The sequence below is a fragment of the Beta vulgaris genome, chromosome 5, assembly GCF_026745355.1.
Source record: "Beta vulgaris subsp. vulgaris cultivar EL10 chromosome 5, EL10.2, whole genome shotgun sequence".
Taxonomy (NCBI): Eukaryota; Viridiplantae; Streptophyta; class Magnoliopsida; order Caryophyllales; family Amaranthaceae; genus Beta; species Beta vulgaris.
This window is the reverse complement of record NC_079206.1, coordinates 45,680,553-45,741,500: the sequence shown is the minus strand read 5'-3', so window position 1 is coordinate 45,741,500 and position 60,948 is coordinate 45,680,553. Positions and strand designations below refer to the sequence as shown.

The window sequence follows — 60,948 nt, the reverse complement described above, 5'->3', positions numbered from 1 at the left end:
ATCTTGAGGCGCTTGTTTCTTTTTCAATCAACCATTGTTTCCGTTAAGCTAATCAAGCTGCGGACTTCATGGCCACCAAGGGGTATTCGGTTCTTTCTCATCACCGATGGTTTGAGCTTAGTGATTCTTGGTTTTCTTCTATCATCCGTAAAGATGCTTTAGGCTGGTCCTTTCCTAGGGGCTAGCTTAGTTTTATCTCCTAATCAAAAAAAAAAAAAAAAAAATCCTTTAAAAAAATGGGAGCACTGTATTATGCACCGGAGGTGTACTAGAACTTTGCGAAAAGAAAGGTATAAAGAAAGGTATAAAGCCCCTAAAAAAAAAAAAAAAAGAAAGGTATAAAGAGCGCTAAGTCTCCCAAACAACGTTCAGATATACAACAACAATGGCGTCGGCAGATCTAGCACAACCATCACCACCACCACGATCACACACCGACGTATTCGGCGACCCATTCGAGGATTCAAGTCCACTCTGGTTCAAAAAAGACCTCTTTCTCTCTCCTAAATTCGACTCCGAAACTTACATCTCCGATCTCCGCACATTCGTACCATTCGACACTCTTCGATCGCAGCTCCACTCGCATCTATCTTCTCTGAAACACCAGCTCGTTGATCTCATCAACAGAGATTACAATGACTTCGTTAATCTCAGCACTAATCTCGTCGATGTCGATTCTTCTGTTGCGCGAATGCGCGCGCCGTTGTCTGATCTTCGGGAGAAGATCTCCGCGTTTAGGGATTGTGTTCAAGACTCGCTTGTTTCTCTTCAGAATGGCTTGAATCAGAGAGCTCAGGCTGCTAATGCTAGAGAAGTCTTGGAATTGTTGCTCGACACTTTTCATGTCGTTTCTAAGGTCACTTCTACTTGCTTTTTTTAGCCTACATTTTTATTTTTGTTTTTGTTTTTGTTTTTGTTGTGCAACTACTTATGTTTGGTTCACTGGTGAACTTATGATGTTTGATATGGTTGGGGGTACTACAATATGAATTTTACGATGATAGAGAATCAACTATTATATGCTATTATCCTAAATCACTTGGATAATTTAGGTCAAGTTCCAAAGATAACTGGGAATAATAGAACCTTAGAAAAGTCTCATATTAGTATGATTGGTATGTAGAAGAGAGGTGGAATTTAGTGCTGATGATCATTGTGTGCCTAGATGTCTTTTTCTTTTATATCATCTATAAGTCATCCATGGATGGCCAGTGATTAGAGGACAAAAGAAGGAAGGAAGAGGAACCTGTTGTCGCATTTTTGTTTATTTTTATTTGGGTGTCTATTCGATATGGATGACGGTTATGGTATAGTGTGTGGGCGTTAGCGATTCCTCCAAGGATTGAGGAGCATTTATGTAATCTGCTGGTTTAGTAGAGGTCAGGGGTTGAGGTTTCTATCTTTTTGTAGCTTTTTTTTTTTGGTGTGGTAAAGGTACTAAAGATACTTTTGGCTGAAGAACACTCGAGCAAAGACATCAAGTAAGATGATTGCCTATTGCAGCTGATGAAATTATCACTTGCCATCCTTTCTGGACTGCTGCGACATTTTGTGTGTTCTCTCTTCAAACATTGCTCATGCTGAGGAGCTCTTCTCTTCTTTAATCTATTATCTTCTGTTTTTATGGCCGTCTCTTTCATTCATGCTTCAATATCAGCTGATCAAGGGTGAGGTGATAATAGGAGTAACAATGATATACAATCTTCTGTCATAAATAACATGTTGACAGGGTAACCAGCATTAGCAAGTCTGACTCATAGTGATCATTTATCAAATAATGACTCTGGTTATCAAATGATTGATCAACCGGGAGCAATTTACTTACGATACTTAGTTGACATTCATAAAAAGTATCTAATGAATTATGAGTTCAATACATCTTTTCACGCGAACTTTCTTTCGATTTGCAAGTTCAAATGAATTTGAACCTGTGTGTCTCTCATCTATAATCTCATGTTTAGACAAGAGGTCACGGAAAGAAACTGGAAAGGCGCATATTTATAATTTTGGTTTGTCATTGTGGCCCTGTTTGTTTCATTATACATTGGTCCAACCAATAATGTGATCTATTAACTGTTATTAGGTTGAGAAGTTAATAAAGGAGCTACCTAGTGTTCCTGCTGATTGGTCAAATGGCGACGTGAATTCATCAGAGAAGAGTCATTTAAGCAACGGACTATCTCTGCAACAATCTGAGAATGAATCAAATGTAAGAGAGACTCAGAGCATGCTTCTGGAGAGAATTTCCAGTGAAATGAACAGGTTGAAGTTCTATATGGCTCACGCAAAGGTCTCTATATTCTCCTCCCTTTTCTTTACCCTTGCTTTTCATGAAGGACATATGTAACATTTGTTTTCGTTCTCTGGATGAGCTTTGTGTTTTCTTTGTCACTGCTTTTCTGGTTTGATGCTTCCTCTTTCGACCCCTATATAGTTCGAGGATTAAAGTAGATAAGAATAGGGAAATGGTTCCTTTTTGTCATGAATTAGCTCGCTGCAATGTCTTCCTCAAATGCATTATGCATATTGAACCAATCTTGATCTTTGTGCATTGCTTGTTTTCTTGAATGTTTGTGGTGGCATATTCTTTGATAGTATGAATGTGCTTCACTTAATAATGGAAGCAGGTTATTGTATCCTCTTTTTGTTAACGAAGGGGTTATGAATTCAATCCCTCCCTACTGGGGCCACCAGGTTCCAGTGTACAAATATCTTGAACGTAGTACAGTTAAGAATATTAATTGTGCCTTGCTCTTTTTTTTTTAAAAAGTTGGTTTGTTCCTTTTTAAAAGGCAAGAATTGATCATCAATCTAGCACAAATGACTGAATGGCCGTTGTCAAGCAAAAACCCCTCTTTTGAGGGAAAAACATTCTGATTCAAGGTGAATATCCCAATAACAAAGTTTTAGGGGAGACGTTTTCTTAGGACCAGCCCCAATCCTCACCATAGACGAGTTTTTGACATCTTATAATAAAAGTATACAATGATCAAGCCAAAGGGTCAAACCAAAAATAAAAAGGAAGCGTAGCCTAATTACATAGGCTAAGAAATTTATGCAATGCACCGTTGTGAACCCTTATTTTGAGTTCGTCTATGATTCTTCTGCTAAATCACGCTCAAGAGATCGATAATTCATGGGTGGAGGCTGAAGGTATCAATCATAGGGATTAGAGAATCACTGACCCTAAGACCCTTTAGCCTTTTTCTTGGAAGTAATTATATTCTAGATAGCCAATCAGCTTATAAAGGAGTGTTTATAAGAATATTCATCCTGTTCCAAGCCAATGGACATAACGAGAATTCAAACTTAATTTTATAGTAGAGCACCCAATCCTTGTAGCTCCCCGAGTACATTATGATATCTAGGAGCTAGTCTCTGCTTAATAGCACATATCCTCTGACCTGCTAGGAGATGATTGGGGGTGAGTAACTCCAACTAACACTTAGGATAAACTCGGAAAAAAGATATACTTGTTTTACCCAAAAGGTCAAACGGTCTTTGAATATTCAGACATACTTTCCAAATTACGGCAACATTTTATATTTGAACCCTAACCCCCAATGTTTCTCTTTTTGGCTGCAAATTAAGTCCTATATCAACAATTTTCTTAAGATGTTATCGCAAGACTACAAGTCTGACTATTAATGCTGAAAATTTTGCTAATTAAATTGTTTGTAAGCATTAATGCAATAACCTAGCAGGTATGAAAATGCATCGAAAAAAAGTCAATCAAACACAGCCAACAGGAACCCTACCTCTTAAAATTAAATATGATTCTCTCAACCAAACCATCGCATTCAATGACCTTAAGCTTCTTTCCAGAAATAGGTACTGCAGCTAGCTGACTGGTAATTTTCCCTTGTTAAAATCAGTTATCTCTGCCTTTCTACTTAATAAACTTTTTCCTGTTTTTGACATTAGTCGCTAACTTCGAAGTCTAAGACAAGGTCTGATGTCTGAACTTTGACCTCCTATTATTAATAAGATAAACTAAAGATCTCTATTACTAAGCGTGACCAAGTTGTAAGCAAATAATAAATGTTTCGAATAGTGGCTTGCTAATCTAGATTGAAATGGAAGTAGAGAGCTGTCCCTCATATCACAAATCCTTTCCAGGCACTTCATACTATTGATTTATAAAGGAGCAAGGGGGATTCATCTTCCCTATTAAGAAGATAGAGAACATAGAGGTAAACATACAAGCCCATCTAAGCTAGGACAAAAATCCTGGGCAAGCATTTTATTAATAGATAATCAGTCTAGTAATTAGCTTTTCTCATACATACTTAAATTCAACAACCAGCATGAGAGTTTCTCCTACTAGAGATTTTCAGAAATCTCAATTTTGTGCGTACTCTTTCTATTTTCAACTTGGGCATTTTATGTTTGGAATACTTTTGGGGAAAGATGAATTTTAAATAGGCTCGTAACAAATTTTAGATAAGTATATAAACTTTTGAACCGCGAGAAACAAGTTATGTGATACGTGAAGTTGTTGGATGCTAGGTCTGTAAAGTATGAGAGCAATAGAGGTTAAATTTATGTCCCTAAGGAGCTTGTTACTCTCAAAGTAAGAAAGAACAGCCCTGGATATATCTGTTGGTACAATGTCCAAGGAGGTTTATAAAAATTGACTCCTAAAGCTATCAGGATAAAGGGATTTCACTCTAGATGTGGATAATGTGGTCTTTTCCATATCCTGAGTTGAGAAACTATTTATTTTGATTCGCCTAACTTTTTGGAGAAATGTTGTAATTATTCTCATCATCTCATGTATGAGTCCTTTGTATATTATTTTCTCACTGTGTTCATCCATTATGGCAGTACAGGACCTACCTTTTATTCAGAACATTGAGAAGAGATTCCAAAGTGCTAGCCTTTTGTTAGATTCGAGCTTGGGGCACTGTTTTGTAGATGGTCTAGAGCACCGAGATGAAAATGCCATATACAATTGCTTGCGTGCTTATGCTGCGATTGACAATACTAGAAACGCTGAAGAAATTTTTTGTACAACCGTTGTTGCCCCCCTAATAGAGAAGATTATTCCTCATGCTTCGTCAGGGTTGATCAGTGTGGCTTCTGAGGATGAACTTGAGGCTGATTTTCGAGAAATGAAACAGTGTATTGAGAAAGACTGTACATTCTTGCTGAGAATTTCCTCGAGAGGTATATGGCTTATGGAATTGCTTGTTCCTTTTAACGTACTAATAGAAATTTGGGTTGGTGTGGCCCAAAAATTTCCTTGCACACACGTGTTACATCTTGTACTGTTTCTTGATTGAAACTGATTCATCTTCCTTACAAAATTGTGAATTTCTTTCTGTCCTTGAGTTCAACTTTTATTGAACTGCTGCCCTCTCCCCATCTTCTGTGGGTATATTTTATTGATTTGCTGTGGAGAATTGATGTATTTATTTTGTTTTACATCTTATTTACAGAAGATCTGTCGGTTACTAACTTACTATCTGGACATTATCTGAAGATCTCCTTTAATAAGTTCTGAATGCTGATAATCTCGTTCTTATGGTCTCTGTCATGCAGAGAATTCAGGATTTCATGTATTCAACTTTTTGGCGAATTCAATCCTCAAAGAGGTTCTTTCAGCAATTCAGAAAGGAAAGCCTGGGGCTTTCTCACCTGGAAGGCCTAAGGAATTCTTGAAAAATTATAGATCAAGTTTGGACTTTCTGTCTCATCTGGAAGGTAGGATTCAATAACTGTAATAGCAATTGTTATGTACGAGTTCACTTTGGAAACACTGCAAAAATTTTAACTTTTTTCTGAAATTGTATATGTTGTTAATTTTAATGGTGAAGTTATGTTGTTAAGGCTACTGCACGTCCAGATCTGCCGTTTCTAAATTGAGAGCAGAACCCGTCTATGTTGATTTCATGAAGCAATGGAATCTTGGGGTTTATTTCTCATTGAGGTACCATATGAAACCTTGATATGAATGTATGTGACATAACGAACTATTCCATGGTTTATGGAACTAAATGATTAAATTATTTTAGGTTTCAAGAAATAGCAGGGGCATTGGATTCTGCACTTCTGGCTCCCGGCCTGGTGGGCCAAAATTCACGTCATGTGGATGGAAATTTACCAGCTTTGACTTTGAAACAAAGCATTGTTCTCTTGGAGAGTTTAAGGTCCTGTTGGAGTGAAGATGTGCTTGTCCTGTCTGGCTCTGATAAGTTTCTGCGTCTGTCTCTGCAGCTTCTTTCAAGGTTGCGCTAGAGGGAATTATGTCAACTATAAATTTCTTGTGACCATTAGCCTGCATTACGTGATTAACTGGGTTGTCAAATGTCTTGAACAGGTATTCCAGTTGGTTGTCATACGGACTTAATGCTCGGAAATCGGGTCATACAGATGCGAAACCTGGATCTGAGTGGGCCATCTCTGCTGCACCTGAAGATTTAATTTATGTACAAACAATCTTTCCATCTTTTTCTTGCTCATTTGTTCTAGAGATGGCCACTGGTGCGGGCTGGTCCGTGGGCCCTAGTGGGCCGGACTGAGATTTCACGGGCCATGGGCCAGGACCGGACCGTGAAATTCACGGTTTGGGTGGCTGTTCCACGGGCTGAAAAATCTTGGCCCACACCGATCTGGTACTAGTTTTCATGGTTCGGGAAGCGCATCTGGTGGTTCGTGGGCCTAGCGGGCCGGCATGAGAATTTCTTTAAGCTATATAATCATTGTAATCATTTATTATTGCTACATAAAACCTTTAAAATTAATTAAAAACATATACAATTATTGATATTAATGAATAATTTGATTATAATATATGCAATTTGATTAAAATAAACACAATTTGGTTGAATAATTACTTGGGCTGGGTTGGACCGGTTTCGTGGACCGTGCTGGACTGGTTTCGTGGACTGTGCTGGACCGGTTTCGTGGACCGCGCTGGGCGGTTTTAGACTTTTAGTAGCGGGCTTTCGTGGGCTGGGCTCAAAAAATTTGGCCCACCCACCAATTTCACGGTTCGAGTTGTGTTGGACCGGGTGTTTTTCGTGGGCTCAGCCCACACGGCCCAAGAGGCGGGCTGGGCTGGATTGGCCCGCACCGTTGGCCATCTCTATAATTGTTCTGACAGGTTTGGTTTGTTATATTGATATTGGAAATGTTGCTATTATGAAGTGTGAGTGAAGGCTCAACTTCTGGTAGCATGCCAACAAGCTGCAGCTCAGTGGCACATGTGCTAGGTGCTTAGACATGCTTCTCAACCAATAGTTGAGGGGCCAATTCTGCACGCAGGACTGTAGCATCCACATCCTTGGCATAATTAATTACCATTGTGGACTGAATTTGGGTCGGTTCGAAAGCCAAGGGTCCAAGTTTGGCCTGATTTCTACCCATCAGTGAGGGGACAAACAAAGAGAAGAAAGACAACATGATAAACTTATGGCAGCATAGCTACAGGCTATATCTGCTTCTTTATCTGATTCCACCTAAAGTATTTCTTGATCCTGTGTGCATGTTGACCTCGACTTAGAATGTAGCTTTCAATGTGCATGATATGTCTCAAAGTCGCTCTTTTGTCTTACATGTAGATGATTTATAAGCATAATCTGATTCTGTTAATTCTGATGTTAGTTGAGTTTTTAAAGTGTGCTGAATTGGTTTTCAGGTTATTCATGATGTAAAGCTCCTTGTGAATGAGGTTTGTGGTGACTACGTTGGACATGTTATGGAGGTTCTTTCTTCCTTTCCCAAAGAAGTGCTGGATAATGTCAAACAAAGCGTATTGCAAAGTGGGGAGTCTTTGGAGAGGACGACCCTTCCAGTGATTAAAACATCAATAATAGATGCGCTGGTTCAGAAGTCTGTGGAGGTGAGCTAGATTGTTGGCTATTATTGACTATAATCATTAGTTCATATTTCCAAAAATTTCTAAACCAGAGTTGTCTGGCACTCTCGCTGCAAATAGTTTCGACAGATTAGTGATCAGACATTTAGCGTCACGGCTATTACTTTTGGATAGCAAATTGCTTACTAGATTGGTCATTTCAGTTTCTGGTCACTACTCACTAGTGATTCAGAGCTTTCTGGATACATATAGGAGAAAGATAGCGGCAAAAGAAAGTCTACAAGAAAACATCGTATGTGAATGTTTCTAGAGTAGTAAGTTCTAAGCCCTTCAGACAATATCGATGAATCTAAATGGCATTACTTCCAATTTGTTCTCTCGTTGACCAAAGGCTTGTTCTTCTCAACTTATTATATATGTTTTAACAATACAAGTCAAGTTCAGCGGAACTGCGGAAGTAATTCATGTTTAGCAAAATGAATTTTGTTTAGAAAAAATTAAGTTAAGCAAAAGTAAGTTAAGTTCAGCAGAAATAAGTTCAGTTGAACAAAAATAATTAAGTTCAGCAAAAATAAGTTGAGTGAAAATAAGCTCAAAAACTTAGTTGAGTTAGGCAAAAATTGGTGCAGTCTAGCAAAAATGAGTTCAGTTTAGCAACATTAAGTTGCAAAATAAGTTTAGTTGAGCAAAAATAAGCCGACTTAAGCAAAACTATATGAATTCCAGCAAAACTAAGTTTAAGTTATCCATAAACTGCTACCAAAATCATGCAAGTTATGTATATATATACTTAGACCTCTCAATTTGTGTTACGGGTCGAAAATTGCTTAATCCTAATTCAGAGTTTCTGGTGGTAATCAACTTAGCTGGTCTAAGTGCAATGCTTGTTTCTTCCGCTCGTTTGGCCCAACACATTGGATCAAGCCATGGTTCGAGCAAAGTGCACTAAATAAAACCAAAGATAAAGGTGGTATGAAAAGACGTAATTGGGCAAGGCACATTCCCATAAATGATCAAGTCATGGTTGCTCAAAATTGCATATATCAAATTGAGTCGAACCATACTTGATTAGTTTTACATGTCAGCAAATGCAATAATTGATCAAAAGTCTGATAGACGAGGGTAGAGATAATACAACCATATCCTTGATTGAGCGAGTCAAATAAACACGAAGATTAGTGAAAGGAGTTCCGGTTTTGATTTATGAAGATAATTTTTTTTTCCTTTTCTTTTTCCAATTATCGTGTCCCAACTTATGTAAGTTTTTGGAAAAAAAAAATTCTCCTTTGATTCAACATGTCGACCCTCCATTTTGACCTGCTATATTATAGGCTTTTCAAGTTAGGGCTGTGCAGGTTCCAGGTTGAAATTTTTAGTTCAAAACCCAAAATATTGGGTCAAGTCATGATGGGTCTATTTTTAATTTTGTATCCCTTGCAATCAGCTTTCTGTGCTACTCCATCCATACCATGAGTAGTTAAAGCAAATGAATGACTTGAAATTTGAGCTTTTTTATGGATTCACACATGGATTGAAAGTCTCCATGGCTGAAGAATGTGTGTTAGATTGAGATTCTTAGTCCTGTTCTATGCGTAGTATTTTGATTTAAACAGCTAGGAGTTTGAGGATTAAGTATTGATTTCTTTCAACAGCTATAAGTGTCACTTACAGCTATATTCTTCATACAAATCAGGACCTCAAACAGCTGAAGGGCATTTCAGCGACATACAGGATGACCAACAAACCTCTACCAGTGCGGCATTGTCCTTATGTTTCAGCAATTCTTCATCCTCTCAAGGTAAGCATTCTTGAATCACCATCCAGTAGGAATGTAGGATTCGATCATCCTCCACCTTTCTTTGATTCATGTGTACTTCAAGAATACCTGCCTTTTATCATAGCTACTCTGGAGGCGAATCTATTTTTCATACCAATTTCATGAGGTGGCTTCACATCTTCCAAAGTATAAACAAACATTTATATTGGTTTGTAAATAAGATCGACACTAGTCTTTCCTGCTCTAATTTCTAAATTAAGTAGGAAACTTTGTTATTTTCACAAGTGTTTTTTGATCATTCAATGAAGATGGTGTCCTGCCTCTCCATGTTAGAGTGTAAATATGGGAAAGACCACCTGTTCTCTGTTGAATCTAAATACATTTTGCTCCACCACCCCTACAGAAAAAAAAATGGGGCTTTTTATCTAGTCATTGAAAGTTGAAACAACCCATTTCTCACAGGCTTTCTTGGAGGGGGAGACAGCAATATATTTGGATGATGCAACAAAAAAAGAACTCCTGCGAGGTACTGCATTAGAGATCACCAAGAGTTATAATGCAATGGCATCTGAACTAGTTAATGTGGTAAGTGTATAAATTAGCATGTATTACAGAAGATCGTTTTCAGATCATTCATAGTTGAAAGCTTATGAGTTGAATCTTGGTTATCTCTGTAGGCAAGAAAAACAGAAAGTTCATTGCAGCGAATACGTCAAGGTGCACAGAGGCGAGCTGGAGCAAGCTCTGATGTGTCAGATCATAATGTATCTAATACAGATAAAATTTGCATGCAATTGTTCCTTGATATACAGGTGCATACTTCTCTAGATCCTTTCTTCAATTCAAATACATCTGAATATCTATCTAATGCAATTTCTTCCACAATGCTCGTGTTCATATTACACCAATAAAAACTAAAGCTACTGATTTAGGCCTTGTGGGGGAAATCACATACTTCCTCCGTTTCAATTTAGCTGTGACACTTTTAAAATCACGGACTCCTAGGCATTTTCTAGAGAGGAGAGAGATAGAAAAAGAAAATAAAAAGGTCACATGTGAAGGAGAGAGATAGAGAGAAATTATTACCCAAAATGAAAGTGTCACAGCTAAGTTGAAACTTCCTAAAATAGGAAGTGTCACAACTAAATTGGAACGGAGGAAGTAATAGATTTCAAACTTGAGTCAGAGGGTTTCATTGACGTTGAAGTAGTAAATTCAAACCTTAACATGACCCCGAGCCTATGTCCCAAGTTCCAGTTTGGTACTTCTAAACAAACGTAGATATCCATATAATATACAAGTATATAACTAGGGTTCTCTTCTTTCCCCCTTATCAGGAGTATGGACGTAACCTGGCTGCCCTTGGAGTTGATGCTGCTGAGTTTGAAGATTATCGATCATTGTGGCAGTGTGTGGCGCCTGCAGATAAGCAAAGCACAATAGTCTTTTAGTCTCATGTTTAGACATTACAGAGAAAAAATATGTTCCTCTCAACCTCAGGTCTCTTGGTTGTAGCAATCTCCTGTAGTTAATTTTTTCCTCATGTGATTTTTTATTTTATAAATGGAATTCACCTTGTAATTCTATATGGTGTTTATATAAAGCTGTGGTGGGATTATTTTTTGTTTATCACGACGAGATTCTAAATTTTCATTAGCTATTGATCATGGTCACGTGAATTTTTGACAAGCCAGCGTGAACATATTTCTAGAGAAGAGTTTGTACATAAAGGAATGTGGTTACTTCAAATACTTGTAAACAATGTTCCAACAAGATACCGACTTTTGCACCTCACTCGACTCAGGAGGGGGTTAGAGATTGTGAATGTATACTTAGAAAATAAAAGATTTTTTTTCTTCGTCTTCGAGCTATATATCCTCGTTTAACTCTAGTTATTGAATAAATGAAGCTTTGATGAATAACTAATTGATTTTATTTCTTTGAGTTATTCTTTTTTCCCCTGGTCTATTAATAACAAAACTGATTTTTATGTATAAAATAAAAATTCCAATGGCTTTTGCTACTATAACCTTCCCAACACTTTTTTTTTTTGTCTTTTTTTCAACATTTCGCTTTGAAACAAGACAAATTAAATATAAATGATTAAAGAAATAGTGGGTTCCTTCGTTTCTATGGTTACTTTTAAACGGTGAGGTCCTCTCTATACACCGGAGTCCGAAGCCTCTTATTTCATTTTCAGAATTTTATTGATAACTTGTATAGTTCAAACTTGTTGGCTCTATCTATGAAGTATCTGGTAATAGGTGGATATTAGTGATGTGGTATAGGGAATTAGAGGACATTCTTGAATAGAAACAGGGTGGTCCTATTCCATACCTCACCACAGAGGGGATATTGACAAAAGGATAAGAACCTATCGCATTGAAAATTTTCTCAAATAATTCCTAGTTTTTTATTGATTAAATTTATACCAATGTATAATCTTACAAGTAAATCAATACTTCAGCTTTAGAGATAGAAACTGTAAAAGCTGCACTTCATAGTATTGTTGTACTGTTAATATCGTACGTCTTGTATTATCATGTTTAATAATATGCTATACTTCTAAAAGAACTCAACAATATTTTGATTAAAATAAAGTAAAAGACAATCTAAATACTAGCTTGGCCAATACTTTTTACAAAGTAGATGCGACTGAAAATTGAACAGACAAGGCCAGGAAGACGGAAAATGGCACTTTTATAGGAAACTAACTAATACAATGTAGCTGTCAAAATTTGATCAAATTTCATCTAGTGATTGTTTTTTGTACAAAATTTAAGCCATTAATAACGGATATAAAGAGATACAGCTGCTCCATTCCTCAGCATCAGCCATCATGTCCGCAGCACAAGTGTTTCTCTAAATCCATTATGACAATGGTCAAATCTACACAGCCAATAATAGGGTTCATCAAATACCAAATCTTGTTATGGGAATGCTTGATTCACGAGTTCACCACATCTCCCAAATTAGATAATATTGTGTCCATTTCTTGATAGTGAGGCCAACTTTTCTTGCTCTTTTCATCACTCTTGCTTTCCTGCAACAGAAAATTCAGTGACCACAATCATTGAGTGATAACATTGTAGCAATAGAAGCTGAGCTTAAACCATGGACAATGAAATTAAGCATCTGGTCGGGAAATGATTGGTCCTCAATTCCTCAAATGTTTAATTTGATTGACATGTAAGGAATTAGTGCATACGGACTATGATTTTTGTTTACAAATTAGTACTGATTTTTTGAATTATCGATAAAGTGTCAAGTGATCAATAGTTTTAAGAAACTGCAATAAAGTTACTACACAATTCAATAGGCAAGATCGTCCCATGGGCCATGCCTGCAGGATACCCCACTGGCCATTCCGCCCTCAAGAATTAAGAGTCAGGAATTATCCTGGCATTAAACTTAAGCACAGCAGCAAAGGATGAGGCTTATGCTGGCCTGCTGCCATGCTCTGTTCATAAGTCAGGCATTTAATAGAAAACTCATATCAGCTCTGATTTGAACAATATCCAATGTTTATAGAATTTGACCTTCCAAAAGTAATACCTTCCAGATAAAAGCAATGACGTTGCTCTAGGAGACAAAAAAAGCTACTCCAGTCTATATACTACTATTATTCATTTATAGCAGAAGTTTCATTTGTACACATACCCTCTTATGACCTCTTTCTTCTGCTTATTTTTTTTTATCTTTTTTTTTGTACATATTTTTTTTTTCCTTTTGTCCCTCTTCTTCCCTGGCAATTTCCCCTCTCCTTCCCGGCAAAATTTCAGTGTTCATTTTTCTGTGTTTCCCCTTCCCAGCAAACTTCATTCTCGATTTTAAATCCCCCCCCTCCACTCGTTCTCTTCCATTTTCACTACATGGCCATTTTCCTCAAACTCATTCTATTTAGGAAAAATCAATACCAATAATTACAACTTTGCTTACCTTCTCAAAATAATCCCAACAATTGATTAACTCGATAATCAAAACTAGTGGATACCTGTAATAGACTAGTCTAGGGAGGGGCCCTTTTGGTATTATATAATTAGTTAGTTTTATTTGTAGCTTGAAGAATAAGTTAGGGAGGAAATATCTCTATAAATAGAATAGAATATGGAGAGAGAAATCATGTTGAATATTGAGTAGTATTTTGGGTGAACTTTTAAGAGTTCTTTTGGGAGAGAGCAAGCCTCTCGAAAGCTTGTAAACACTATTTCTATTTTATTGTTTTTCAAAAAATCATCAATCAAGTCCATTTTACTTCTTAATCTTCTTCTCTAATATGTCCTAGTGATGTTAGTTCATCACAATACCCTTGTCGAAACAGTCTCAAAGTTTGATGAACCTGAGGAAAATAGCAAAAGGTGTCTCTTAAAAAAAAACTCTCTTGTACACCATTTCCCAGTATATGCATTCATTTGCATTTGGACAACGTTTTTCAAGAATAGTTAGATATTGAACAAGAATATTTTTTCCTCTCATTCTCCAGATCAAACCACAAGTGAACCTTATTTCATCAAATTGTTTCTACTCTGCAATTTAGCAAGTAAAATTTACCATTCTCTTCTCTCTTTCTAGGATTCTTAAGCTGTGCAGTTCTTTGAACCACAATATAAATTTTGTGCAGGTACTTGAGGAATGTATTATGTTGCATTTGATTATCTTTTGATCTTTTTCAGCGCTTGCAAAATAGTTCTTATATTTAACACAAGCATTATGGTCAAATCACCAATTTTAATAGTGAAGTTCAACAAAAACCAGGTTTTGAGGGAGTATACAATTAATTGTAAGTGACTGATGCAAAGAGGGAAGGGTTATTTAGGTACGTTAAGGGTAGCTTGAGGAATAAGTTAAAGGGTTAGAAGGGAAGAAGCTCTATAAATAGAATAGATTAGGGAGAGAGAAATTATTTGAATATTGATGGGAATTTTGGTGACCTTTTAAGAGTTTATCTATACAAATATATTAAAAGGCGTATGTGACAATGTATACGCGCCACTGCTACTCCACTAGAATTGTCCAATCTATACACAAGTCATGTCAATTAACAAAAGTAAAATAACCTTGCAACAAGATTTGAACCCGTGACCTCTTGCTATTATACATGACACAATTACCATCTCAACCAACTTTTAATCATATTTTAAGTGTCCACATTATTATATTTGTACCTTTTGGATGTTGAGTTTGCCTTAATATATTTTAATGGGAATGAGAAAAAATGCATATCAAGTTCGGAAAGCAATATCAACCCGGGGTAATGCCCGGGCCCAAATACTAGTTTGGGAGGAAATCAAGCCTCTCGAAAGCTTGAATATCTTTACATTTTGTTGTATATTCAGTTTATCAATCAATCTTCTTCTTCCTTATTTTCTCATTTTCTGCCATTAATGATGCTTAAGCTATGTTAATTCGAGACACATGTCATCATCTCCAACCCACCACCATTTAAATCCTCCACCCGCAAGATTACCATCAATCCCATCCTTCACCTAGACCACCTCCGCCACCGGTGGATGTTCAGTGATGCCCTCTACCACCTCTCATCTTTGATGGGAACAACATGGGAAAATCAGGGATGTTTGGCTCTTTCTCTTCCCACATCTAATGATTTGGTCCACCACCAACCATCTGCAATAGTTAGCACTTATATTTTCCTCTTTCTAGAACTTTCTTTTCTCTCTTGAATCACAATCCCTTATTTCTCTATCGATCTAATTTCTTTTTCTCGAGCTCCTATCTCTCTCGATGTCCTTTCTCAATCTCTGGGTATCTCTCTCTCTCTTACGATATCAATTATCAATCATCTATATGTGTGGAATTTAGGGTTCATGATGCTTGATTGCATAGCTGTCGAGGTTGTGGCCGGATGGTGGTCAACTGTAGTGGTTTCAAGGGAACCTTTTATTATTATTTATGGCAGGTCAATGGTTATGGTGGCTATCATAGTGAGGTGGATTTTTTTTTTCTTTTTATGTGGTGGTGGTGGTCAATGGTCATGGTGAAAAGACGGTGGTGGGTGATGGTTGGTGGTTGGTGGTTGGTGGTTGGTGGTTGGTGGTTGGTGGTTGGTGGTTGGTGGTTGGTGGTTGGTGGTTGGTGGTTGGTGGTTGGTGGTTGGTGGTTGGTGGTTGGGTCATTGGAGTGGTGGTTTTTTTTTCCTGGTGGGCCAAGTACAAGTTGGGAGAGTTTTGGTGGTTGTGATAGTGGATAGTCTAGGATGGGGAGCAGTGGGAGTGCTGATACCATGCTCAATATTCTTTCCTAATCACATGGAAAAAATTTCTACTACCTTTCATTTATCTTTATTTCTTTTTCTTGATCATATAGGTATTCTTCCTAAACAAAAGTTGTCCGATGAAGAGGCAATCAAGAAAGCTACATATGTGAATATATAACCTACGAAGAAGTGGGCTAGTCCAACTAATTTTGTTTGTACAATGGAAACCCCACTAATACTGCATGACATATGGAGGCAAGGAACCTTTAGGTTCTAAATAACAAAAATGTTCCCTGGTGCATCTATTCAGTTTTACATATATACTATATGTACATTAACTTTGTGCATCTAAATGACCTAATATACTTCTTCCAGTAAAATAAAAGATCAGTTCCTGTTATATGCAGGCCATATTTATCTAGAGTTTGGTGAAAGCTTTACATATGAAGATCCATAATTATGATAAGGCTGTATATCAACCTTCATATGTACTTTGGCTTGTTATGTACTTAAAGACATTACTTTATCCAATATCTTTGTTTCTTGCCAAAAAATGTGAGTTACGCTTTTATGACTTTTAGTGGGCTTAAGGATGTTGGTTCCTCTTTCGTATTTCTATTTCCTGTTAAAATGTTACCCCGTCAAGCATTCCAGATTTAATTTATCATATCTTGTGCGACTTTAGAATATGATTCATTTCCACGTGAGCCTAAAATTGTAACTCGCTCATGTGCTGAAAACTAGTTCTCTTGATAAGAGGCCTTTTTCTCACATGGAGAAGTTATTTAATGTGTATAATTCAATCATAATTCAAATCCAAACAATTGGGGCGTTCATAATATTACCCATTATTTACATCTAGGAGAAACCACTGAAAGAGAAGAGGGAAAGTCAACCAGCACAAGTCACTCGGTATGAGTATGTCTATTCATTTCCTGAATGGTAAAGTCTTGAAAGACAATATCAGAATAGCTTATTGTGAGACTAAGGTGACTATCTATTCTAAGGGTGGCTTTAAACTCACTTTTGATATCTCACAATAAATTAGCGTGAGACGCTCTCACTCAAGCCTCACTCTTACCCGTTATGTGAGCCACAGGTGGATTAGTACGTTGCTAGAGAAAGCTAAACAAAAAGGATGTCAGAGAATTGACCTCGTATTTTTGGACAAGAGAAGCCCACAAGGATTTGCATTGTCCAGGTGTCCGATTGAAGCCATCATTCAAAAGGCTTGATGATATTTCTTCCCAGAGTGCCATACGTCCTTTTACAACCTGGAATCTGTCATGCAACTCTCCACGCAGCATTATCAACTTTTTAACCTCTTCAGGCTTCCATTTATTTCGTGTTGTTGACTTTGAACGCTTTGTGGAATGTTTTGACTCCTCATCAGATTCATCTTTATTAACTTCCCCACCTCTGCTTCTGTCTGCATATTCCTCAAGTAAAGTAGATATTTCACCCCTTTCTTCTTGCTTACCAGTTGGTAGTGTTGACAACCCGGTAAATGACTTCCAAATACCATCTGAATTCTCAGATTCTGCAGAAGAGCTCTCTTCTATATCCGAAGCAGAGCCAGCTTTGTCAACCTTTTCAAGGAGCCTATCAAATTCACTATTATCTGTATCCAATAAGATTGAAATGAGGTAAGAATATATACAGAGCTTTTAATAGTCCTAGAAGACCTCTACCAAATCATTTCAGCTCTGAATTTTTGTAGCTTAGCTTCCACCAACTGCTTATTATTTTTATAATATCCTCCTGTTTCATAAGAGACCAAATTGAACCTTTATGATCAAAACAATTCAATTTTGACCATAAAATTTCTAGTTAAACCTATATAATAACAAGATACTTTTTAAAAGTACATTTTTAAACACACATAAACTCCGTCAGTTGTATATTGACACCACAGTCAAAATTAGTAAAATTTGACCACCAAAGTCAAATGTGGTCAAATTTCTAAAAATGGGAGCATTTTTTATTCTATCCTTTTCATGCAAATATTGTATACAGGAGCAGGCAAGCTCACCATGTAGGCATAAAATTTCCTTCTTGGGTAAAATTGAAATATCCTTTATGCAGAGGACATATCATATACTATTATAATCTTAGGAAAGCCAAGAAATAAAATTTTGTTTTAAATATAAAATCAGCCCAACAAGGTGTAGGATTTTTCATCATCAAACTAGACGTTCAGATGTGCAGGCATAGATAGAGATGCAAAAGGGAAGAGGACAACCTTCAGACTCCAGCTGCATGCTACTGCTATCTTGAGACAGATGACCATCATCTTCCTCATCTTGTACTTTTCCGGACTTTTTTCTTTGATGATGTCCATCAAATGCCTTTTTCAATGCTGATAGACCAAAGCCACTATGTGATTTTCCAGATAGCCGTCCATTGACTTCTTCAGATATAACTGCTGCTGCATTTTCGGTAGCAACCGCAATGACTTCAGGTCTTTTTCCACTGTACTTCCTCACCACTTTTCTTAATAACTCAGAAACTGTCCGCTCCATATGTGAAAGTGGACAATTTACAGGACAGCTAGACAACCCAGCATGGGCAGCTTTGTACAGCGCATCTAAAAGCTTTCCTTTATCTAGCCATAAGCATCGGGTGGTTATTCTTATTTTCCCCTTCAAGGTATTCTCTGTATAACCCTCTACGGCATGAGGGCGTAAAACTTCCATGCTTCACCACATACATAATGAATATAGTTAGGCAGTGTTAGATGTATGAAATAAGCTTATGAAAGCACAATACCGACTTATTTTTCTTGTTCCTACCCTACCTGATTACAATAATACCATCTGTAGCAATCTTCATTCTTTCATCAATACAAAGTTCAGCAGATGTACCAAATGCTTTATCACCATCATTATACATCAACTGTGAATAAAAAACACCCTGTAAGTGACGAGAACGAAAGCGTTGCAGAAGCAACCACAGAAAAAGCGCGTATTAGGTCTCCAGGAGAACCTAGTCAACATACTCCCTCACCAACACATGATAGCTTGCACAAGGTATCCAAAATTCCAAACTTGCATACCTCAAATTGAAAATTTTATCAAATATGAAGTTGATGGTTGGTGATGGAATACAATGAGTTGATCCTCCACAAGAATCTAAGGGGTCGTTTGGTTCACTATTTTTGGGGCTCCAAGAAACGGAATCAATTACCGATTCCCTTTCTTGTTGTTTGGTTCAACCCCTCATCAATCCATTACCATTACTTGGTGGTAATGGATTCCCCAATTTGTTACCTTCCCCTTTCCCTCCCCCTCAAGTAACAAAATCCCCAATTTGTTACCTTCCCCTCCCCCAGAAGTAACAAAATCCATTTCTTGGTGGTAATGGTTACCATTCATTTCCACTCCTTGGCTTGAACCAAACACTCAATAAAGGTAACCATTTGTGTTACCATTCCCCTCCTCTATTTGTGTTCATTCCTTTTCCATTCCATATCTTGAACCAAATGACCTATAAGAATATTCCGTAAACAGTTACCTGTAAATTTTCTTTGCCCAGGGAAACAAACCCATTTGATAAAACTCTTCTATTCATAAGATGAGAAACTCCAAGCATTTCTCCATTCTTTATCACCTGCCAAAATTGCACCAGATAAGAGTTAGAGAAGCTTATGAGTTATGCCAAGGCGATATTTTCCCGCTTTCACCTACAGAATACAGTCATGAACCCGAACAACAAAATCTGTGATCTAGACAGATTATGATAAAACTCCTTGACATAATAGCATAGACAGCACAAAAGTAACTCTGTCTAACACAAGTCATTAAGCTAATGCTCTGTGCCAAAGAGAGACCCAAATCTTACAGTAGTGTGTTGAATACCAGTTGATTTTCCAAGCAGTTCATGCTCTTTCAGGAACAACAGCTCACCATGAATGGGCAAGAAATGCTGTGGCTTGACAATCTTCAGTACTTCCGCCTTGAAAAAGCAATATGTAACTTTATTAAATATGATGAGCACCAAATTGGAATATGACAAAAGACAGGAAATGAGTTTGTTACTTCAAAGTTGTTCAATTCTAAGATCACAATTTGGATTGCTGTGATATCATTCACAATATGACAAACCAAATAATACACCACCTAAACTACAAGATTTAAATTCTCAAATTTAATTAACACGGTAGTCTAGAAGCTGTAAGTTCCGCTAATTCATGCATAGATTGCTTCCTATGTAGAAGAGAGTAACCACGACAATTTAACGAAAAGATGAAAATAATACTGCTCATGTTTGGCAATTATAAGGCGTCTAAATCTCAAGTTCTTTGTAGCAATATTAAGATTCTAATGACAGTTAAAGATAAATAATAAAGATCCATGAAAAAGAGTAGCAGTAGATCCTATATAATCTTTACCAATTCCTCACGGTAGGCATGACCAGAAGTGTGCAGCATCTCATTTCTACCCATAACTAATGTTGAACCAAGTTCCGAAATACGATTGAACATTTTCATACACCGAGATTCATTTCCAGGTATGACCTGTGTGTCATAAGATAGAATTAACAGACAGAAACATACAATAATTCCAAGAATTATTGAACAATAATAACCTCAAATTTGACAATAATGAAGACAGTACATGATTATATTGATAGGCTGTACAATATCATTTAAAATTTATTATCATCGTCAATGTTTTCTCGACAATTACCTTCGCAGAGTATAATATAACATCTTCTTTGCTTAATTTGAGGGAATGACTGCTCCCATAAGAGGCAAGATTAAGGGCAGCACGTGGCTCTGCCTGACACAACAGTATACTAAGACTTTAGCCAAAAAGAAGTTAGGAGAGTGACTAAATATTACAATTGGCTTGCCAAGAGTGACAAGATGCAATGACGCAAAAACTTGATATCATCTTATTACTTACTTGAGAGCCTGTTGTTACAATCAATAAATCTTTTGGGGCATAAGCATCAATATCTTCCACCTTAACCTGATAAAAATTAGAGTACATCGCATAATCAATTTGCAGACTTTATCTCTTAGAAAATATGGGTTGTAAGATGAATCTGGCCAGAAGATAATAGGATCTCAATCAAGAGAAAATGTATATTGATGCATATATAGACATCACATGACCTATAAACAATAACATAAGCCAGTACCCACAACTGTGGAATGCTCAATTTATCTAAGAATCCTAAGTCAGTTATGGTCAGATCAGGCAACAAAAGTAATATCCATCTCATATGTGTCTGAGGACCGGATTGATTCCAGGGGGTGTGGAAATTTAAGTTGTTGCATTAGACATATATAGTAAAAGCCCATAGATAAAATTTACATAATTAAAGAATTCTTATACATCATACCAGAGTAGACGGATCAATAGGTGCCTTCCCATCCTTCCAAGCAGCGTCCAAATATGTTCTTAAGGACATTCCAACAAAAACCTATTAAGATATTACACAATATTATTGCCATTACATGTATGCCTTAAAACTTTTGTTTTCTTGTTATACGACAGGGACCATTAAGTATACCATATAAACTATAAAAGATGCATACCAACTTTCGACCAGTGGCATCTGCGGCTGCTTTTACGCTTCCAAGGCGATGTATATTTGATGCAAACTGGGTGGTAATCACTCTTCCCTTGGCAGCTGAGATATGCCTTAGCAATGCATCTGCCACAACACTTTCACTAATAGTCCTCCCAGGTGACATTATGTTTGTCGAATCACTCATCATCTACAACAAAATGTGGTTGGTCGATACTTTCAATTAAAGAAAACTACTAAATGCTGATGAGCACAAGTTGTACAGAGAAGCAGCCATTACTGGTCATACATTAACACATATAAGAAAAGGTCACAAACTCACAAGGTTCCCCCTCCAAAACCATTTAGAGCAACTGCTATTACATTTACACATATTATACAGCAGACTGCTGCTGTTGATTAGCATAGTGCGTACCACAATATTAGTATCACAGATGAAACCGGTAATAATCAAAATACTTCCTTTGTTTCTTTTTACTTGCAACCAAAGTACAAGGCACCCAGTTTAGAAGGACGAGAGAGAAAGCGGGAAGGACATATAATAAAACCTAATTAAAGAAATTAATGACCATCCTCATGGCTCACCCCCTTCCCCCCCCCCCCCCCCATAACAGACCACACAAAAACCGCCATTCCCACGTTCCTCCCCATCCCACCACCAGTCACAGCCACTACCCCACCCCGTTCCATTCTCCTTACCAGACCAGCCTTTTACCAGGCTACCACCACTTCCTCTCCTCATCCCCACACCTTCACAACCACCGTTGCTATCGGCATTTGTCCTCCTCAAGAGGATCCAAGATCTTCATCACTGTGTATCTAAATTCCAAGACAAATCAACTTTTCAATTACTCTTCCTATAAAATTAGAGAACTCACACTTACTTCTATGGCAAACTCTACCCTATCGCTGAACTTGTTTTCCGTACAGATACTGTCAATGGCAACCTCCTCGAGAGAGGAATATAATCTCTGACAACAACAAAAAGGGGATATAGGGATACGGTGCAACTGGTGTTGGTGATCGTTGGGGTTTCGAGGGTGATTTAGGTGTGAGGGTGATCGAGGGGGCTCTCTCTCTCTCTCTCTCTCTCTCTCTCTCTCTCTCTCTCTCTCTCTCTCTCTTGCCCTCTCCCCTCCCTCCCTCCCCTCCCTCTATCCCTCTCCCTCCACCTCTCCCCCCCCCTCTCTTTCTCTTTTTAAAAAGGAAATTGCTACTTGGAAAAAAATGGAGATAAATCAGCCACGTAACACAGGGTCTATTTGCTATATACTTAATAGAATTAAATAGAAGAACTTTGTTGATCCCTTTATCTTTATTAAACTATAGAACTAATAAATTTATTATACAATATGTTTTAACCAACTAATTAAAGAAGATCTTAATATGGGTAGGATTTTGGTGTGTCAGAATGCAACTAGGAAAAGGATCTTCTTTTTAGGTGATACTTGAATTTTATTTCTATTTTAAGATACATTTACAATTAGGAGTATCTAATATAAGTATACAAATAATCTTATATAATGTCCTTTCATTCTTTGTGGTTTAGCTTCTGCATTGAGGTGATCTGAAGGCTATACAAACAATAACGAAAAAAAGATTCATTTCCAATCTTTGTTACTTTGTCTAAACTACTGCATGCACTTTCTCCCCATATCAGTACAGGAAAAATCACATCATTATATCAAAAAATGTAATTACATCTCGTAATGGCAATGCTCAGCCATGTTCCACAAAGTTCATGAAAGCTAAGTCAGCCCCATCACTCCTCATTGGCCTGAGACTTGACCACTTGACACTTGCAACCTACAAGTAACAATGTACATTCTCTGTAGCCAAGCTAGACTGAAGACCTTAGTATCGAAAATCAACGACAAACATGTGAAATGAATGCACATATACTCTCACACCATACTAGAAGCCACATGCAAAATGGTAGCTAACTCTCCGAATTAAATCTTAATCAACCAACTCGAGCAGATTAACCATCAAGCAAAAAAAAAAGAAAAAGATCACCTATAAAAACTTACTAATGTAACTCCTTCCTTGGAAAGCTCCTCCAACGCAACACGGTCAAAAGCTTTTCCATCAACAGGTGTCTCATCAATCTGCACATCGAACAGTTATTATGTAGCAAAAGGTACATATCAGTGCCCTTTGAAGCAATTAATAGACAGATGCACAAGAACACCGTACCTTCCAATCACCGGTGTGGAAAATGGTACCATCACTGCAGCGCATAACCAATCCACAGCAATCGGGTATTGAATGGGTAACTCTAACAGGTTCTATTTCAAATGGCCCAGCTGTGAATCTCCTTTTAGTTCTAAACACCTTCAGTCTAGAAGGGACAAAAATTCCAAATTCTTTCAAACGCTTCTTTATGAGCTGTTCAAGTACAGAAGGTTGTCACTTTCAAGACTTAATTTGAATTATATCACAGAGAATACACATTATCTAACTGTAAAGCTCTTTTGGAAAGAAGCATGTTCATCAAAGATAATTAAAACCTAAACAAACATCTAAGCTAGAGAGGAGAAGGTGCAGGAAAGTAGAGAAAATAATAGGGGGAAAGGGGAGGAGGGTCAAGGGAGCTTCCAGAAAGTTGCTTATTAGACAATGAACAAATTTATAACATCATATACCTCCATGGTGAAAGAGGACGAAAATATTGGTGTATTTGGATCCAGGGCACGGATAACCTGAGAACAAGAAAATATCTGGTCAGTATGTTACAAGATACACACACTGCCGCATTGACATTGCCACGTTTGACCTTTCTGAATATTAGTTGTCAGAGAATTGACTCCTAATGTTTTAAAAAAAAATTACTCCTTTTTTACTTAGGTATGTTCACTTTAGTAATCCTAATCATCAATTTTCGCTGTGTATTCTATTCATCACTCCACTGAAAGGTATCATCATTTCTCCCCACCATCCTTAATCATTGAACAAAAAACGTCCATTTACAATGAGCTAAAGGTTCATTATCATTTAATTAATTGTTATATACTTATATTGGTTTAAATCAAAGCAGCCTATCGAACTATTAACTCTTATTCATTATCAAGTAACAAATGGTTGGTAAGTTCAGATTAGGAGTATACGGAAACAGGCTGCCTACACCTGAACCCTTCCCCCACCCTGGAAGGCTCTAAAGTAAGTTGGCAATATTAATCTTGTGAAGAGTCAAATAGGTCAAACGTTCTTATAAGAAAAAAAATATAATTAAATTACAATGCAGGGTAAAAGACATTAACTTAATTTTAAAGTAGTTTCTAAGTATCTCTTTTTATGATATTTTATCAATATAGATAAAATTTAAAGTCAAGTCAAACTTGAAAATTCCAGTGGAACTAGGCAAATAGCATTTCACAAGTGCAAGAACCCAGATAACCACACAAATGAAACTGTATAGCACTAACACGAGAAAAGTTAGTGCAGTAAGAACTCTAGCCTACAGTACTAGATGGTCCTAGCTTCCAAGTGACTTACTTATTTTGACAACATGGTATTATAATCAACTTTCAAGAAAAGCAAGAAACTTTACCCAAGGCAACGCACCAATGTGATCTTCATGTCCATGTGTAATAATAACAGCTTCAATTTTGTGGCTCCATCTTTTTATAAAAGTGGTATCTGGTATAATCTTTTGAACACCAAACTCATCGTAGCTGCATTAAAAGATTACGTAAAGGAGACTAAATCAGTACTTCCATAATCTACAAGCAAAAACAGGTGGTGACCTGAAATTCTGGTGTATAGAGACTTACTCTGGAAACATTATGCCTGCATCAATCAGAATATAACGATCATAATTACCGACAAGCATGCAGTTCATCCCAATTTCACCCAAGCCACCAATGGGCAGAACACGTAGAGGTGGACCAGTGGAACCTTCATAGAACTGCTCCATTTTTCGCTTTACGGAATCTTCCATACTTTTGCTAGCACCCTCGAGTCTTCCAGGTCTTTTACGTGGTACTTTTGTCGCATTTGTACCTGGGAATAAATTAATAAGTACACAAAATATCACGATGGAAAAGATATTGGCGCAAGGCCGAAGATGTTAGTGTAGAACTAACTTCCAATAACCTGACAGGTGCAACAGGAAACTCGGTAGGTGAAATTATCAAACAAAGATGTATTTGAATAAGGCAAAATACATATGCCATGTTACTTCTAACAATTAGAACTACATGAGTATTTGCTAAACCAAGTTCAAAGAATTACAATATACAGACTCCTTGTAACAACTGTATTGCATGAGTTTAACCATTGGCCCTTGACAGATTGAAGCTACAAAGTTAAAATGCAGTACAATGTGAGGAAGCCCGAAAAAATAATTATAGCGCTTTTGAAAAGGAAACTAAATCATGGAAAATTGTCAGCTTCATACGTCAATAGAAATTCCTGATGCTGCTCAACAAATATGAACATCTTGACAAAACGTCTTAGACCAACATAGTCCAGTATCAGTGATATGCTTAACATTTCATTATGTGTGCAGCTTAAAGGTCTGACTCTGATTCTCCATTGTTCAGCACAGCAGTATGTCACTAATGTTGACAATTTAAATTTGAACTTTACTCCCAATTTACAACTTATAGGTACAAAATAATAGGTGAAAAGAAAATTTAAGATAACCTAACATGGGTTAAAGTGAACACAAGAAGGTTAACATCTTTTATTGCATATGATAGAACCTCTACCGATAACTCTGTAACATCCTTGAGGCCAAATTTTGCGCAACTCAAAGGCAAGGCTGCATCTTTGTCCGACATATGCATATAAACCAACTCAAGGATGCGAAAAAGCAAATAAATAGATAAACATTTATCTGCCAAAAAGTGTGTTTAAATATAATGGATATGATGTATGGATGAAGGTTAATTAGATATCAAGACAGTTGCAAGATACAAGAAGGAGAACAAAAAAAACATCTCCGGAAGGTCCAGAGGTGAAGTCTATAAAGATTGGTTGAACTGATTCAATTTAATATGCATTATTATCAAATAATTTGTCCATTCTGTCTAGCATACCGCCAAACAGTAAGGTAAATGAAGGCTTGCGTTAGCTAATTATGGTCAAGGAGCGAATGGATATATAAGATATGGTATATTTTACTGGAAACATTATCAAAGAGACTTTTTGTCTTCATATACCTCACCTATCAAAGCGCAAACCAATGTTCTTTTCCTTCCTTATAGTATCAATAAAAACTACTCCGACCGAATTCGAATTTTATAATATATACTTACCCGATTCCAATTTGAAACCAAAATTCTTGAACATTCTTTTACGCGTGAATTATCTACTGTATAAGAGAAAAAGGCATCTCTTATTGAATTATTTGACGGTTCCCCTTAGCATACCACTCAGACTGTAAGCTCAATGGAGGATACATAATGCTAAGAGTGATTAAAGAATGAACTGAATAATTGGATACCTTACATTCGCAACATACAGGAGAAGAACATAAATTCTCTCTCTGAGGGTCCTGAAGTGATCTATCAGTGTCAACTGATCATTTTTAGTATAACATAATTATTTGTTGGTTTACATTAGCATATCACTCGAACAGCCCAAGAGCAATTAAACTAGTTTGGTTTCATCCCTATCTTCGTTTGCACAACAAACTAACTTATATTCAAGGATCCAGCTAGCACCAACTGATATGAGACCAAAATTCAAGATCATTTGCAGTTCTGTGGAAATATAATACCATTGTCACAAACAGCGAAACCGCACAAGTACCTCCATTTGTTAGCTTATAAAAGTGGATTCACTTTGACGGGAGCAAGGGAATGAACGAAGGTCATATTTGATAAAGCTTAGAGTATGCTGAGAATGGAACCAGGGTTGTGCTTGATTGGGAAGAAATAGTCTTCCATGAAAAATAGTTTTTCTATTGTCTTTTTAAAAAAAAAAAAAAAAAAAATTGTAACACAGAAAAAGAAGCTTTCACAAGGCTCTTAGAAGACAAAATCTGCTATCAAGCTAACTTGATATCATTATGCTAACTGCTTGGAACCAACCAAGTCTTATATTTACTAGGCTACTAGGAGGAATTGGTTAGATGGGCTCTTTGTCAGCAGTGAGAAAATTTCTGCTCTTTTGTACATACTTATAAAATCAGACACTTAAAATCTAAGCTACATCTTGGTAGTAATCGTATGCAAAACAATTTCCCACAAATTTCCCGTCACTTGTCAATTGTTTGACTTCCTATAGAACAAAGCAATTGATTTCAACAAAGACAAGCAAATAAAAAGATTATCATAGAATATTCCTGAAGTAAGTTCATAGACCATTCCACAAATCTCGAGAAAAGAGAAGTTGTGGCCCTCTTTCATTAATAGCCTTCAGATTCCAACCCAAAATTCCATAGCAATTGAAACTTGGTAGTATGCATAACACATTCAAAATTTTGCCTCCATGACAAGATTTTAGCCTATGTTACCCAAACTCGAGCACTGATGTCAGACACAAGAACATGTCCAACTTTCAAACCCCGCTATTTCATGGAACATTTTCTTCTTTTATGGTCCAAAATGAAGTGTCAAGTGTCCATACCCCTGTCTTGATGTCAAGACTTGACACCGGTGCTTGAGGTTATATAAGGAGTATCAGAAACATTGGCTGTAGCAATAATTTTCCAAGGAAATTATGACCATCAACTTGAACAATCCCATCTTATCATACATCACTTTACTAACCTCCTTTAAGAACAAATGCAGAACAACCAGGTCATCAACAACCCAAATACATTCTAGTGAAAATTTCATACCCAAATTTAGAACTAAATTTCAGCTTAGACCAGCTTCTAAGTTACTTAACAAGCAAACGTAAGAAAAAGCGCCCCCATATATACAACAGCAAACAAAAGAAACAAAATTCAACCAACTTACAACAATTCCAAAACAAAAGTTCCCAAATCTCATATAGCTACAAAATTCCAAACAGATTAAGCATAACAACAACAATTTGGGTTTTGAGTAGCTTGAAAAACAAAGCAGAAAACTACATACCTAAACTACGAGAGGGACCAACAGAGCAGGAAATGTAGCGTTTGACATGATTAGGACGATAAAAGAGAGAACAGGGACAAATAGATAAAGCGGTAAAAGCTGCCATTGTTAACTTCTCTGTGAAGTTTAAAGATGGGAAAATGGAGTATATAGAAGAAAATTCAAAGAAGATTAAAGAGATAGGTTTAATCTCACTGAAAGAACATGATTAAAGCCATTATTTTGATGCAGTCAGATTGAGGGCTCACTGAAAGAGAAGCTAAACAAGGAGAACGGAGCGTTTGGGAGAGGATATTACAAAGGAGAAAGGGGTGGAATTTGAAATATCTCTCTTATCGTCTCGGCTAGCAAAACTTCTACAATAAGGGTCGGTTCTTATGGACCGAGTTCTCTCGAATTTATTTTCAATTAAGTTCAGTTCACTTCGATTGCAATCAGTTTAGTACTTCAATTTAGTTCAATTCAATTCAGTTCTATGTATTATTTGTTTTAGTTATGTTGTATTTACTATTTTGATGATGACAAACAATGTAGTTTTTATTCTAGTTAAATATTATCTAAGTTAGTTTTATTTTCTCTTAGATTTAATTTCATGACTTCGTATTATTATAGTTTAGATTAGATTTATTTCATTTTGAAACAATTAGCTTATTGATGACTTATGAAGAATTAGTTATGAGTTTAACCAAAATTAAGTTATTTCAACTAATTGTTTGTCTATTCAAATCATTACATGATTATAATATTTTGATTAATTCTAATGTTGTCGAATATTAATTCTAACAAACTTAAATTCCATAATGTTAGTGGAGTTAGTTTGTGGTGTATGCATAGGAATAGTGGATGAGCAACTAAATGTGCAACAACAAATTAACCGTCTAAGGAAACAAGGTGCTGGTCAGTTAGTTCCTAAATTCCAGGAAGCATAACCAATTGCCATATTCTTAACACTCGCGAAATTGGTGGAGCGAAACTATGGGTTAGATAAACGTGGACTTAATATGCTGAATCGGTAGAGTAACGGCTACAGAAGTGGTGGTGGAGGGCTACATTATAGCGCCCATAGTGGAGAAAAATGTGGATCATCAGATTTTCTTATTTATAGCTTTAGAAAATCGAATTCAAACTAAAGACTTCTCAGATTTTCATGTATTACATCTAAGAAAGTTTATTCGATTTTTTATTTTCAATTTATTACAATCATTGTATTTGAGTTTGGGTTGAGAGAACGAAAAATCTTGTATTCAACAGAGAGAAAAGAGAAAGAGAAGACTTCTAGTGAAGTCAAGTGAGGAAAGTCACGTGTTCAGGGGGAACAAGGTGACGGGGAACTGGTTCCTAGAGGAACTAAGTGAAGATTGATTTATAATAAGTTGTAAGAACTATTGTAAATAAAATAGCAAGGTTTCTTCCTAAAGAATTGAGGAAGAGAACATTGTTAAAAGGATCTTCGTGTGTTTATTAGCTTTCAAATTTAGTTTATCCGCGAAATAGTTTGAAATTCTCCTCAACTACAATTCACCCCCCTTCTAGTTGATTTATTGTTTATACTAGACTAACAATTGGTATCAGTGCCCGTTTCCTCCAAAACCAGTTAACACTGAGGAGGTAGTACCTGGTAATCATGAACACTACGGGAGAAAGATTAGACGAAGGTTATGTTGAGTCATGTAGTATTTTGATGATTATAAACAAATGATGATTATCTAACTAACATGTGTGTTTGAGATGTGCATATTACATTAATATGAAACAAGTCATCAAAGGTTGAATATATCACATCATGAAGGTCTTCCCACAAGTGAAGTTCCTAAAAGAGTTCCTATAAGGAACACAACTAGAGCGGTTCCTAGGTACATCCTATGAGGAACATTAAATATGAAGTTATGGAGCAGTTCCTATGTGGGAGCAGCAATATAACGTTTTAGAGTTGAAACAAGAAGTTCCTGAGCAGAAACTATGAGTGCGAAGTTTCTTAAAGGAACTAGCACACTGAAGTTCCAAAGGTTGAGCTATCAACATGCAGTTCTTGAGTTTGAGCAGCATGGAGCATGAAGGCAGAAAATATGAGTTTATTTTCTAGGATTCATGTAAGTATATGGAAACATGAAAGGTAATGGAACAAGGTCTAAAGGAACTCGTGAGGTCAAAGGAACTCGTGGAACTTAGAGTCAAAAGTATTTAAGAGTCAATAAATCTGATGCATATTATTATCATAATCTATAAGAATTAATTTAGAGTTTATTTCTTAATAAATCTCTACGTGGTTAAATATTTATAAATAATGTGCATTAGTTGTTTTAGGATAAGTTTTAGTTTTAAAATAAAAGATAAGTTTTAATAAAATCGGTTTCTTTGGGAATCTTATTTTAATTAATTTAATTTTATCTTTTTAGTTTTTGGAAAATAAAAAGGCTAGATTTATAATATGTATAATGAGTATTGTTAAAGAAATTGTCTGTCTGTTCCTCTCTAAAGGAACAGACGTGGTAGTCTACTAATCTAAGTTAAAGGAACTAACTATTGAAAGGAACTAGACTGAGGATGGAGCATTACAACGGTACAGTTATGTCAGTTAAGTAAATTATGCCTAGATTATAGGTAACCGTTTTATTTAAGGAAAAATCTGATTTTAAGGAAAATCTTTTTAAGAAAAAGATTTTATTTTTCTAAAGATAATAAAAATATTATTCGATTTTTACGAAAATAATTTAAAGATATATTTTTATTAAAATGATTTAATTTCAGATTTAATAATTAAAATGTTTTTAACTAAATCAGATTTTCAAATTAGTGCTTAAAGTGGTTGCTAAAATTAAGGAGCAGTAACTTAATTCTCTCCCACATTTAACAGTGATCATGGAGATCATGGGATGTTTGAGGAACGTGTTCCTCCGTGTAAGGAACATCATGGGATAATGGTTTAACCACTAACACATGATTAATCCCACGTTCATTCTAAAAGACTGCTATAAATATACAAGTTTAATTAAGTTTCAAATTGTCTGACTAGTGTCTTTCCATAGTGTTAGACTTATGTCATTCCATAAGTTTGGCTTAAGGAATAGCGTTACAAAAGAATTATATTTTCTATTCCTTGTTTGAGTCAGTTGCTTTGAGTTTCAAGTTCCTACGAGTGCCATGTTCCTTTACAATTATTCAGTTTCTATATACCAGAGTTAAACCAAATTATGAAGCGTCTGTATTTGAGTTTGGGGTTAAAGGGTTTGAGTGAACTCTTGTAATGGGAACTTGGTAAAGGGTTTGAGTGAGTTCTTGTATCAAGTTCGAGTTAGGAACTTGAGTAAGTTCTTGTTGTGTATGCGTAGACTTAGGGTGAAGTCTATCTAGGGGTGAAGGGTTTGAGTAAACCTTTTGTAAAAGAGTTGTGGGAACTCTTGAAAGACTTAGAGTTAAGTCTAGAGTATAGAGTGGAGATTGTGAGAGAGTTGGAGTTCCGAGTGGAACTTGAGTATGTAATAGGTTGAATCATAGGAGATTTCCTATTATAGTGAAGAGTTTAAATCCTGAGTAGGTCGTGGTTTTTCTTCTTGTATTGAGACAAGAAGTTTCCACGTAAAAATCTCTCTTGCACTTTCAGTTCCTTATTGCTTATGTTGTAAATTCCGCATTATGTGGGCAATAAGTTCCACACTACAATTCACCCCCCCTCTTGTAGTGTTCCTAGTGAAATAACAGGTTACTCAACCTAACATCCGCCTATGTTCAATAGCAAGCACTACTATACTGGTAACTGGAAGAATCATATGGGAATCTTCATTAAGGCTGAAAACTATCAAGTATGGAGAGTCATTGAAATCGGTGACTTTGAAGTCACAAAAAAAAAATTTGAAAAAGGCAAGTCAGTTCCCAAACCTCTCTCAAAATATGATAAAGAGGACTTTGATAAGATGGAGATGAACAATTCAGCCAAGAAGATTCTCCACTGTAGTCTTGGTCCCCATGAACACAATAGAATCATGGGATGCAAATCGGCCAAGCAAATGTGGGAATTCTACAAGTTACTCATGAAGGAACAAGCGAAGTCAAGAAATCAAAGATAAATATGCTCATGTACAGATATGAGTTATTCCATATGAAACCTAAGGAGTCGGTTCATGATATGCTCACTAGATTCTCGAACATTATTGTAACACCCCGTATTTTTTTATATCCGTTTAGTAATTAGTTGCGTTAATTTATTTTAGGAAAATAATTTTAGATTCCTTTTATTAAAAATATATTTCTTTTACTAGCTTTCACTTTATCTTTGAAGTAGTCAAAAAAAAAAAAAAAACTAAATCCTAGATTTCCTAGGTTAATCAAGCCAAAAAGGAAAAGAAGAGAGAAAGTAAAACTTATAAGTTAGAAAGCCACGATTCTTTTGTTTTCCTTCTGTACTACTTTCCTCTTCTTTCTCCTTCAACCTCTTGTTACACCCAAAAGACAAAAAAAACACAAACTCAATACCCCATCAAAGCTACTACTTTCACTATCAATCATCATCACACTTCAACTCTTGCTCGTCTCTTTAATAGTTTTCGATTCTTTTGTGGGTTTTTTCGAAGAGGTTAATATTGTGCTTCGGCTTGCGATTTTCGGGTCGAGATTGGATCAAAAGAATAGTTTTCCGGATTTTTTTCTGAGTAATATTACTCTCATTACTTCCCTTAATCAAGTAAGTTATAATCTTAAGTTTTATTTTCGTATTTGGTGATTTATTTTCAGAATAAAATCGAATTGGGGAAAATATGTAATGTGCGAATTTTATATGAGTGGTTCTTATTTGATGCTTAATTTGATGTATCTAGCATATTTTCGAATTTAATTCATAGAATTATTAGTTTTGAGATTTTTGTTATGTTGGATTGTTGAGCAGAAAATTTGGAAGGTTATTAGCGTAATCATGTTAATTAGTGTTGTTGTTTATTGTTATTGGTGTTTAAATTTATTTAGATGTCATTTTTTTTTGGAGTTGGAGTGTGTTAATGAATGACAAATTTCCACCACTACATGTAACGGGTTCTGATCATACTGCGAGTGAAATCTTTGATTGCCAAAATTTCATAGAAACATGTATTGATGTTGGATGAGTAATGCTCTGATACCAACTGCAACAACTCTGAATTTCCAATACTTCTAAAATCAATTTAATAAATATAAACTCGGAAATCCAAAGGTTCTACGCCGCGATAATTATTAATAATAACCGCAAGGCTAATGGTTCTAACTAAAACAATAACCAATAAGTTTTAACTAATTATTACAGACCAACTAAATAGAATGTAAATTAACTATTACAAACCAGAACATAAATCTTATAGTCAAATAAATAACAGAGGAAGTCTTTTTAAAGTCCTATTATATCAAAAGGGATCCAACGCACTCTTTAACCCAATTGGAGCTAACTATCTTCAAGTCCCTGCACATTGAATAGTTTTGTTTTATTACAGTATTAAATCTTGCTCAGCCTTTGGCTGATATTACAGTGTTTAATGTGCAGGGACTTGAAGATAGTTAGCTCCAATTGGGTTAAAGAGTCTGTTGGATCCCTTTTGATTTAAAAGGACTTTAAAAAGACTTCCGTTGTTATTTATTTGACTATAAGATTTATGTTCTGGATTGTAATAATTAATTTACATTCAATTTAGTTGGTCTGTAATAATTAGTTAAAACTTATTGGTTATTGTTTTAGTTAGATTCATTAGCCTTGCGGTTATTATTAATAATTATCAGTTCCCATATTTCTGTTGCGGGCCCGATCGGGCATTTTATGCCCTGTCGTAATTCGGTCTTCGGCCCGATCGGGCGACCTGGCCCGACGTCGGGCGCCCTTCCAGCAACTTTTGCCTGCCATGTTAGCAGACCGCCCGATGGCATCGGGCGGGTCAGCCCGATCACATCGGGCGACTGATGGTTTTTGCCTTTTTCTTCGCTTTGGAGCCCGATCTCATTGGGCGACTTTGGCCCGATCGGGCGGCTGACGAGACGCGGGTTTTTAATGATTACGGGCCCTTCTTTCGAGATTTTCTTCTATTGTTTTAGGGCTTGTATAAATATAAAAATGAGAATTATCAACTCCTATCTAGTTTTTATTATTAGTTTTCTCCATAGAGTGTTTCAAGAACCTTGATTTATTGCTTTGTGATTTCAATTCAAGATCAAACCTTTTGCTTCATAGTTCAATATAATTCGTTAATCTTTCTTCTTTACTTCTTTGTTATTTCTTCCATTGTTAATTATATTGTTTTCTTAGTTATTTGCCATGTTTCAAAGTATGAGTTTTTATATGATTCTTGTTATTGATTTCATGATTATGAGTGAGTAGTTCTATATCTAGAATTGTGGAGATCTATGTATGCAATGAGGAATTGATAGATTAGTTTGATTATCTGGTATTTCAATTGTTTCCTTTGATTGATTCTTCATGCTAGGATTATAAGTTAGGCCTGATTTATATTTCTACTTTGCAATACTGAATCTACTTCGAGAGGAGAGATACCGTATAGGCTTTCAATTATTAGGCAAAGTGACCCTTGACTATGCGAGAGCGGTGGGTGATCTTTGAGGGAGGTAATGTTCGAGAGAAATTACAGTGCCCTAGACAGTTGACTTACTAGGTGGTTATCATTTATCCTTGATTTCCCGAATTGTATGCATAGTGATCCATGATTCTAGTCTTTATTGATATATTTACACCTTCATATTTAATTCTGCTACCTGTTTAGCTTAGTAACACAACCATTCATCTGATTTCGTTAGTATAATATTAGAGTTCAGATACGATAGTATAACTTCTCCCTGTGGATTCGATCCTGACTTCCCTGACTACTAGTTAGTGGACCTTAGGTTATTTTTGATTAGGTGATACGACTTTAGCCTGTCAAATTTTGGCGCCGTTGCCGGGGAGACGGTTTATTTTATTTTGTCTGAATTATAGTATTAAACTAACCTCTACTCTGAAGAACACCTGTTCTTTGGAGCATCTCACGTTTGTTTTAGTGTTTTTGGTGTATGAGCAGGAAATTGAAATCTCCAAATCTCATCCCGTTCGATCCAGAGATTGAAAAGACCGCTCGTAGACTCAGAAAGAAAACTAAACAAGCTAAGCTGTCTGCAGGGACACCCTCCCAAAAGACACCATCTCCACCATCTTCCCCACACCAAGAAACCCCCACCTCACCTATTACTGTCAACATGGGTGAGAATGTTACTCGAACCTTCAGAGACTATGCGCAACCATCTCCTGATAACGTGCCTACTGGGGTACGGATGCCCACTATTGCTGCTACAAATTTTGAGATCAAGTCTCATGTTCTGAATATGGTTCAGAACAATCAGTTCGCTGGGTTACCATCTGAAGACCCAAATCAGCATCTGCAGAGATTTTTACAGTGTTGTGCTACTCAGAAGCAAGCTGGTGTTACTCCTGATGAGATGAAACTCCTCCTATTTGGTTTTCTCTGCGGATAAAGCTTTGTTCTGGTATAAAAGCTGCCTTCCACCATCACCACCTGGCCAGAACTTTCCAAGATTTTCCTCATCAAGTGGTACCCTTACCAGAAAACTGCAGATATGAGACATGCCATAGTTACTTTCACCCAAGATCCTGGTGAATCTCTATATGAAGCTTGGGAGCGGTTCAAGGATCTGCAGCGTCTATGTCCTCATCATGGGTTGGACCAGTGGTACTTGTGTCAGATTTTCTACACTAGAGTTGATGCAGACACACGACGGGTAATTGATGGAGCATCTGGTGGGTTCTTCATGGATAAAGCAATTGAGGAAGGGTATGAACTTTTGGAGAAGCTAGCATCTAATCAAGCCTCTACCATTCGTTCCTCTTTGAAAAAGGGTGGTAAACATGATGTTGAAGCCATTTCTCTACTGTCTGGGCAACTAGCTACTCTAACTCAGAAAATTGACTCCCTGAAGTTAGGTAATGATTCCTCCCATATGAGTGTTAATGCGATGGCTAGTGCTTCTAACTATAATGTGCATATATGTGATGCTTGTGGAATATCTGGGCACAACTCTCAAGAGTGTCCTGCTTGGGAAATAACTGTGAGGCCGTCAATGCTTTCCAGTCACAACCTAGGAACCAAGTTCAACCCCTATTCCAACACCTACAATCCTGGGTTAAGACACATCCCAACCTCTCATATAGGAGTACTAATGTGTTGAACCCTCAACCTCAACAACCATATCCACCTCAACAACAGGGTCAACAATACCAACCTTCACAACAAGCTCCACCTGGTTTTCAGAGAAATCAAGCACCTCCACAGCCTGCTCCTCCTGCTGACCCAGCCATGACAGAGTTGAAGAATATGATGTTCCAGATGCAGAAGGGGTTCAATGCTTTTCAAGCTGACACAAAAGCTCAACTGGAAAATTTGGGCACGCATAACAAGATGTTGGAGACTCAACTAGCTCAGTTGGCTAGTTCTTCTGCTAGTAGGCCACCTGGGGCCTTACCTTCACAATCAATGCAACCAAGGGACACTGCCAATGCCATCACTCTTAGGAGTGGAACACATTATGATGGTCCCCCAATGCCTAAGGATGGTCCGGTTGAGCCAGAAAAAAATGCAGACATAACTGAAACTTCGTCAGCTCCTGAGGCTACCACCAACACAAATGCAGAGAAGCAGACAGTACCTGAAAACAGTTCCTCCACCACTCCTGTGATCAAGGTTCCATTTCCCACTCGTCTATCAAAGAATAAGCTGGATCACCAACTTGGTAAGTTTATGGAGGTAGTGAAAAATCTTCAGGTAACTGTTCCATTTACTGAACTCATTACTCAAGTACCTGCATATGCTAAATTTTTGAAGGAAATTTTGACTAGGAAAAGAGCCTTTAATGCAGTAGAAACTGTTGCCTTTACTGAAGAATGTAGTGCTCTTTGCAAAATCAATCCCTCCTAAATTGAAAGATCCGGGGAGTTTCTCCATCCCTTGTAATATTGGCACCATATTTATTGACAAAGCCTTATGTGATCTAGGTGCTAGTGTTAGTGTTATGCCCCTTACTGTTTGTAAAAAGCTTGACATGGGAGATTTAAAATGTACCAACATTACTCTTCAAATGGCTGACCGTTCTGTTAAATACCCCCTAGGTATCTTAGAGGACGTTCCTGTGAGGGTAGGTAAATTTTACATTCCTGTGGATTTTGTTGTGCTTGACATGGAAGAGGATACTCAAATCCCAATCATTTTAGGGAGACCATTCCTTCATACTGCTGGAGCTGTCATAGATGTAAAAAATGGGAAATTAACTTTGACTGTGGGGGATGATAAGGTAACTTTTAGTTTGACCAATGCTTTGAAAAGTCCCATGCTAGAGGAAGCCTGTTACAGAATAGATGTCATTGATGTGCTGGTTAATGATGACATGCCTCAATCCCTTATGCGGGATCCACTGGAGGCTTTGCTTTGTTTTACCTCTTCCACAGGTGATGATATTATCCGGACTACTGAAGTGGATGCTTGGGAAGCGCTTTTACCTGTGTCGAGCTTGATGGTACTACCACTCATGAGGATGAACGGTTAGTATGTGCTACTCCACCGGTAGAGGTAAAGAAACCTGAACTGAAACCCCTTCCCCCTTCTCTGCGGTATGCTTTTCTGGATGATTCTGAAAATTGCCCTGTGATTGTTAGTGCTGCATTAAATGATGGTCAAATGTCTCAACTTTTGTCTGTTTTGCGACAACATAAAAAGGCCATTGGATATAACATTGATGATTTGAAAGGCATAAGCCCTGACTTTTGCATGCATAAAATTCATCTTGAGGATGATCATCGTCCTAGTATACAAGGTCAGCGTCGTTTGAACCCGAATATGCAGGAAGTTGTCAAAAAAGAGGTTATGAAATTGCTTGATGCTGGGATTATCTATCCTATTTCTGATTCTAAGTGGGTGAGTCCAGTTCAAGTGGTTCCTAAAAAGGGCGGTACTACTGTAGTTAAAAATGAGAAAAATGAATTAATTGCTACAAGAGTAGTTACTGGGTGGCGTATGTGCATTGATTATAGGAAATTAAATGTTGCCACTAAGAAAGACCATTTTCCCCTTCCCTTCATTGATCAGATGTTGGAACGTCTAGCTTGTCATTCTCATTTCTGTTATCTAGATGGCTATTCTGGTTTCTTCCAAATCCCTATCCACCCAGATGACCAGGAGAAGACCACCTTTACATGTCCTATGGTACCTTTGCATATAGAAGGATGCCCTTTGGCCTATGTAATGCCCCTGCTACTTTCCAACGTTGTATGATGGCCATATTTTCTGAATTTATTGAGTCCATCATGGAAGTATTTATGGATGACTTTAGTGTGTATGGCATTGATTTTGATGCATGTTTGCTGAATTTGACTAAAGTACTGAAAAGATGTGAGGATGTCCACCTTGTCTTGAACTGGGAGAAGTGCCACTTCATGGTTACTGAAGGAGTGGTACTTGGTCATATTATTTCTGAACGAGGCATCCAGGTGGACAAAGCAAAAATTCAAGTGATTGAGCAATTACCCCCTCCTGTGAATGTTAAGGGTGTTAGAGGTTTTCTTGGTCATCGGGATTTTATCGCCGCTTTATCAAGGACTTCTCTAAAATTGCTAAACCACTTACTCAGTTGCTCCTCAAGGATGCCCCGTTCCTGTTTACTGATGAGTGTCTAGTGTCTTTTAACAGGATCAAGCAAGCTTTGATTACTGCTCCTATCACGTCTCCAGATTGGACCCTCCCATTTGAGATTATGTGTGATGCTAGTGATTATGCTGTGGGAGCTGTCCTTGGTCACAACATCCTCCATGCCATCTACTATGCTAGCAAGACACTCGATGAAGCTCAAGTCAATTATGCCACTACAGAGAAAGAGCTGCTAGCTGTGGTCTATGCCTTGGACAAGTTCAGGACCTATCTGCTTGGGTCTAAAGTCATTGTCTACACTGATCATGCTGCATTGAAGTACTCTCGCCAAAAAGGAGGCCAAGCCTCGACTCATTCGGTGGATTTTGCTGCTCCAAGAATTCGACTTGGAGATCAGAGATAAAAAGGGTGCAGAAAATGTAGTGGTGACCATTTGTCCCGCTTGCAGTATGAAGATATGGAAGAAGGTCTTCCCATTGACGACTCCTTTCCTGATGATAAGCTCCTGGCAGTCACTTCTGTTACCCCGTGGTATGCGGACTTCGCCAACTTTTGTGTGAGTGGACAAACCCCTCCAGAGCTGAGCTACCAGCAGAGAAAGAAATTTCTCCATGATGCCAAACAATTCTTTTGGGATGACCCTTGCTTTACAAGCTCTGTGCTGACACATTACAGGCGATGTATCCCAGAGTGGGAGGTGCATGACATTCTGAAGCACTCTCACTCCCTTCCATGTGGAGGCCATGCTGGGCCTCCAAAACAGTAGCAAAGGTACTTCAATCTGGTTTTTATTGGCCAACACTTTTTCATGATGCTAGTATTTTTGTTAAGTCTTGTGATGCATGCCAACGAACAGGAAATATTTCCCGTAGACATGAGATGCCCCAAACCCCATCCTAGAAGTTGAACTATTTGATGTGTGGGGTATTGATTTTATGGGTCCTTTTCCTCTTCCTCAGGCAACAATTTCATACTTGTTGCTGTTGACTATGTCTCTAAGTGGGTAGAAGCTATTGCATCACCGACCAATGACTCTAAGGTTGTCATGAAAATGTTCAAAAAGATTATCTTTCCACGGTTTGGGGTACCAAGAGTTGTCATTAGTGATGGGGGATCCCACTTTCACAAAAGAACCTTTGAAGCCCTACTCAAAAAGTATGGTGTCTACCATAGGACTGGCCTAGCATACCACCTCAGACAAGTGGGCAAGTAGAAGTGTCTAACCGGAAATAAAGTCTATTTTGGAGAAAGTGGTAGCTAAATCGAGAAAATTGGAGTGATAAGTTAGATGACACCTTATGGGCTTATAGAACTGCTTTTAAGACCCCTATTGGTACCACCCCTTATCGACTAGTCTATGGAAAAGCATGCCACCTACCTGTCGAACTAGAGTATAAGGCTTTTTGGGCGGTTAAAGAGTTGAACCTTGATGCCAAATTAGCAGGAGAAAACGTTTATTGCAATAATATGAGCTTGATGAACTTAGATTAAATTGCTTATGATAGTTCGCGTCTCTACAAAGAGCGCACTAAGAGATGGCATGATAAGAAAATTCTGAGTAGGGAGTTCAATATTGGTGACAAGGTTTTATTATACAACTCTAGACTAAAGCTTTTTCCTGGTAAGCTGAAGTCTAGGTGGTATGGTCTTTTTTCTGTCACTAACACTAACAAGTTTGGTTCTATTGAGGTTATGAATGCAACAGGTGAGAAGTTTAAAGTTAATGGACAACGTCTGAAGTTGTACTATACCGGAATCCCTGTTGGATCTGTGGAGGAGTTATACCTTCAACCCCCATCCCCTTCTGTTGAGGGATGAAGCATTATGGTCGTGCGGGACCTTTATAAACCAGCGCTAATCGGGAGGCAACCCGATTTCTTTCCTTTTCTTTCGTAGTTCTTTCTAGTTTTTTTTTTATATATTTTTTACTTTGTTCATTTTTGTAGTTTGGTGAGAGAGTAAGAGGGTACTGATATCCCTCTTCAGGTTACATGTGTGCAGGAATGCTTATCAAAGGGGAAAAATACGAGCCATTGCTACTGGGCATAGCCCGAAGCCATCGGGCGAGGTTTCCCGATCGGGCGCGCAACGAAAATACGAGAAACAAGGAAAAGTGCGTCGCCCGATGTGATCGGGCTTGGGTGCCCGATCGGGCGGAGTTCCGTCAACAGAAGTTACGACAAAAATTCGAGGATGTGTAACACGCCCGATCGGGTCGGGCGACTATGCCCAATCGGGCCCGCAACCAAAATCTGGAAGGCGAAAAAAACGCCCGATCGGGCGTGGACACCCGATCGGGAGCGCAACCGAAATTGGGAAGAAGGAAAAAATCGCCTAATCGGGCGTGGACACCCGATCGGGCCCGCAACCAGCACTCTTTTGGCGAAAAAAATGAGCAAAGCCCGATGGGATCGGGCGAGCTGCCCGATCGGGCGCGCAACCAAACTCAGACAAATTTCAGAAAAAAAAAGCTCGCCCGATGGGACCGGGCAAGGACGCCCGATCGGGCTCGGGGTCCGGCTGGTAAAAATAAAGGGGTTTTTTCCCCTCTTTTCACTCACTTCCTCTCACATTTTCCTCTCCTCCAAACCCTAACCCCCAAATTCTCCCATCTTCTTCTCCAAACCCCCTTTCCACCATTGAAGACCCTCCTTCAAATCTTCAAATTCTTACCAATTTCTCTCTCCTATCACTTTCTATTCATCTCTCACTCTATTTTCTTCACTTTTCTCCCACTCTATCTCTCCCCTCATCTTCTTCTTCATTTTTCCACCATTAAAGTGAGGATTTGAGTGCTTCAAGTTTTTCCCCATCTTTTTCCCATTAGAGAGTGAGTTGAAGGTTTGATACTTTTGCACATCCTAGCATCATGTTCACAAGGCGACGAAAATCTACAACGGGTCACAACCACCACCACCACCGGAAATTCCCGAGATGAGACTTTCCCGGAAGTCATCTTCTCCACGGAAGAACAAAGGGAACGATTTCAGCGCCTCAAGGGGCGCGAGGTAAGTCCTACCACGTTCCTTGATATTGAATTCTTGGATAAATTGGGCATTCATAATGAATTTAAGGAATTTATGAAAATCATTGGTATGGAACCCCTTTATCATGTTCATGTCAATACCTATCCCGTGCTTGTGTATGAATTCTATAGTAGCTTGAATGTGACTCACCCTCGTTCAGGACCAATCTCCATGTTTCCTATAGGCTTTAAATAGGGACTTCACCCTCACCCTGCCGGAGTTTGCTCGCATACTCCGTGTCCTCCCGGGGGAGATTGGGCACCCACTGACTATCATCACAGGGAGTTTACTATCCATAACGGGGAGAAACTGATTTTACCTTGCAACACTGTCATGCTAGGTATTACACTAACCCATCTTCAAAATTTGGGTTCGTTTCATGTCAAAGACCTTGTTTGGGAGGGTTGAAGGGCAGCTCATTCGAGGGGATGAGCTTTATCTCATAGGCAGCTACATGTATCGGGGCACTCTCCCGCGTTCCATCTACACAACATCCCTCACCATGTTGCGCTCCAAATGGAGCGTATTGCCACCACATACCCTAAGAGGCGCGCCGATGGACGTTCTCCTCTCGGCCCATCGTGAACGGGGGCTAGTCACTCTTTTTGCTAGGGCCATTCCAGACTTTGACGAGACCGTATCAGCCAGCCTTAGGCCCTACCCTTGGACTATGCCTATCTCACTCGCCTGCATTGGTTAGAACGGGGTGGGGACACATACAAGTGGCAAATTAACGGAATGCGTTCCATTGACCTGCCCAACCCTTTGGCCAAAATCAAACCTGGCCAACCTCACTATCACCTTCCCATTGCAGGTTCTGACTTTCCCACCCCTCCCCCAGATCCCTGAGCGTACTATTATCGTCGTCCCCATGTTGAGGATATTCCCTCATCTTCTGATGCTCCCCTCCCCCATATTCTACTGCTCCTCCTTCCTTTGATTTTCAGGAAATGATGACCCTGCTTCATCGCATGGATACTGGCATTACAGCCAATACAGCGGCTATCCAGGGCTCAGCCAGCAGGTTGATGCCAATGGTGTTCTTCTACAGAATCTTAGTCAGCGGGTCGATACACTAGCCAACGATCAACACCTGGCTTTGTACTCGATGTATGACGAGAACTGCCGCTTGCATCGCATTGCTGAGCATGATGCACACCTTCGTGGTATACTTGGAACCCGAGCTACAGTCAGCCCGGCAATGAGGTGGATGGAGATGAGGCTAGTGAGGACGTGCACATGGATGACTGATATCCATGTCTCTCCTTCCTCTTGTTGCAATGAGGTCATTGCCTCGTTCAGCTTGGGGGAGGATTTCTGTAAGTACACTCTCACTATTATTGCTTTTTAGGTAGGTTAGTGTTGTGTTCTTAGGTAGTTAAGCTAGTTAATTAATTAACTTTTTCTTTTCATAAACAACAAAAAAAAAATTGAAATATTGCTGAAAAAAGACCAAAAATAAAATTTGAACATGAATAGTCTAATTGCTTCCCTGCGCCCCAAACTTTGCCTTGAAAAATGATTTAACTCATTATACTGGATAATCGGGCATTCGTGATTGGGATGTTGTGATGTGATCTTTGATTGCCTTGGTCTTGAGCAGATTTTGATGATAAAACACCTACTTTAACTGCATGCTTGGACTGGTTATATTGTAAGGATTCATTCGAGCCTTCGGATGCATATCCACATCCGAATTATCCTTGTGTGTTAGTTCCTCATATCATTCTTATCTTGACTTTGGCATTGTACTCGTTGATTTCTGATAACTTTGAACATTATGCTGTGATAGAGGCGTTCAATTGTTTGATTTTTGGCCTCAGAATTTTCTACAAAAGGATCATTTCCCTCCTAGCCCCGCTGAGCCTAATGAGTTTTTGGATCTATATCAAGCCACATTACATACCTTGAGCCTTTTCAATGTTTATTGTCCCAAGCCTAGCTTGGGGGAGCATTTGTTAGATGATAGAATATGTTGTGTGGTTGATTTTCGGGTTGATTGAAAATAACATGTTTATGTTGACATGAGGTGAAGTAATAAGAGAAAAGAAAACAAAGAAAAAAAATAGAAATAACATGAAAAGAATAAAGAAGTCACGGGTCATAAAGAGAGAAAAGTGTAAAAAAATCAGAACAATACAATTTTTGCTGAGAAAATATCGAGACAATTTGGTTGGTTCGAAAATCTAAAGTTGGTCATTATTTTGGGTATGTGATTGAGACCATGGAAGTTGTTTTACACACCTAGTTCTACTAGTGATGATTGCTCCCCTTTTCTGGGCTTTTCCACGACATTCCCCAAATAATTCCCTACCTTTACCCGAGCCCCATTACAACCCTCAGAAAGACCTTTTGAGCACTTGTTTGAATGTTTATTGGAATGATACAGAGTCAATGTGCCAAAGTTGAAGTTTAAGTTTGTTATTCGAGTCGACTTGAGTAGGATGACATTTTACCTTTTCTAAACACATGAGAGTGTGAGAGGGAAGGGATATTATGGTTGGTGAGCGTTGGGCACACTTTATGCTCGCCACAAAATTGAGAGGAGTGACCTCTGGTGAGTCCCTTTTCAAGATATGCAAGTTATGTATGGCTCTATTTCGATAATTTGCTTAAGTGATTGGTAGTCAAAAGTGATCTGATTCAACTGAACTTGAACTTTGCTTGTTTGAAGGTTATTGAGGTCAAAATGTTTGAGTTTCATACTTTGAGGGGTGAAGCAAATTCTATTCATATTCATGTTGCGCTTTGCTTAGGGACAAGCAAAGGTTTAGCTTGGGGGAGTTTGATATTATGGTTTTATATAGAGTTTTCTCCCCTAATTATGTGTTAAAAGTTGTGATTATGGTGCTCTTAGGAGCCATTTGGTGCTAACTCTCTCCATCTAGTTGTGGTTTGCTATTTTGTATTGAATTGTAGGTTTTGGAAGCTATTACCTACTTTACATGATTGCATAGTGGATTAGAGGGGTTAGATGCTGAGTTTCTAGATCCCGAGGATGATTTCCGGGACATTGAGCAAAGAAAGAACAAGAAACGAAGATTAGATTGACCGGCCCGACAAGATCGGGCAGCCCAGCCTGATCGGGCATTTTATGCCCTGTCGTAATTCGGTCTTTGGCCCGATCGGGCGACCTGGCCCGACGTCGGGCGCCCTTCCAGCAACTTTTGCCTGCCATATTAGCAGACCGCCCGATGGCATCGGGCGGGTCAGCCCGATCACATCGGGCGACTGATGGTTTTTGCCTTTTTCTTCGCTTTGGAGCCCGATCTCATCGAGCGACTTTGGCCCGATCGGGCGGCTGACGAGACGCGGGTTTTTAATGATTACGGGCCCTTCTTTCGAGATTGTCTTCTATTGTTTTAGGGCTTGTATAAATAGAAAAATGAGAATTATTAACTCCCATCTAGTTTTTATTATTAGTTTTCTCCATAGAGTGTTTCAAGAACCTTAATTTATTGCTTTGTGATTTCAATTCAAGATCAAACCTTTTGCTTATTCATAGTTCAATATAATTCGGTAATCTTTCTTCTTTACTTCTTTGTTATTTCTTCCATTGTTAATTATATTGTTTTCTTAGTTATTTGCCATGTTTCCAAAGTATGATTTTTATATGATTCTTGTTATTGATTTCATGATTATGAGTGACTAGTTCTATATCTAGAATTGTGGAGATCTATGTATGCAATGGGAATTGTAGATTAGTTTGATTATCTGGTATTTTCAATTGTTTCCTTTAAATTGATTCTTCATGCTAGGATTATAAGTTAGGCCTGATTTATATTTCTACTGTTGCATACTGAATCTTACTTCGAGAGGAGAATACCGTATAGGCTTTCAATTATTAGCAAAGTGACCCTTGACTATGCGAGAGCGCTGGGTGATCTTTGAGGGAGGTAATGTTCGAGAGAATTACATGTCCCTAGACAGTTAACTTACTAGGTGGTTTCATTTATCCTTGATTTCCCGAATTGATGCATAGTGATCCATGATTTTAGTGCTTTATTGAATATTTACACCTTCATATTTAATTCTGCTACCTGTTTAGCTTAGTAACACAACCATTCATCTGATTTCGTTAGTATAATATTAGAGTTCAGATACGATAGTATAACTTCTCCCTGTGGATTCGATCCTGACTTCCCTGACTACTAGTTAGTGGACCTTAGGTTATTTTTGATTAGGTAATACGACTTTAGCCTGTCAAAAGGCTATCACTCTAGAGGAACAGGTTCGAAAAGTCCTACGGAGTCTCCCACGGGATGACAAATGGATGGCGAAAGTCACAGCCTTGCAAGAAACCAGGACTTCACCACATTTAATGTCGAGTAACTTGCAGGTTCCTTGTTGACTCATGAGTTGCACCTGGAAACTTATGAGGCTGGTCCTAGTAGACCTAAAGCTTTGGCACTATAATCTGAAGAACAAGATGGTTCGAAAATGGATGATGAAGAAGCAGCATTGATCGTGAAAAAGTTCAAGAAGTTCTTTAATAGGAACTACAAAGGAAAGATCACAAGAAAGCCCACAAAAGTAAGCTGCCACAAATGTGAAAGTCCTGACCACTTTATTAAGGAGTGTCCACTTTGGGAGAATGACAAGGGTAAAGAAATATACAAGGAGAAAGGAAAGGAACGGCAAAAGCCTTTCTCAAAAACTGAAATGAAAAGGGCCATGGTTGCAGCCTGGGGGGGAATCCGACTCTAACGAGGAGCAGGAACAGCTTGAAGAAGAAACAACTCATCTATGTCTCATGGAAAAGACAAATGATGAAGAGGACTTGCCAAACAACAATGTATGTATTAATGTTATTGAAGAAGAGTTATCAGAACTTAAAAAGAACCAACTTATAAAATTACTTTTAGAAACTTTCGATGATTACAAGGCAATCTGCATTAGAGAGGAGAATATGGAGAATGCCTTGGAAGTCACCAAAGAACATTCAAACTGGTTTAAAACATTAAACGCAAGTATTGAGGAAAAGTTCTTTGAAGTTTTTGATGAAAACTGACGTATTCAAGAAGTCTTTGAAAAGGTTAAAAATGAAAATTACTTCTTGCATATGGAGATGGAAGAATTAAAACTCTTTGTTCCTGAAGGAACCAGTTCCCCTAAAAATACCAGAACAGATTTCGAAAAATTAAAATCTGAATACGATATATTTTCAAATGAAAATCTGGTACTTAAAGGGAAATTGAAATCTTCAAGAACAAAACTTCCTGATCCAGTTATCTGGATACAAAAGTATAAAAATGAAGGAAGAAATGGACTAGGTTTCAATCATAAGAAAAAATGAAATGAAAAAAATATGTTGATCTGCCAAACAACCGAGTATGTTCTTACTGTGGGAACAGTGGTCACCTAGTGTATGATTGTTCCACCAGAGAAGAACGTATAGAAAAGAACACTCGCTTAGTTAAGCAAGTCTGGAAAATTAAAAGGAACTCAAGCCCGACAGAGGAACCCAAGTCAGACTGGATTCCTACCATTGACTAATTGTTCTGGATACAGGCTAAAGTGAGGGGGAACAACCTGTGGTACCTCGGTAGCAGTTGTTCTAAGCACATGACTGGAGACAAAACCAAATTTCTCTCACTTTTAGTCTATGAAGGAGGAATTGTGACATTTGGAGATAATCTTACAGGTAATATAGTAGCTGTAGGTAAGGTTGGGAAATCTCAGTCACATTCCATAGATAATGTATTCTTGGTCGAGGGTTTGAAACATAATTTACTTAGCATTTCTCAATTTTGTGACAAGGGGAACAATGTAAAGTTTACTAATGAATGTTGTATATTAAGTGATGTAGGTACAGATACCAAGATTATGGAAGGAACTAGAAAGGGAAACACTTATGTTGTTGACCTAAACCTGGTTCCTAGAAATAATCTGACTTGTCTAAGTGCAATAGATAATGAACCATTCCTTTAGCATAAAAGGTGTGGTCATGCAAGTATGACCTTGCTTCATAAGCTAAGTGGTAAAGACTTAGTTGTTGGTCTTCCAACAAACAAGGTCTCAAATCATGAAGTTTGTGGCGCATGTGCAAAAGGAAAACATGTTAGATCCTCGTTCAAACCAAAGAAGATGGTAAGTACACAAAGTCTACATAAATCGATTCACATGGACTTATGTGGCTCTGTATGTATCCAAAGCAGATCAGGTAAGAGATATGTACTATTTATGGTTGATGATTTTTCAAGATTGGGTTATTTTTCTTCATAGCAAAGATGAAACTTTTGAGGAATTTGTGACCTTTGCTAAAAGAATTGAAAGGGTAAGTGGTTTTAAATTAAAACTACGGTCTGACCATGGTAAGGAGTTTGAAAACTCCAAGTTTGATGATTTTTGCAGCAATGAGGGACTAGATCACAACTTCTCTGCTCCTAGGACCCCACAACAAAATGGCATGGTAGAAAGGAAAAATCGTATTTTAGAGGACATGGCTAGAACAATGCTAATAGCCAGCAATCTTCCAAAGAACTTTTGGGCAAAGGTAGTAAACACCGCTTGCTATATCATCAATAGGGTCATGCTGAGACCTATTACCTTGAAGACCCCTTATGAGCTTCTCAAAGGAAGAAAACCCAACATTTCTTACTTTCGAGTCTTTGATTGTAGATGTTTTGTACACAACAATGGTAAAGATAATCTAGGAAAATTTGATGCTAGAAGTGATGAAGCAGTTTTTATAGGATATGCTTTAAATAGTAAAGCATATAGAGTCTATAACAAAAGAACAATGTGTGTTGAGGAAAGCATCCATATCATTTTTGATGAAACTAACTCTCTATAAGAACCATGTTATGAAAATGATTTTGAAATTGGATTGACTCGTTATAAAGAGTTGGGCAACCTTGATGAGGGACTAACAAATGCAGGCACTGATAAGAAGCATGTTCCTGAAAACGAGATGACTGTTCCTGATCCTATTCCTCAGGAGGAACATGTAGATGAAGGAACACAAGTAGAAGAAATACAAGTAGAAATTGAAGCAACTAAAGAACCTCAAGTTGAAGGAACAGGAACAAGGAGTTTTGAACCAAGGCCCTGGAAACACCAGATATCCATCCTTTGGAGTTAATCATAAGTGACATTGATAAGGGAACTCACACAAGATCCCAACTCAAGAACTTCTGTGCATTCCAGGCCTTTATGTCCATGATAGAACCTCGAGATCACAATGATGCCCTACTAGAGTCTGACTAGATAAATGCCATGCAAGATGAACTGAATGAGTAAGGTCTGGCATCTTGAGACCAAGCCTAAGAACCAAAAGGTGATTGGGCTAAAATGGGTCTTCAGGAACAAGCTAGATGAGTATGGAACAGTCATAAGGAACAAAGCCAGACTTGTAGCTAAAGGGTACAATCAACAAGAAGGTATTGGTTTCGATGAAACCTTTGCTCCTGTTGTTAGGATGGAAGCTATTAGAATTTTGATTGCATTTGCTGCATTTATGGGGTTTAGGTTGTATCAAATGGACATTAAATGTGCTTTCTTAAATGGATATTTAATGGAAGACGTCTATGTGGAACAACCTCCCGAATTTGAAAACCCTGATCTTCCAAACCAAGTCTATAAGCTAGATAAAGCTCTATATGGGATGAAACAAGCTCCTAGATCTTGGTATGAAAGACTCTCAAAATTCTTGCTTTCACATGATTTCATAAGAGGCAAAGTTGATAGGACCCTGTTCCTTCGATCTAAAGGAACAAACATTCTTTTAGTACAAATTTATGTAGATGATATAATTTTTGGTGCTACTAACGAATCTCTTTACGAGAAGTTTGCTGATATAATGAGTAGTGAATTTGAGATGAGCATGATGGGAGAATTGAACTTCTTTCTTAGTTTGCAAATCAAGCAAACTGAAAGAGGAACAATGATCTATCAGCAAAAATATGTGAAGGAACTACTGAAAAATATGGACTAGAACAAGCAAAGACCAACCATACTCCTATAGGAACAGGAACAAGGTTGGATGAGGATCTAAGTGGTTAAACTGTAGTTCAGAAACTATTAGAGGTATGATTGGATCCTTACTTTATTTAACTGCTAGTAAACCTGATATTTCCTTTAGTGTTGGTTTATGTGCTAGATTCCAATCAAATCCTAAGGAATCACACTTGACAACAGTCAAAAGAGTTCTTAGGTATTTGAAAGGAAGTGATGATCTTTGTTTGTTCTATCCTCGAAGTGACATCTTTGATCTAGTTAGTTACTCTGATGCTGACTATGCTGGAGACTTGGTAAATCGCAAAAGCACGTTTGGAATTGCTCAGTTCCTAGGAAAAAGCTTAGTTTCTTGGAGTTCAAAGAAACAAAACATTGTTGCACTCTCAACAGCTGAGGCCGGGTATGTAGCAGCAACTGCTTGTTGTTCCCAGGTATTATGGATTAAACAAAAGGTACACGACTTTGGCATAAGATATAAGTGTGTTCCTATATTCTATGATAACACTAGTGTAATATGTATATCCAAGGATCCAGTACATCATTCTAGGGTCAAGCATATTCATGTTAGACATCATTTTTTGAAGGACAATGTAGAAAAAGGCTTAGTCAAAGTTGAATTTTGTTCCACTGAAAATCAAATAGCTGATATCTTGACCAAACCACTCTCTAGGGAGAGGTTTGAACAGATTCGCTTGGAACTAGGAATGATCAGAATTGTTTGAAAATGCCTTTAATATTGAACCCCTAAGAAATATTTCTTACTAAGTGTGTGCTGCAACTTTCATGAATTTATTTATACACCTAGGGTCAAGTATAAGGACTCATATTTGTCTTTAGATATTACCCTTATTGTCCATGCACATAAATGAGTACGTAAGTTGGAATGTATGGTTTGTATAAAGTTCAACACATACAAGAGCATTTTTTTGTTTATTTCTTTCATTTTTTTATTTCTTTGTTTTCTCTGAAATTCTTTATCTTCCTTTCCCACCTATTTCTCTTAATTTCTACGGTTTGTTTCAACCATTTTATTGCCCAAATACAAATTCAGTTAATCTAATTTGAAAAGTGTAAATTCATTAAATGCACACATAACCCAATAACCTCTTCAAAGCCCAACACCCTTTTCATTCACTTTTCACACGACTTCATCATTACTTTTTAAACCCAAGCCATCCCATCACTATCATTCTTCACTTCATATCTCTAAATTCTTTCAACTCTCTTCTTCACCCACTCTCAAACTCTCTCAAAATGACTCCCAAAAGAACAAACTCCGGTGACCATGAAAGTTTTCCGGCCGAAAAGACTTCTTCATTGGCGGAACTCAGTGATAAAGAATCCTCTAACCCTAAAGAAGATTCAATGGATTCGAAAGCCCCTTCTACCACTCATGAAACTATCTCTCCAAAGCTTGAGGATGGAAAAGACGAAGTTGAGAGTGAACAAGAAAAAGAAATACAGATTCCTATTAAGAGGGGTAAGAAAACTAAATCTTCTCAATTTCTTGTGGGTTTCTGTTACTTTGCAGGATCAATTCAACCATGTGAAGGAGAAATGCATTGACCTAGATTTGCATTTCACTTGGACCCTCCTCCCATCAAAATTAGGCCTGGCAAACCAAGGAAGAACGTGATCAAGGATCCATCTAAACTCCCAAAGAAGGTTGGTACTTAGTCAAGGACTGCAACGGAGATGAAATGCTCACTCCTAAAAGACCCAGGGTTAGACCAAGGAATGATGGACATTCCCCTCATTCTCAACACACACCACTCAAACCAACACTGCACCACCCTCTCACTTAACAAACCACTCAGAGCACTATTATAAATCAACATCACCAGGCTACAACCCAACTATCTCAACTTGGTAGAGGTGGTAGGATGATAAGGGTTGGCACAGGTTCTAGGGGTGGAAGGGTCAATTAAATAGATTGGTGGAGAAGTTAGGGTACAACACAAAGGGGTGGAAGGGGTTCTAGTTATTCACAGAGGGGTGGAAGAGGTTCTACTCATAGAGGGTTGGAAGGGGTTCAAATGCTTCATAGAAGGGTGGAAGAGGAAGGGGTAGAAATCAGGTACGACCTTTATGTTTTACCTACATTTTGTGAAATTCTTGTTTTGGTCGTACCTGATTTCATAAGTTTTATTCTTTTTTCATTTTTTTCGTTTATTACAGGTGCCAATTAGGGTATGGAATTACATTCCATGTGATGGAGCTCCTGGTACATAGTCAAGTCAAGCCTGATGCTTAGTGGATGTTGAGATCAGCTCAATTTATGTCGTAGTATTATTATAAATGGAATAATATTTTTTGATAAATTATTATCTTAGTCTGATGCTTACTGAAATCGCCAAATTGTAGGCGTGCTTTTATTTTGCCTACGCGGGATGAGTGCGTATCTGATTTGACTACACCATTGTAAAGATTTCATTGAAAATTATTTTGAAGTCGCCAACAAGTCTTTCACGGAAGACTCATAAACCTAATTGGATATTGAGAAATCGTATGGAGTATGGACAAATGAGGAACTTATCTAATGTAGATTTTCCCATCCTGAATCCTTGGATAGTCAATGAACCATAGATTGAGTTCGAGGGCGAGGGTACGAACGCGGTCAGGAACTGTGTCGCCTATTGCCGGGGTCTACTTAATACGGATTCATGTCAATCGTTATGCAATAGAATTTTCATACACCCTAAAAATATTTAGTCTAGGTTGGTTTAGGAAACACATAAAAAGACTATTTTTTCAGTGATATGTTATTATGCAATCAATTTACAGGGAACCTAGTAGGTAGTCTAAATTAATCTGATTAATATTAAAACAGTTATTTAGATCTTTGATTAAGAAAAATAACATATGGGTGATAAAAATAATGCATAGAACAATCATATAATATGTAGAGAACAATCAAGCAAGCATATAATAATGTAGAAAAATAAATCAATAAGAAGGAAGGATTAGAATATACAATAGAACGATCTCATATTAAAGATCTACTTCATAGAATAAACAGTTAGTAACTTCAATATAAAAATAGAAAATTTATTCAAGGGCCCTCAGGATTATACCGTGGCTTGGGTCTGGGAGAGTAACAACCTTCGGGACGAGCAATTGTGAAGCCTGAAGGAAAATATGTGAAAGATTTGAATGTGTTTGTATGTGATTTGTAGAGAGAATATGTATTTTGTAGAGAGGTTCGTAAGGATATTTGTAATAAAAAAGTCGAGTGTTATGTGTGGAAAAAAACCATTTTTTAATTCGAAAAACGAAGCCTATTTATAGGGAAAATGGAACTGCGTTTCACGTGCCATCTATGCCAGGCGCAAGATGCGTGCCACGCGCAAATCCACATGTCAAGCGTAGATTGGCGCGCCTGAGGCGACATGCCCAGTATAAAGTGTACACGTGCTACGCGCTTTGAAAAAGATGTGTCTTAGTTACATAGAGAAGTGCGCTTAGCGTAGGACTCTGTGTGGGTCACACATCCATATGCTGGGTGCAGATTGGTGCACCTGATATAAGGTGTGCACCTAACATAGGGTGTGAACCTAACACAGGTGGACAATGGTGTGCCAAGCGTAGGACAATGGTGCGCCCAAGCGTAGTTTTGACACGACTTTACCAACTTTTCTAGAAACGCGTTTCAAAAATTTTCTTTTATCTTTTAACTCCGGACATCTTATTTTACTGGATAAAATCCGATTTTCACTATAAGTAATATCGTTGAAAATATTTATTTATTAAAATAAATATAATTAATTATTATTAAACAACTGATTGGGATTTTATAAGGATTGGGCTCACAATAAAATTAATTATCATGCATAAATAATTGAGCTTTAAAATAGGACTTTAACACTTTTTGAAATAGTTTTGGAATGGTTTAGGCGTGTTTTTATTTCGCCTACGCAAGATGAGCGCGTATTAGATTTGACTACCCCATTGTAAAGGTTTTTGTTATTGAAAGTGTTTTGAGGTCGCCACCTAATTGGATATTAGAAACCATATGGCCAAATTAGGAAACCAAAAGTCAAACTATACGGTGTCAAGACGGAGAAAGATTCTAAATGCTCTGCAGCTTAGAACTAATCTATATATGCCGCTCTCTGCAAAACAAAGTCAGTATGCAAGACAATAACTACAAGCAATATGATTACATGCAGAAGAAGATGTTAGCAGATAGGTGTAAACAATTCAGATAAGCACATAATGATGCAATAATGCAAACTTAGACTCTCTAAGGATGCACAAGACGTTATACAAGGATTAAGGTTATGCAAAGCTAAGGGATGACACGTCATGCAAGGTCAGGGTTATGAAAGACTAGGATGTATGTAATGCAACATAAGGTCCAGGGTTTTGCAAGCTAGGAGATTTATTGAAAATCGTTTTTAGTAAATGATCAGAGTCCGTAAACGAGGTCCGCAGTTTACAACTTTTCGTGAGTTTGATTTGATTTGGAGGAACCACCACATATATAGGAAACCCCTTTTGGTGAGCTTGTCTTGAATTTGGCATGTACTTGATCTGATATTGAAATGTACTTGATATGTCTTGAACAGTAAGAGTTTTCAATGGGAATTCTTCATTGGCAAGTTAATTTAGGCAAAGTCATATATTGCCAGAGACTATGGAATTGTCGGAGAAGTCCTTCAGGGAAAAAGAGAGCTTGGATTAAAAAAAATGATAAGTTTAAATTTGTGACCGAAATAAATGTAGGTAGGAAAAGGCTTTGACGAGGCCAGGTTCATACTCGAGTCTATATCGGAATCTAGAATGAGTATGCTTCTAAACTCCAAAAAATTCAATCAATAGACCTTGACTAACTTATTTTATTTTAGCAGTCGGACCTCGAGATGAGGATCCCTACGTATCCTTGCGGAATCAGATCATTCGTAGCTCTGGATATGATTTAATATATTTTTGTGCCCTAACTTTTGCCTAGGCCGTCTTTTTGGGTTTTTAACCTAGTGAGAATGGACATACCTTAAAGAAGGAGCTAGGGTTGATGAAAGGTTGAAATAAAGGTTTAATGAATAATAAAAGTGTAATTGATTTTGGCTAATGTAGGATCATAGATTGGAATTATAGGTTAAAGTTTTGATGGGTTAAAGCCTAAAGGATTTGAATAAGGGGTTGAACTTGTGTGCAAATCCCCTAGCTTGATTTTTTAATCTATTTGTCTTTTTTTTTTGTCCTGTGCGTTTTCTTTTGCTTTTTCTTTTTTTTCGCACTTTGAAAATTTTTCACTTATTATTTTGCCTAGCATTGATTTATTTTTATGTAGTAAGGCTTGCACATGAGTTATTGGTTTAGGTTATTGTAAAGTTTGAAGGTTATTTTTGGAGTTTTGATTAGAGATGATGGTTTATGGATGATGGAAGGAATATGGGAATAACTCCTTATCCAACGCATGTCCTTTTTTCATTTTTCTTTATTTTTTGCAGATCTCTTTTATTTATTATTACTAGTCAAGATCATTAGGTGATTTAAGTGTCATCATTGAAATAGAAGCATAAATAAATTGGTGGAAGGCCAATGAAAATGAAAATGCGATTTTTTTATTGATTAGAAATAAATAGAACAAGGGTTATTAGAAGTAAAGTCCTAAATAACATAGACTCGACGAAAGATAAAATGAAGAAGCTAGGGGAGGGACTCTTCGACTCAACCTAGAAAACTAACGCTAAATGACTAATCCCCGACATTATTTGAGCGCTGCCCTAGGGGTTGTCGTTGTTGCTGACTTATTCTGCAAGCGAAATTGGTAGTCTACCATCTTCAACCATGTCATGTAGGGCGTGCTTCAAAGTCTAGCAGTGTGATATCAAATGCCCATTTTTACTTGCAGTAGGCACTAGGATTCCGTTTCCTGGATTTTTTCTCAGGAGCAGGGTCTGGAGTAGCTTCAATAGGCTGAAGTGCTCCTTTTGCAAGACGCCTAGTGAAAGCTTCTTCAAGAGTCATGCCCAATGGAGTGAATTTTCTTTGAGGCCCTTCATGACCTCTCTTTTCAGTAGTTAAGGCATTGTCGTCGTTACTTTTAGAGCTATAAGGGTTGTTATTGCTCTTCTTGAACGAGTTATTTTTGTTGGAACCCTTGTTCTTATTGGCTTGCACCTCTTTTTCAATTAGTAAACCTACTTTATAGAGCTTCGTGAAAGACTCTATAGATTGGAATTTAATATGCTCTCAATTTGTAAACCTAATTTAATATGCTTCCATACCCTTGTTCTTATTGGCTTGCACCTCTTTTTCAATTAGTAAACCTACTATAGAGCTTCGTGAAAGACTACTCGATCAATACATTGGAATTTAATATGCTCTCCATACTTAGGTTGTAGATTATGGATCACATTCGGACTTGATCCTCTTGAGATGTCATGTTAGTCATTTGTGCATCTTTTTCCCTCCATCTGTTAAGGAAGATGACGAAGTCTTCGTTGGAGTTTTGTTTAGTTAACTCCAACTCAAGAAGGCCAATGGAAAGTTGAGTATTGTACATGTATTGTTTATGGAACTCTTCTCTGATGTAGTCATAGTCATTCAGCTTGGTCTTATTTAGTGATCTGAAGCACTTGGATGGATGTGCATCCAAGGTCAAGGGAAAGACATAAGTAAACAAATCCTTGCTCATGCCCTTGAGACCCGTAGAGATGGAGAAAGCTCTCAAATTAACATTTGGGTCTTCAACCCCTAAAATTTTGGGAGGTCACCCAACGTTACCTTCTTAGGGAGCTTTTCCCTCAGTTTAGGCTCAATGATGTCATGGCCATAAGCCTGACTCTCGAGTCTAATAATTTACTAGATGAATTGCTCGAGTTTTTCGAACCCCAAATATGTCTCAGACTTGACAGGAGGTGGTAGTGGTGGAGAATCACCATACCCTTCTTCTTCAGTTATCAATTTTTCTCTCAACGGCTTGCTGTCTTTGTCTTGTTCCTAAAGATAAGGGTTCATCAGTTAGAGTTGATTCACGGTTGCATTGAGTTGTTCAGAAGTGCCTCCCATCTCGGATGATGATTCAGATGATTCATAAGTTTCGGAAGACGAGTCTGAAAAGGTGAGAACTCGTTTGACAAGTCTGGGAGTAGGTTAACCTTAGCTTGTATCCTCTCTTACGGACGTTCCCAAGTTATAATATCCGACCTGTCCTGAGCAAAGATCGAATGGACCTCGTAAATTTTAAGAAATGATGCTTTGGAAATTAGAAATGCAAATGAAGGATGGAGAAATGGAAATGGAATGAGAGATGAGAAATGAAGATGAAAGTGGAAATGGGAAATGATTAGAAATGGATATAATTATGGTTATGATGGGGGCATGGGACTAACTATATGCATATGCAGATATGGACTGGACTGGACTATGCAAGCAGACTAGACTAGACTTTGAACCAACAAGTGAGCAAGCAAACTAGACTCAATAGGGTTTCTTATGCTAGATTCGTGAGACTTGGGGGGGAATTGGCTTTGCTAGACTCTATGATTTAGGGTTTTATGGATCGAAGAGGGACTAGCTTCGTCAGACTCAAAGGTTTTGGGCCATTATGGAATTAAGGTAAATTAGCTTCGCTAGATTTGGACACTAGGACTACTATATAGATGTAAGGTAGAATAGCTTCACTAAACTTAAAGGGTGCCTTTATGGTCTTAGGGGTGACTAGCTTCGCTAGGTCTAAAAGGGTGTCTTTATGGTCTTAATGATAACTAGCTTCGCTAGGTCAAAGTGTGCCATTATGGTCTTAAAGGTGAGTAGCTTCGCTAGGTCAAAGGGTGTCGTTATGGTCTTAAAAGGTGAGTAGCTTTGCTAAACTTAAGGGATGCCTTTATGGTCTATAAGACAACTAGTTTTGTTAGGTCAAATGGTGCCATTATAGTCTTAAAGGTGAGTAGCTTCGCTAAGCTCAAGGGGTGCATTTATTGTATGAAGGATAACTAGTTTTGCTAGGTCAAAAGGTGTCATTATGGTCTTAAAGGTGAGTAGCTTTGCTAAACTCAAGGGGTGCCTTTATGGTCTTAGGGATGACTAGTTTCACTAGGTCAAGGTGCCGTTATGAACTTAGAGGTGAGTAGCTTCGCTAAACTCAAGGGGTGTCTTTATGGTCTTGGTGATAACTAGCTTCGCTAGGTCTAAACGGTTTCGACATTGTCCTATATGGGTTTTGAAAATGGACTGGATTGACTTAGGAAATGAGTTGGGACTTATATGGACCTAATTTTGGACTAAGTCCTATATTGGTTCGAATTTAGACTTAAAAATGCACATGGGATAGACATTGGAAATGGATTGAAATAGAATTGGACAAGGCTTGACAGAGACTAAGGTTCACATAAAGATGCAGATGGGCCTAGATTTTGACATGAGCTAGACTTATATTGGCCTAAGATGAACTCTAATGCTAATATTAATGTAAAATGGACTCGAATATAGATGGACCTAATATGAATGCTGATAAGTGCGTTCCTAACGCACTTTATGACTCTCTTTTGGCTTGTTTTAGCTCCCTTTTTCTCCTTTTCTTCCCTCTTTCTCCTCACTTTTCACTTCTATTTCATTCACTTGATCATACCTGATCATAGTGACATTTTGCTAGATTTTCGATCTATTTTGATCGAATTTCTAGCACATATGCTTTCACCATGTTTGCTCGTGTTTCATTGCAGGTATGACCCTTTTCGGGGCCGAGAAATGCAGACATGGCACAGGGAACGAGCTAGAGGCTGAGAGTTAGCCTGAGGTGCGCTTGTATGCCCCGCACACGATGGTGCGCCCGCACACGCTACTGGTGCGCCCGCACCATCGACCATTTGGAGCAAAAACAGACGACATTGGTGCGCCGCACCACGCACAAGGTGCGCCCGCACCTGCGTCTGGTGCGCCGCACCAACTAATGTGCCCCGCACATTTTGACGAGGATTTGTGACTGAGCAGAAGACATAGGTGCGCCCGCACCTGACATGGGTGCCCCGCACCTTCCTTGTCGCCGCGTAGCATCTGGGTGCACTTTTACAAAAAGACAGGAGACTCAGGTGCGCCCGCACCTGAGGTCTGGTGCTCCCGCACCTGAGCATGATGCGCCCGCACCTCCTTTTGGTGCGCCCGCACCATGCGTTCCGGAATAACATTCGATCATTAAACCCTTTTCTTTTTAGTTTTAGACTTACGCTTTATTCTAGTTTTCACACAATATTTAGGGTTTTGTATTAGAGAGAAAACACTTTAGTTTTCATTGTAATTGAGATTAGTGATCATAGTTTGTGATTCGATTTACATTCAAGGTACTTTTCATTCAATTCAATTCAAAGTTTCAGTTTTTATTTCATTCTCTTGGTGTTTGTTTATGTTCTTATATTATTTAAGATCTTCATTCTCTTAGTTTATAATTGCGATTTCATTAGTTTAATCATTACTTAATCATGTTTACCTTAGATTAGTCATAGATTTATGTTTAATTGCTTTAAACTCCATGATTAGTGAGTAGTTTCATATCTAGGGTTAGGGTGAAAGTATGAATTAGGGTTTTAAATATGATGTTGATGTGATTGTGATGTTGGAGAAGTTTATGCATTGATCTTGGTGTTTTGAGACCTTAGGATAGATATTGATCACATTTATACTTTGGTATTTTGATTTCAAAGTTCTTAAATCGGATTTTGAACTCTTTTATCATCCCCAAGAATCAACTTAATTTCATACCAAGATATTGGATGGAAATTAAGGGGATCCTTCATTAGGGGTTTTCCAAACTTATTGAATCTCTTAATCAATTAACTAAAGACCATTCGAGAGAGGATTTAGTTGATTGATTAAGTGATTACTCTTGAGGACCATTCGAGAGAGGACTCAGTATTTAGGGAGAACTAAACCTTGCATAATCGTCTTTGTTGCTTCACAATCGCATTAACAATCATCATCCGTTCTTATTCATACTAGTAACCTTAACTCTAGTGTCTTTTATTTGATATTTAAACTCGTATATTTGCTTGTTCTAGTTGTAGTTAGTCTTAATTGTTACCAAACATCTTTCAAACCCCCAAATACCTTTCAATTAGGTAGTCTGACTTGATAGACTTTAATCAATCCCATTTTCCCTGTGGATCGACCCTTGACTTGCCCTTACATTCTCTTAGTAATTGCTTGTTAGGACTTATAAATATTGTTTGGAAAGCGGTTCTTAGTGCCTTAACGACACACTAAAAACCTCTTATCAAAATGGCGCCGTTGCCGGGGAATCTGTGCTATTGATTGAAGTATATTTTAGTTTAGTTTGCTTAATTGATTTTCTTTTATTTTCTTTTTACTGTGGTTGTTATTTGCTAATCCTCTGCTTAGCTTTGTTGTGTTACATGAGAAGAAGAACTCACGGTTCACCCACATTGCCTCTAGATCCTGAAATCGACCGTACTTGCGAAAGCTTCGGAAGAATTTGGAAAATTTGACTTTGGGTTCCGAGCCTTCTTCACCAATCTCAAGTACATCAAGTGAAGTTGAATCAGAAATGGGTGAAGCAAATCCACAACTGTTTAGGGATTTCGGAAATCCGGGTTCCTATGTTCTTCAAGGTGGAATTCGACTCCCACCACCACTACAAATTTCAGCATTCACCCTCAGTATACTCGGATGGTGAAAGCAGAGCAGTTTTGTGGGGGTCAGATGAAGATCCTCTAGACCATCTCGACAGGTTTCTTGAGATCTGTGCCATGATAACAACTAATGATGTCTCTCCTGACTACATCAAGATGCACTTGTTCCGGTCCTCTCTTACCGGAAAGGCAAAGTCATGGCTCAAGAGCTTGCCTGCTAATTCCCTCACTACATGGGAAGAAGTCACAATGGCCTTCTTGAAGAAATACTTCCCGGAGTGGAAGACTGCGGACATAAGGAGGAAGATCTCCTCATTTGAGCAAGAGAACGATGAGA

At 37.8% G+C, this 60,948-nt stretch overlaps 2 protein-coding genes, 1 long non-coding RNA gene and 2 other non-coding genes across 6 annotated transcripts in view; 1 reads left to right on the top strand and 4 right to left on the bottom strand.

The window, feature by feature from the left end:
* The first annotated feature begins 316 nt into the window (after nucleotides 1–316).
* On the top strand, nucleotides 317–11,228 carry LOC104893493 (conserved oligomeric Golgi complex subunit 2). The gene is made up of 12 exons (XM_010679595.4): nucleotides 317–856; nucleotides 2,084–2,290; nucleotides 4,833–5,169; nucleotides 5,545–5,706; nucleotides 5,833–5,932; nucleotides 6,018–6,230; nucleotides 6,323–6,431; nucleotides 7,643–7,846; nucleotides 9,516–9,620; nucleotides 10,062–10,184; nucleotides 10,277–10,411; nucleotides 10,937–11,228. Exons 1-12 carry the CDS (start codon nucleotides 386–388, stop codon nucleotides 11,048–11,050), a joined length of 2,280 nt encoding a protein of 759 aa, XP_010677897.1. The 5' UTR covers nucleotides 317–385; the 3' UTR covers nucleotides 11,051–11,228.
* A 934-nt stretch (nucleotides 11,229–12,162) lies between these two features.
* LOC104893494 (hypothetical protein) lies at nucleotides 12,163–28,745 on the bottom strand. 2 transcript variants are annotated; one of them, XM_010679596.4, is made up of 17 exons: nucleotides 28,383–28,745; nucleotides 25,125–25,353; nucleotides 24,902–25,025; nucleotides 23,997–24,053; nucleotides 23,548–23,739; nucleotides 23,382–23,459; nucleotides 21,359–21,541; nucleotides 21,163–21,243; nucleotides 20,721–20,786; nucleotides 20,502–20,594; nucleotides 20,204–20,329; nucleotides 19,654–19,767; nucleotides 19,327–19,422; nucleotides 18,611–18,708; nucleotides 18,056–18,510; nucleotides 16,968–17,434; nucleotides 12,163–12,642 (listed from the first exon to the last, which is right to left on the bottom strand). In XM_010679596.4, the coding sequence occupies exons 1-17, from the start codon at nucleotides 28,486–28,488 to the stop codon at nucleotides 12,547–12,549; spliced, it is 2,661 nt and encodes an 886-aa protein (XP_010677898.1). In that variant the 5' UTR covers nucleotides 28,489–28,745; the 3' UTR covers nucleotides 12,163–12,546. The 2 variants fall into 2 exon arrangements, with proteins under 2 accessions (XP_010677898.1, XP_010677899.1); XM_010679597.4 differs by lacking the exon at nucleotides 28,383–28,745 and having other exon boundaries at nucleotides 24,916–25,025; nucleotides 25,125–25,267.
* Nucleotides 13,270–16,961, bottom strand: LOC130591617 (uncharacterized). Its single transcript, XR_008969520.1, has 2 exons — nucleotides 15,134–16,961; nucleotides 13,270–15,094 (listed from the first exon to the last, which is right to left on the bottom strand). It is a non-coding gene; the product is annotated as an uncharacterized LOC130591617 (long non-coding RNA).
* A 7,209-nt stretch (nucleotides 28,746–35,954) lies between the features above and the next one.
* On the bottom strand, nucleotides 35,955–36,061 carry LOC125494085 (small nucleolar RNA R71). The gene has a single exon (XR_007270479.2). It is a non-coding gene; the product is annotated as a small nucleolar RNA R71 (small nucleolar RNA).
* A 24,841-nt stretch (nucleotides 36,062–60,902) lies between these two features.
* The window catches only part of LOC125494086 (small nucleolar RNA R71), a 107-nt gene continuing 61 nt past the window's right edge, over nucleotides 60,903–60,948 (bottom strand). The window contains exon 1 of the small nucleolar RNA XR_007270480.1: nucleotides 60,903–60,948. This exon is cut by the window's right edge and continues 61 nt beyond it. This is a non-coding gene — a small nucleolar RNA (small nucleolar RNA R71).

Bases quoted from the DNA above. Each gene is read 5' to 3' on its own strand.
- LOC104893494 (XM_010679596.4), bottom strand. From the start codon at position 28,488: ATGGCAGCTTTTACCGCTTTATCTATTTGTCCCTGTTCTCTCTTTTAT. The intron at 20,330-20,501 runs GTAATTGTCGAG...TATGACACACAG, and splicing joins TTATATTATACTCTGCGAAG to GTCATACCTGGAAATGAATC. The intron at 17,435-18,055 runs GTTGTCCTCTTC...TATTGGATACAG, and splicing joins CATGCAGCTGGAGTCTGAAG to ATAATAGTGAATTTGATAGG.
- LOC104893493 (XM_010679595.4), top strand. From the start codon at position 386: ATGGCGTCGGCAGATCTAGCACAACCATCACCACCACCACGATCACAC. The intron at 857-2,083 runs GTCACTTCTACT...AACTGTTATTAG, and splicing joins CTTTTCATGTCGTTTCTAAG to GTTGAGAAGTTAATAAAGGA. The intron at 10,412-10,936 runs GTGCATACTTCT...CCCCCTTATCAG, and splicing joins AATTGTTCCTTGATATACAG to GAGTATGGACGTAACCTGGC.